At 57.1% G+C, this 69,469-nt stretch overlaps 1 protein-coding gene across 5 annotated transcripts; it reads left to right on the top strand.

Annotated features, from left to right (window-relative positions):
- The first annotated feature begins 22,519 nt into the window (after positions 1-22,519).
- CDSN (corneodesmosin) lies at positions 22,520-25,685 on the top strand. Of its 5 annotated transcripts, XM_045580405.1 has the most exons (6): positions 22,520-22,673; positions 23,923-24,065; positions 24,102-24,200; positions 24,270-25,527; positions 25,573-25,585; positions 25,619-25,685. In XM_045580405.1, the coding sequence occupies exons 1-4, from the start codon at positions 22,577-22,579 to the stop codon at positions 25,500-25,502; spliced, it is 1,572 nt and encodes a 523-aa protein (XP_045436361.1). In that variant the 5' UTR covers positions 22,520-22,576; the 3' UTR covers positions 25,503-25,527; positions 25,573-25,585; positions 25,619-25,685. The 5 variants fall into 5 exon arrangements, with proteins under 5 accessions (XP_045436361.1, XP_036290390.1, XP_036290391.1 ...); XM_036434497.2 differs by having other exon boundaries at positions 24,102-25,527; XM_036434498.2 differs by having other exon boundaries at positions 23,923-24,066; positions 24,145-25,527.
- Positions 25,686-69,469: the final 43,784 nt, after the last annotated feature.

Below are 69,469 nucleotides of genomic sequence, written 5' to 3'. Positions count from 1 at the left end.
GGGATATGCCTGCAACCAATGTACATGCCCTTGACTGGAATCGAACCCAGGACCTTTCAGTCCCCACGCCAACACTCTATCCATTGAGCCAAACCTGTTTCGGCTGGATACAGTAATCTTGGTTGTAGGTTCTCACTATTCATCACTTTGAATGTTTCTTGCCACTCCCTCTGGCTTGCATAGTTTCTGTTGAGAAATCAGCTGACAATCGTATAGGTAACTAACTGCTTTTCTCTTGCTGCTTTTAATATTCTCTCTTTGTCTTTTGCTCTTGGCATTTTAATTATGATGTGTCTTCGTGTGGTCCTCTTTGGATTCCTTTTGTTTGGGGTTCTGTGCTCTTCCTGGACTTGTAAGTCTATTTCTTTCACCAGGTGGGGGAAGTTTTCTGTCACTATTTCTTCCAATATGTTTTTGGTATCTTGCTCTCTGTCATCTTCTGGCATCCCCACAATTCTGATGGTTTGCTTGAAGTTGTCCCAGAAGCTTCTTACACTATCTTCAACTTTCTGGATTCTCTTCTTGCTTCTGCAGAGGAGTGTCCTCTGGCTCTTTGTGTTCCAAATCTTTGACTTGATTCTTGCAATCTTCTGGTCTGTTTTTAGGACTCTGTATAATATTTTTTATTTCAGATCCCTTTTCATATCCTCAGAGGTCTTGTTTATTTTATCAGCCTTTTCTAGAAAATTCTTGAAAAACCTTATAACCATGGTTTTGAATTCTATATCCAGTCTTTTTTTCTCCTCCATCTCTTTCGTTTGAGATCTATTTCCTTGTCTCAGCATTTTCGCTGCTTCCCTGAGTTGGTAGGATGGCTTTGTGTGCTTGGTGTCCTATATGGCCCAGTGGGTCAGCCTCCCCAGTTACCTGAGGTAGACACTCTTGGTGCTCCCCTTTGTGGACTGCGTGTACAGCCTTGTTGTAGTTAAGTCTTGATTGTTGTTGGTATCCCTGGGAGGAATTGACCTCCAGGCCCATTGGATGTATCAGCTGTGTCTACTCTGGGATACCTTCTGTATTGGAGACAGTTTTATAGGATCAGACTTGCAAAATTACAAAAGCCTCTGTGCTCTGCTTGGATGGGGCCGAGTCTCAGGGCTGAGCCGACAGTCTTGGGTTCCCGTCAGCCCTGCCCTTGTGTGTGAGCCTCAGACCTCTGCCTTCCACGGCTCCCCTGGGTTTACCCTGACCGGCCCAGATTCCCCTGCAAGAGCGTGGGTGCCCCAGGGGCTCGCCCGGAATTGGGTTGGGTCTCTGTAGTCTGGAGCTTCAGACTCCTTCCGCTACGGAGAGGCTGCAGCAACCTCCGTGATCAGACCTCTCTGCTCGCACTCACTCGCGCACGACTGTAGACCCTGCCCGCTGCGGCTCCCGGCTCCCCCGGTCTCCCAGTCTCTGAGTCTCTGGGTGCCTTTCTCTACAGTCCGGACTCCACCCGTATGAGCCTGAGTCCCCGGGGTTTCGGCTGGGGTTGGGGGGGTCTGTCTCTTGAATGGTCCCTTATGAGAGTAGTTGAAATCTGGTGTCGTCTCACACCGACCACTAGATACACTAGTTTCCAGATCTCCAATGGAGAATTCAGCTACTGTCTGAGCCACCCAGCAGGAGCTACCGCAAGAACTACAGTTTTCTCCTGTTTGCTTGGGACTTGGCGGTTTTGTTGCTGGAGCCGCAGTTTATTTTGTTAAGCTGCCACAATACGGGCCATTTATATGCAAAAGCAGCTGTGTGGTGGGGCAAGGCTAACAACGATGGCTGCGGGCGGGGCCTCAGGGTGGGGCGGGGGATGTCACTAGGCTGGGGCATGGCTAACAACGATGGCTGCCTTCAGCCTTCTCTGCCCTCTGTATTTCCAAGTCCCCGTGTTTCCAAGTCCCTGCGTTTCCAAGTCCTCGCGTCCCTGAGATTGCTGCTTGCACCTCTGCAAGAGAGTCACCCTTACTTTCAGACCAGATGGCCAACAGACCCGCTTCTCCCCATAGGCGTCTGGGTCCCCCGCATGACCCCAGGAACTGGATTTCAAAGTGATCGGGAGCTTGTTTCCCTTGGGGTTGAAAAAAGCCTGTGCCCAGTCAGCCGCCACCAGCCCGATTCACATGCCTCCGTACCGAGGCTCCTCAGCTTTTCAGCACTTGCACTCCTTTCTCTTTCAGCCAGCCTTCCCGTGGTTCTGGGTGATAGATGTCCTGTATATTAGTTTTAATTTTTAAATTGTTGTGTGAGGCGGCAAACCAGTTGTTTACCTACACTGCCATCTTGGTTTTTCTTCACCCCCATAATTCTGATATTGGTACATTTGAAGTTGTCCCAGAGGCTTCTTACACTATCTTCAACTTTCTGTATTCTCTTCTTGCTTCTCCAGAGAAGTGTCCTTTGCCTCTTTGTATTCCAAATCTTTGACTAGATTCTTGTGTTCCTCTAGTCTGCTGTTGGGTCTCTGTATAATATTTTTTTATTTCAGTCAGTGTATGTTTAGTTTCTAGTTGGTCCTTTTTCATATCCTCGAGGGTCTTGTTAAATTTATCGGCCTTTTCTAGGAAATTCCTGAAATACCTTATAACCCTGGTTTTGAACTCTATATCCGGTCTTTTGTTATCCATCTCTTTCGTTTGAGATCTGTTTCCTTGACTCGGCATTTTTGCTGCTTCCCTGAGTTGGTAGGGTGGCTTTGTGAGTTTGGTGTCCTATATGTCCCAGTGGGTCAGCCTCCCAGTTGCCTGATGTGGACACTCTTGGTGCTCCCCTTTGTGGACTGTTTACAGCCTTGTTGTAGTTAAGTCTTGATTGTTGTTGGTATCACTGGGAGGAGTTGACCTCCAGACCTATTGGATGTGAGTATCAGCTGTGTCTACACCAGGATACCTTCTGTATTGGAGACAGTCTTATAGGATCAGACTTGCAAAACTGCAAAAGCCTCTGAGCACAGCTTGGATGGGGCGGAGTCTCAGGGCTGAGCTGACAGTCTTGTCTTCCCGTCAGTCCTGCCTTTGTGCTCACGCCTCAGACCTCTGCCTTCCACGATCCCCTGAGTTTCCGCCTGACAGTCCAGATTCCCCTTGTAAGAGCGTGGTGCCCCAGGGGCTCACCCAGAACTGGGTTTCAGTGCTCAGTGCAGGCGGAGCTGGGTATTCAGTGCAGTCAGGAGCTTAGACTCCTGCTATGGAGAGGCTACGGCAACCTCCGCAGTCAGACCTCTCTGTGTGCACTTACTCGCGCCCTGCGACTGCTGGCCCCCCCAGTCTCCCAGACTCTGAGTCTCCGGGTGCCTTTCTCTACAGTCCAGACTCCACCCGTATGAGTTGGGTCCACGGGGTTTCGGCTGGGGCTGGGGTTCAGTGCAGTCGGGGGCTTCCTTTCCCCTCCCGCCAGCCCGGCACCCAGCCGCCCTTCCTCTCTGCATGTGAGCATCTCCCTGCCTCAGCGCTTTGCGGCTCCCGATCCGATCTGTGAGCCTCTCTCCTTCTTTCTAGTTGTGGATTTCCCACTCCGCCAGCTCTCCTGTGGCTTTGGATGTTGTCTGCTCTGTTTTTTAGTTGTTGTTTTGAAATTGTTGTGCGAGGCGGCAGCTTAGGCGCTTACCTAGGCCGCCATCTTGGTTCTCTCCCCCACATAGAGTCTTATGTCACAGGATATACACTTCAATTTATATACAGATCTTTGTTACAGAGATATACAATTAGGGCTTTCCAAAAACACAATAAAATACACAGAAAGAGATACAATGAAAACATTTTATTAGGATAAAACTCTATAGGGAAAATGGAACAGGAAAAGGAACAGAAAAAAAAAAATGAAGTGAGGTAAGGTTTCGACGGCTCCAGGGCTTAGGCTAGGAGAGCCTCCCATCGGCCCAGCTGGGGGAAGACGATTCCTGGAAAGCATAGGAACTGCAGTGTTCAAACTCAAAGGAAAATGTTAGCTGCTGACTTGAGATTATGTGAGGGGTACATTGTTTTTCAAAGTTCTTTCCCTAAAAACTTTTATTTATTGATTTTTGAGAGAGAGAAACATCAATTTGCTGTTCCATTTATTTATGATGCTGCCGAAACCGGTTTGGCTCAGCGGTAGAGCATCGGTCTGCGAACTGAAGGATCCCAGGTTCGATTCCGGTCAAAGGCATGTACCTTGTTTGCGGGCATATCCCCAGTAGGGGGTGTGCAAGAGGCAGCTGGTCGATGTTTCTAGCCCTCTATCTCTCTCCCTTCCTCTCTGTAAAAAATCAATAAAATATATTAATAATAAAAAAAGTATTTATGATGCATTTGTTGCTTCTTGTATGTGTCCTGACCAGGGATCGAACCCGAAACTGGTATATCAGCAAGTTGGTAGCTCAGTCGGTGAGTGTCATCCCAGGCACCAAAGAGTTGCCGGTTTGATCTCCGATCTGAGTGAATGAGGAAGGCAACCAAACAATGTTTCTCACATTGATGTTTCTCTCCCTCTCTAAAATTAATGAAAAACATATCCTCAGGTGAGTATTAAAAAATAAAATTCTTTTAGGGAGTATTTGAGCAGGCAAGTTCAAAGGGCAGGGCCCAGAGATCCTAATGGCCTGCCAACTGAGGGGCTGACTTGGTGGGGACTGAAGGGGCGAGAAGACATCGAGGGCTGGTGCCCTCAGACTTCATCCTGCTGAGCCAGTTTGCTTCTGGGATACTCACACCCAAACCTGTGAGTGACCAGTTTGAAAAGCAGCCCTCGGTTTAGAGAATAATTTTGGAACAGATAATTTAATGGGTCCCAAAGTGGTCTGGGCTCACCATTCACTCACTCACTCGGGCATTATCTTAGAGCCGTACTACGCCCGTCAATGTTGGCTGCCCTGGGAGAGTATCCTATGTAATAAAAGCCTAATATACATATTGTCCCCTCCACTGGGAGTTCCACCAGGAGTTTGACTGCCTGCTATGATGTGCACTGACCACCAGGGGGCGGCGCAGAACATGGCGGGCGTTGGCGACATGGCACTGGCAGCCAGCAGCAGTGGAAGTGCTGCAGGCCCCAATGGGCTTCTGGGTGAGCGGGCCGCAGCTGCTGGGACTGCAGGGGCTGATTGGGCTCACGGTGGGTTCTCACAGCAGCTTGTCTGCTGAGGCCGGCTGGGAGAGAGAGTGCTGCCCACCTGGCTTCCATGTGGCACCGCTGGGCGGCCCAGAGGCCCACGCTGTGCCCGGCCCATGGCGTCCGGCTGAAATTACCACATCTCCACTAGGGCCTCGGGTGCCCTGACTCAGGCAGACGGGAGCTCAGGGGGCCGGGGGTCCAGGTGCTGCTCCGGCCCAGCGGTCAGCTGGGACCTGCCTTCCATGCGAGGCCTCTTGCTTCGATCACCGGCCAGGCCCAGGCACCGCACCTTGTGGTAATTCCGTGCCCCGGGCCTCTAGTAAAGAATAAAAGTATAAAGTCTCCAGTCCTGGGAATTCCGTGCCTGGGCCTCCAGGGCTCCGCTCTCAGGGGCTGGGCCCGGCTGCCAGGCATCCTTCCTCTCAGCCAATCGGATTTCTCCACCCCGCCCCCTGGCACCCTCCCAGCCAGCACTTGGGGTGAAGTTGTGCCTGGCCTCCTCCCTCGGCCTCTGGGGGCAGAGACCATCTGCACACACTCTGCCACCTGCACTGTTTGGTGCCTCCTGGCCCCAGTGTGCTGTCCCTCTGCGGCCTCTGTGGCTTTGCCAGGTGCAGGGAGTGGGTCTCCACTGGCCACACCCCCAGCCCTAAAGGCCGACAGACGGCTACCTGCGCCCCGCGCTCTGAGCCCAGGCTGCTCTCCATGAGATCTGACTTGGCGCCTTTCCCTTCCAGGTCCGTGTCAGGCCAGCCAGCCAGCCAGGACAAGCAGACAGGGAAACCGAGGCAGAACAGTTTATGAAAACTGCTGGCAGTTTACAGCCATCAAACATTAAAAAATCCCGTCTTCCCTGACCAAGGACACTTACGAGTAAATGGTTTATTCTTCTCCCCAATCAGAGGGTGAACAGCTTAAATCACTCTACGCAGGGAGACAGCAGAAATCTAATTAGTGCTATTTATGCCACTCTCACCCACGGGTGGACGAAGTTCAGGGAATAAATATCATTTTGGAGAACCAGCTAAAGCTGGTTAGATCTTCACCTAAGACCTCCCCTAACACTCAGCCCATAGATCTCAGGGAAGGACCCGGGCTGCCTTCCCTGGGGCCCCCTCCCCCAGAGTGCCTCTCCTAAGCTCTGAGGGTCCCCGAGAGACCTGCAGCCAGGGAGCCATGTGGTGGCAGCTGTCCGGGGCTGACCCTGAGCCTGTCGCCAAGGCCCCCTCCTTCCACTTCCCAGTGAGCAAGCAGCCCAGCCTGGCTCTCCTGTTGCTTCTTCGACCCCAGGCCCTTCCTGGTTCCACCGTCCCCAGCGTTAATGAGCGTCCTCTCACTGTCATCTTTCCTGCAGGAAGCCAGACTTCACACACCACCAGCTGGCCTTGCCAGCCCCCCTCTGGGCAGGTTCCAGTCTCCTAACATCCCCACTCCCTTCCCCTTCTCCCCACCCTCATCACTTTTTAAATTTTATTGTTATTTTTTTGTTAATCCTCAAGGATATCTTTTTCATTGAGTTTTAGAGAGAGTGGAAGGGAGAGGGAGAGACACAGAGAGAAACAATGATGTGAGAGAGACACATCGATTGGTTGCCTCCCGCATGTGTCCCACCAGGTGGGCAATCAAGCCCGCAACCAAGGAACATGCCCTTGACCGGAATCAAACCCAGGCCCCTTCAGTCCTGGGGCTGATGCTCCATCCACTGAGCCAAGCCGGCTAGGGCCCTTCTCACTCGTCATTAGTCCCTTTTACTTGAATATTTGACCCAGGAGCTGCTTCTGGTGAATCAGCCTAAGCACAGAGTACACTGGCCATCACAGTGGCCATCACAGCTCCTGCTTCCTGTGCCTGTGCTGCGTGTCACTGTTGTCAGACGCCCTATATAACTCCAGTGTTTTCACTGTTTAGGAGAAGAGAAATAGGCCAAGGAGAGGTACTGTCATGTGAAGCCACACGGGGGACAAATGGCAAAACTGAGATTTGAACTCAGATCTGTCCTAGGTTAAGGTGTCTGGTTTTAACTACTACCCACTGGCCACTTTGGCTCAGTGAATAGATCGTCGGCCTGCGGACCTGGGTTTGATTCTTGTCAAGGGCATGTACGTACCTCAGTTGTAGGCTTCTCCTGGGCCTGGGCCCTGGATGGGGCACATGTAGAAGGCAACCAATCGATGTTTCTCTCACATCAATATTTGTCTTCCCCTCTCTCTTCCACTCTCTCTAAAACCAATGGGATAATATCCTAGAGTGAGATTAAAAACACACCAAACAGTGCCTGGGCCTTCAAGGACCCTAATACATTGTATTAGTCACAGCTTACCAGAGAAACAGAACCCATGTATGTCTATAAAAGGCTAAGATGCTAAGTGTCTTTCCCACTGTCTGCGCACTGACCACCAGGGGGCAGACGCTCAACGCAGGAGCTGCCGAGCTGCAGTGACTTGGCAGATGGTTCAGGTGACGCACCGGGAACCAGAGAGGAGGGAGCCGGCTTCCTCCCAGGACCACGCGATTCCACCTTTGGCCGTGGGTTATGTTGTTGCTGGGGCAGGTGGACCCGAATCTGGTTACTGCACACGTGTGATTGTGTTCCACATCCTGTATGGCAGCAACTCTGCAGAGTGCCCTCTGGCTCCAGGACTGGTTTCAGCCTGGTTCCCGCAGACCAGGCCGAGGGATTCCACCTGCCAGAGGGACCCCCTCACTCCACAGCTGCCTTTCGAGCCACGGAGCCTCCCAGGTGCGGCCGGCCTGGGAGGGACCGAGGAAGGTTGGCTCCAGGGCACGTCAGGCCCTTCTCCCCCTGTCCTGCCCCCCGGGCCACCTTCTAATTAATTTCCTCTTCGAGTGCACTGACCCTGCACTAGGCCACCAGCAGCACATAACAACGGAGACATCGTAGGAACTGGCTGGGGGCTCTGGACCAGGATCTGCGTGGGCGTGCTGCACGCTGCAGCCAGCGCCCTGCGCAGCGGGGTGGAGCTGGGGAGTGGGTGGTGAGGACCAGACGCAGAGCAGGGAGAGGCCAGGTGCCCGCGGCAGGGCTGGGCGTCCCAGCTGCATGGGACCTCCCGTTCTCTCAGGCCCTCGGAGATGGGACATCGCCCACCCAAGTTCTTGGGGCGACTCTCTGAGCCCAGTCCCCAACTCGGATGCTAATCTCTCCGACAGCTCCCACCCCGCAGACACAGAGGCAGCGCCTGAGCCGCCCTCTGGCGCTCCACCGCCTGCCCAGCGCCAGGGAGTTCCCGCGCGCAGCGCTGCTGGCGGTGCTCCTGGCGAGGCGGAGAGGCTGGCGGCAGGGAGAAGGAGCGGTCAGCGCAAAGGGTTCACAGCTGGAGAAGACGGAGCTGTGGTGGGACAGCTGGCGGGGAGACGAGGGAGGCGCGTGCATGGGGGCGGGCGCAGGCTGGGGGCTGCGGGGAGCAAGGGGAAGGGATGGGTGCAGGGAACGACTTTCTCTGTGTGCTTGGCGCCGGGCTGTCCGTGCCCAGGCCAGCGGCTGGCCGTGCTCACTTTGGTGCCACTGGGCCCCACACCGTCCCCGCAGGCTCCCGAGGAGAAGGCCCAGTGCCGCCCATGAAGGGGAGTGTGGGCCTCTCTGCCCCAGGCCTTGAGCCGCACCCCCTGCCCGGGGCTCCCAGGACCGCCCAGAGCCCCTGCCGGGCATCGCCCCCTCCCTGACGCCAGCCTCGCAGGGTCCCAGGCCCAGGGCCCAGGGAGAGCAGCAGAGCCGGGGGAAGGCCACCCTCACGTGTGCCCCTCGGAACCTTGGGAACCAGGCTCAGGGGACCCAGCCTCACCCCACACCCTCCTCCCTGTCCAACCTGCGGGCCTAAGGGCGGTTCTGGGGCAGTCTGGGTCTTAGCTACCCACTGTCTAGCCCCAGTGAGCCAAGTCAGGGTCAGTGTCAAGGTGGGGTGGGGGTTGGGGTCAGTGTCAGGATCGGGGTCAGGGTTGGGGTCAGGGTCGGGGTCAGGGTTGGGGTCGGGGTTGGGGTTGGGGTCAGGTGTGGGGTCAGGGTTGGGTCGGGGTCAGGGGTGGGGTCAGGGTCAGGGGTGGGTTTAGTGTCAGGGTTAGGGTTGGGGTCAGGGTTGGGGTTGGGGTCAGGGGTGGGGTCAGTGTCAGGGTTGGGGTTGGGGTCAGGGTTGGGGTTGGGGTCAGGGGTGGGGTCAGTGTCAGGGTTAGGGTTGGGGTCAGGGGTGGGGTTGGGGTCAGGGGTGGGGTCAGGGTTGGGTTGGGGTCAGGGTCAGGTGGGAAGGCAGGCTCTGATCGGAGGGAAGGACGCTGGAGCGGCGGGGGGAGGATGTAGATGAGGGAGGAGGGAGAGACAGTGGGCGGAAGGAAGTGGAGGAGGAGGAGACAGTGATTGGAAAGCCGGGCAGGGGTCGGTGAAGGAGAGGAGAGACCAGAGGAGGGAGGCGGAGGGAGAGGGAGCGGGCACAGCCTGGGTCCCTTCTCCCTGGGGAGAGCCTGGGGGCACAGGGAGGGGAAGGCTCCGCCCGAGGCGGCGGATGTGAAAGGGCTGCGTTGGGATGGGCCCAGGCACAGCCGGGCCGCCCGGGGGAGGGCCATCTCAGAGCTCCACCGGCCGCGCGCCGGGTCCTAGGGGCCTGTCGTACTGACCACAGCATTGGGTGGTTTTCCTTTCTTCTCTATATGCTTATTTAATCCTCTCCGAGAATGTATTTTTATTGATTTTAGAGGGGGAGGGAGGGAGAGAGAGAGAGAGAGAGAGAGAGAGAGAGAGAGAGAGAGAGAGAGAGAGAGAAACAACCATCTGTTGCTTCCCATTTCTGCCCCAACCAGGGATCAAACCCACGGCCTAGGTATGTACCTTGACTGGGAATCGAACCTGAAATCTTTTGGGGTATGGATGACGCTCAGCCAACGTGGCTGGGCACTGTACCGTATTTTCCGGGGTATAAGACGACTTTTGAAACGAAAAAAAGTCAACCGAAAATCGGGGGCAAAAGACCAAAATTGCACAAAAATTACCTGCAGATCTTGACGGCAAAGTAAGTCTTTTCTTTGAAGTGGGGGGTAGTCTTATACAGCGAATATAGGCCTAACCTATGTTTTAACTGTAAAATCGGGGGGTCGTCTTATACGCCGGAAAATATGGAATTGTTATTATAATAGTTTTATATGAGGGCAGCGTTAGCATCTCAGTCTTCTTTAAAAACATTTTATTTTATGCGCTGTAGAAAGAGAGGAGCCTGCTGGTTTGGCTCGTTGGCTGGAGGGCCGGCCTGCAGACTGAAGGGTCCCAGGTTCGACTCCAATCAAGGGCGCATGCAGGCGGAAGCCCATCAGTGATTCTCTCTGGTCATGGATGTTTCTCTCTCTTCCTCTCCCTTTCTCTTTGAAATAATAAAAACATTTAAACAAGAAGCTTGCATTTAAAAGAAAACAGGAAGAGGGGAAGGGAGAGGGATGGGCTGTTAGAAACATCAGTCCCTGCCTCCTGCACCCCCACACTGGGACGCAGCCCGCACCCCGCATGCGCCCTGCCTGGGAAGGGACCAGAACTTGTGGCTCCTGGGCTACCCGTGAACACTGAGCAGCGCTGGCTGGCCATTGTTACTGTTTTATATCTATTTGACCAGACCTCCTCCTGCTGGTGAGGGGATGGCCAAGTAAGTACTTATTCCTGGGCGGGGCCGACCTGACCTCTGGATTCACATAGGCTTTTTGGGCCGGACGGGGACATGCCAGGAAGCGGGCCCAAAGGCCCAAAGAATAGTTAGGTCCCCTTTCTGCACCTGAGGCTGAGGACCCCCCGAGGCTGAGGACCCCCCCCCCCCCCGAGGCTGAGGACCCCCCGAGGCTGAGGACCCCCCCCCCCCCGAGGCTGAGGACCCCCCGAGGCTGAGGACCCCCCCCCGAGGCTGAGGACCCCCCGAGGCTGAGGACCCCCCTGAGGCTGAGGACCCCCCACCCCGAGGCTGAGGACCCCCCGAGGCTGAGGACCCCCCGAGGCTGAGGACCGCCCCCCCCCCCGGAGACTGAGGACCGCCCCCCCCCCCGGAGGCTGAGGACCCCCGAGGCTGAGGACCCCCTGAGGCTGAGGACCCCCCACCCCGAGGCTGAGGACCCCCCGAGGCTGAGGACCCCCCGAGGCTGAGGACTCCAGGCGGCGGAGCCGGGAGCGCTGAGATGCGGCTCTCCAGCGAGCTGACTCCTGCGAGGGCATTGCTGCTGCATCGCAGTGTGGCCAGGTGCTCAGGGGCCGGGCCTGAGACGCCAGGACCCGCGCCGCCAGGAGCCCGGAGCCTTGCGCCACGCCCTGCGGCAGGAGGGAGAGGAGCCCGGAGCCTTGCGCCACGCCCTGCGGCAGGAGGGAGAGGAGCCCGGAGCCTTGCGCCACGCCCTGCGGCAGGAGGGAGAGGAGCCCGGAGCCCTCCGGCTGACCCGGCGCCGCTTTGGGGACGGGAAGGAGCACAAGTTCCGGCGGAGAGAAGGGCTGACCGGACCGGAGGGAGGCCCAGGAAGGTCCGGTGCTGCCTTTCCCGGTTTCCGCCGGCCTGTGGCTCATCCCCTCCGGCCGCCTGCGTCCGGTGCCAGTGTCCACCCAGCTGCCGGCGCCCTTCGCGGGCGAGGCGGCCTGGGGAGGACAGGCTGCCCGCACAGCACAGCGTCAGACGCGCTGCTGGCTCCAGACAGTTCCCCCAGCTCCAGCGGCGGTGGCGGGCGGGGGAAGGACGGAGGGAGAGGACCCGGCAATGGAGACGTGGTCCGGCCCGCAGGCCGCAGGCCCGCACCCACTGCCGTTTCTCACTGGGAGGGAGGGCGCAGGGGGCTGGCTGAGGACGGACGCGCCGGCACGGGCCTCGCCGTCCAGGGAGCCGGGAGGTGAGGGACAGAAAGGCCCTCGGCCGGGGAGCATGGCTCCTCCCGGACGTCCGTCAGAGGCATGGGCAGGGGAGGGCGCCTGGCCGGGGGTGGCGCGAAGCTGACACAGCAGGAGCCGGGCGGGAGACTGTGCGCTGTCAGACCTGCAGGGCCCCCGTGTCCGGAGCGTGTGCGGTGTGGCTGCCGGCGAGGGCCCGTCCCAGGAAGCAGCCCCCGCCCCCCCAGGAGCTCTGTCCGGGGAGGAAACTATTATACTGACAGGTGAGGCCAAAGGTTTCAATCACCTGACAGGGCCCTGACCCCACTCTCCCGTCCCTCCAGCTCACCCAGGCCGGCCTGGCTCACCCACTGTGACTGACCCTCCCCCCTGCTCCCCCCTCCCCGCTTCCCCCCAGCACCCAGCACAGCGCACAGCCCTGCCCTCCAGGCTTCCGCCGTGGCCTGCAGCCGCGCCCTGGGCCTCCTCGCTCCGCGCCGGCGCGGTCCGGCACCGGCTCCACCAGAGGGCGCCCGCTCGCCCTCACCCCGGCCTCCAGCCTCCCTGCGGGGCTCAGAAAGCAGGCGCAGGCCGCAGGTGCTCCGCTCCTTGTCCTGTCGCTGACCTCGCTGCGCCTGAGCCAGGCCTGCTTAGGGGAGGCCGCACTCACATTCAGCAATAGGCTGGCCCCAGGGCACAGGATGGGTGTCCCATGCTAGACCACAGTCCGCAGAGAGGGGAGGTTGGCAGAGGAGGAAGACACTGCTGGTCCCCGAGGAAGGAAACCCTCTGGGCTCCAGGGCGGGTCTGACCCCTCAGCTGGTGCAAGCCCAAACCCAGGCTCCTGCCCCGCCAGGAGGGAGTGCCCACACTCCCTACACTGTCCTGGGGGGGAGTGCCCACACTCCGTACACTGTCCTGGGGAGGGCAGTGCCCGCACTCCGTACACTGTCCTGGGGGGGGGAGTGCCCGCACTCCGTACACTGTCCTGTGGGGGGAGTGCCCACACTCCGTACACTGTCCTGGGGGGGGGGGAGTGCCCGCACTCCGTACACTGTCCTCGGGAGGGAGTGCCCGCACTCCGTACACTGTCCTAGGGAGGGAGTGCCCACACTCCGTACACTGTCCTGGGGAGGGAGTGCCCACACTCCCTACACTGTCCTCGGGAGGGAGTACCCACACTCCGTACACTGTCCTGGGGGGGGAGTGCCCACACTCCCTACACTGTCCTCGGGAGGGAGTACCCGCACTCCCTACACTGTCCTGGGGAGGGAGTGCCCACACTCCGTACACTGTCCTGGGGGGGAGTGCCCACACTCCCTACACTGTCCTCGGGAGGGAGTACCCGCACTCCCTACACTGTCCTGGGGAGGGCAGTGCCCACACTCCGTACACTGTCCCGGAGGGGAGTGCCCAAACTGCATACACTGTCCTAAGGGGGAAGGGAGTGCCCACACTCTGTACACTATTCTGGGGAGGGAGGGCAGTGCCCGCGCACTGTACACTGTCCTGGGGGGGAGTGCCCACACTCCGTACACTGTCCTGGGGGGGGAGTACCCACACTCCGTACACTGTCCTGGGGGAGGAGTGGCCCACACTCCGTACACTGTCCTGGGGGAGGAGTGCCCACACTCCGTACACTGTCCTGGGGGGGAGTGCCCGCACTCCGTACACTGTCCTGGGGGAGGAGTGCCCACACTCTGTACACTGTCCTGGGGGGGGAGTGCCCACACTCCGTACACTGTCCTGGGGGGGGAGTGCCCACACTCCGTACACTGTCCTGGGGAGGGCAGTGCCCACCCTCCGTACACTGTCCTGGGAGGGCACTGCCCACACTTCGTACACTGTCCTGGGGAGGGCAGTGCCCACACACCATACACTGTCCTGGGGGGGAGGCAGTGCCCACACTTCGTACACTGTCCTGTGGGGGCACTGCCCACACTCCGTACACTGTCCTGTGGGGGGAGTGCCCACATCTGTCCACTGTCCTGTGGGGGACTGCCCACACTTCGTACACTGTCCTGGGGAGGGCAGTACCCACACTCTGTACACTGTCCTGGGGGGTAGGCAGTGCCCACACTTCGTACATTTTCCTGGGGAGGGCAGTGCCCACACCCCATACACTGTCCTGGGGGGGAGGCAGTGCCCACACTCCGTACACTGTCCTGGAGTGGGGGAGTGCCCACAGTCCATACACTGCCCTGAGGAGGGCAGTGCCCACACTCCATACACTATCCTGGAGGGGATTGCCTCACTCTTACACTGTCCTAGAAGGGGAAGGAGTGCCCACACTCCGAACACTGTCGTGGAGTGGGGGAGTGCCCACACTCCGTACACTGTCCTGGAGTGGGGGAGTGCCCACACTCCGTACACTGTCCTGGGGGGGAGTGCCCAAACTCCGTACACTGTCCTGGGGGGGAGGCAGTGCCCACACTCCGTACACTGTCCTGTGGGGGAGTGCCCACACTCCGTACACTGTCCTGTGGGGGAGTGCCCACACTCCGTACACTGTCCTGGGGAGGAGGCAGTGCCCACACTCCGTACACTGTCCTGGAGTGGGGGAGTGCCCAAACTCCGTACACTGTCCTGGGGAGGAGGCAGTGCCCACACTCCATAGACTGTCCTGGACGGGAGTGCCCGCAATCCATACACTGTCCTGAGGGGGAACGGAGTGCCCACACTCCGTACTCTATCCTGGCGGGGGAGTGCCCACACTCTGTACACTGTCCTGGGGGAGGGCAGTGCCCGCACTCTGTACACTGTCCTGTGAGAGCAGTGCCCACACTCCGTACACTGTCCTGGGAGGGCAGTGCCCACATTCCGTAAACTGTCCTGTGGGGGGAGTGCCCACACTCCATAAACTGTTTTGGGGAGGGATTGCCCACACTCCGTACACTGTTTTGGGGAGGGATTGCCCATACTCCATACACTGTCCTGTGGGGGGAGTGCCCACACTCTGTACACTGTCTTGGGGAGGGCAGTGCCGACACTCCATACACTGTACAGAGGGGGGAGGGAGTGCCCACACTCTGTACACTGTCCTGGAGGGGAGTGCCCGCACTCCGTACACTGTCCTGGAGGGGAGTGCCCGCACTCCGTACACTGTACTGGGGGGGAAGCAGTGCCCACACTCCGTACACTGTCCTGGGGAGGGCAGTGCCCACACTCTGTGCACTGTCCTGGAGGGGAGTGCCCGCACTACATACACTGTCCTGAGAGGGGAGGGAGTGCCCACACTCTGTGCACTGTCCTGGAGGGGAGTGCCCGCACTACATACACTGTCCTGAGAGGGGAGGGAGTGCCCACACTCTGTACACTGTCCTTGGGAGTGAGGGCAGTGCCCGCACTCTGTACACGGTCCTGGAGGGGAGTGCCCGCACTCCGTACACTGTCCAGGGGAGGGCAGTGCCCACACTTCGTACACTGTCCAGGGGAGGGCAGTGCCCGCACTCCGTACACTGTCCTGGAGGGCAGTGCCCGCACTCCGTACACTGTCCTGTGAGGGCAGTGCCCACACTCCGTACACTGTCCTGGAGGGCAGTGCCCGCACTCCGTACACTGTCCAGGGGAGGGCAGTGCCCACACTCCGTACACTGTCCTGGAAGTCAGTGCCCGCACTCTGTACACTGTCCAGGGGCGGGCAGTGCCCGCACTCCATACACTGTCCAGGGGAGGGCAGTGCCCGCACTCCGTACACTGTCCTGGAGGGGAGTGTCCGAACTCCGACACTGTCCTGAGGGGTAAGGGAGTGCCCACACTCCGTACCATGTTCTGGGGACGGAGGGCAGTGCTCACACTCCGTACACTGTCCTGGGGAGTGAGGGCAGTGCCCGCACAGTGTACACTGTCTTGGGAGGAAGTGCCTACAGTTCGTAAAGTGTCCTGAGGAGGGCAGTGCCCACACTCCATACACTGTGCTAGGTGGGAGGCAGTGCGTACACTCCGTACACTGTCCTGGAGTGGGGGAGTGCTCACATTCTATACACTGTCCTGGGGGGGAGGGAGTGCCCACACTCTGTACACTGTCCTCGGGGAGGGAGTGACCACACTCCATACACTGTCCTGGCGAGGGAGGGAGTGCCCACACTCTGTACACTGTTCTGGGGAGGGAGTGCCCACACTCTGTACACTGTCCAGGGTGGGGGAGTGCCCACACTCTGTACACTGTCCAGGGTGGGGGAGTGCCCACACTCTGTACACTTTGCTGAAGCCCAGAGCTGGCGCGGTCTCGGCACCAGGACCTGCGTGTCCTGGCCTGTGTGCAGCTGCTGGCAAACGTGGCAGAGACAGTCCGCCCTATAATGGGCCTCAGTGGAGGACTCAGACAGGAACAGAGGAGAGCGAATCTGCCCACCAGGTGCCTCCCCCAAGCTCCAAAGTGCTCTCTGTTCACTGTCCCCCCCGCGGCCCGTCCCGTCTGTGGCCCGTCCCCCCCGCGGCCCGTCCCCCCCGCCGCCCGTCCCCCCCGCCGCCCGTCCCGTCTGTGGCCCGTCCCCCCCGCGGCCCGTCCCCCCGCCGCCCGTCCCCCCCGCGGCCCGTCCCCCCCCGCCGCCCGTCCCCCCCGCCGCCCGTCCCCCCCGCGGCCCGTCCCCCCCGCGGCCCGTCCCGTCTGCGGCCCGTCCCCCCCGCCGCCCGTCCCCCCCGCCGCCCGTCCCCCCCGCGGCCCGTCCCCCCCGCCGCCCGTCCCCCCCGCGGCCCGTCCCCCCGCGGCCCGTCCCCCCCGCCGCCCGTCCCCCCGCGGCCCGTCCCCCCGCCGCCCCCGCCGCCCGTCTGCGGCCCGTCCCCCCCCCCCGCCGCCCGTCCCCCCCCCCGCCGCCCGTCCCCCCCCCGCCGCCCGTCCCCCCCCCCCCGCGGCCCGTCCCCCCCCCCCGCGGCCCGTCCCCCCGCCGCCCGTCCCCCCCGCCGCCCGTCCCCCCCGCCGCCCGTCCCCCCCGCGGCCAGTCCCCCCCGCGGCCAGTCCCCCTGCGGCCCGTCTGCGGCCTGTCCTGTCTGCGGCCCGTCCTGCCTACTGCACAGTCCGGTGTTGCCCTGTCCCTCTCTCCCTTTCCTCTCAGCCCCCGGCTTTGGGGCAGCGTGGCCCTCAGTCTGGGCGAGGATAGCAGTGAAGAGCATCCTGGCCGCAGTGGGCAGAGTGAGTAAGCGGTGAGCGTGCTGGGCGGGGGCTCGGCTCCGGGCTCCGGGCTCCGGAGGAAAATATTGTTGTTGCTGTGAGAGCGAGTCACAGCCTCACGGGACAGGAGGCTGTGGCTCGTGCGGCTGACAGAGCAGGAAGCGTGCAGGGAGGTGCTCTCTCAGCTGACCAGAGGGCAGGAGGGCGGGACGCGGGCCGGGGAGCTGAGGTGGAGGGCAGAACCCCACCTCCGGGTTCTTCCTCTTCCAGACTCACTGCCCGAAGACGGCCTCGGACCCAAGCCCCACTTCCCAGTCCGGCTGCAGTGCCGGCCTGCAGGGTCCCGGGGCTGTGAGGGGGGCAGGTGCAGGGACAGCCCAGGGGGCTGAGCGGCCACTGCCCAGGGCAGCCCTGGAGGAGGGTGATGGGGCTGCGTGGAGGGGAGGGTCGCACTGCGCAGAGGCCACACCGGAGCGTGGCTCTCAGCTCCACGCGCTCTGCTGAGCGGGATTCCTACCCCATCACCCGTCTCTGAACTGGAGCCACCGCCCTGCCCCCTCTCCCAGGCCGGCCTCTGGGCCGGAGAGCAGAGGGGAAGCGGCTCAGGGATGGCACCCAGGAGCAGAGGCGGCCGGGGGTGGGGGCTGGGGGTGGCTCTGGGCCGGGCGGCCTGAGCCTGCTGCCCACCGGCCGGCGAGTGCCACCTCACAGCATCTGCCTAGGAGGCGGGGCCGGCGGCCGGCCGTGTCGCCGGGTGCCTCCGTGGCTAAGGGCCGGGAGTGCCGTGGACCTGCCGCCCCGGCCAGTGGCTTTGGTCCCGTCCTGAGGACCGAAGGGGCTGACAGAGAAGTCTGCTTGCCAAGGGAGGGCAGAGGGTCAGGCCCGTGTCCTCTACACGGGAGACCACCGGCGGCAGGGGGGGCGCCCGCACAGACCGGCAGGCCACCGGCCCGGCTCCGCCCCCCGTTCCGTCCGGAGGGCCAGGTGCAGGGCGTGGACCAGGCCGCGGCTCGGTGGGGGCGGTGAGGGCGGGAGACGGAGCCCCAGTGGGTGTGCAGGAGGGAGAAGCCGAGAGGGAGGCGCCGGGCGGTGGGGAGCAGGGGGCCCCTCGGTGCGGCCGGGCCCCTCTGCTTCTCCCCATTCCACAGCCGCTCCTCTTGGGCCTTCCTCTCCCGCTCCCTCTCCGCGGCCCAGCGAGGGCTGCCCAGGGCTGCGTGCCCGGCTGCTTCAGGCTGGACAGCGCCCCGGAGAGGCCGGGGACAGCACCTCGCTTCTCACTTCTTCACCCCCGGGCCTGCGCGCCCCACAGGCTGAGGACTCCCTCCGGAGCGGCCTGAGGGCGGGTGTGGGTCCTGGTGTCGGCCTGGCGAGTGCGGGGCGGGGAGTGCAGGGCTGGGTGAGTTCTCTCCGCTCCCCTGTGGTTGCCAGCCGTCTGGGCAGATAATTTACACCCGTTTCCGTGTAGGAAGAGCGGGAAGAAACGCATTTACCCCGCAGGGCTGTGGTGAGGGTCAAGCCCTGAGCACCTCAGGCCCCGGGGAGAGACCGGCCCGCAGCCCCCTGGGCCAGCCCCCTGCTGCAGCCCCCCTCCGCCTGCCCTGCGTCACAGCCGCCCTCCCCCCCACCCACTGCTCCCCACCAGCTCCCAGCTCAAACCAGCTCCTTCTACATGCCCTTTCCGCCCTCTCTTCACTCCTCCAGGCCTGCCCCCTCATCCCTGTGCCCCCCCCTGTGCCCCAGGAGCCCGGTGCCTGCCCCCCTCCCTGTGCCCCCCCCCCTGTGCCCCAGGATCCGGTGCCTGCCCCCTCCTCCCTGTGCCCCCCCTCCCTGTGCCCCAGGAGCCCGGTGCCTGCCCCCTCCTCCCTGTGCCCCCCCTCCCTGTGCCCCAGGAGCCCGGTGCCTGCCCCCTCCTCCCTGTGCACCCCCCTCCCTGTGCCCCAGGAGCCCGTGCCTGCCCCCCCCCCCTGTGCCCCAGGAGCCCGGTGCCTGCCCCCCTCCCTGTGCCCCCTCCCTGTGCCCCAGGAACCCGGTGCCTGCCCCCCTCCCTGTGCCCCCTCCCTGTGCCCCAGGGGCCGGTGCCTGCCCCCTCCTCCCTGTGCCCCCCCTCCCTGTGCCCCAGGGGCCGGTGCCTGCCCCCCACTTTGCCCTGTGGGACCAGCTGGGCGGCTCGGTGAGGACAGGGCCAATCCACTGCTACCTCCAAAGCAGGCCCCGGCACGGGGTGTGTGGGGCTGGCAGGAGTGGGGGACGAGGGGCTGGAGTGATGAGAGGTACTTTCTACTTAAACCGGAGCAGGCTGGGGGCCTGTCAGGGAAGGAGCGACGGTGGCTCTCAGCCAACTGGCGAGCGGCCGGGAGGGCCCGCCCGGCCTCAGCCGTGTCTGCGCTGCCCGCCGGGCCCTGAGATCTCTGCTGCCTGCGCTGAGCGCCCTGGTGTGAGGACAGGAGGACGTGGGAGAGGAATGGGGCGCACCAGTGTGTGGGCCGCCGGAGCCCTGGCGAGAGGCCCACAGAGACTGCCTCCTGCAGCGGGCGGAGGCCAGTCTGAGCCGGGAGGACTGGGAGGGGGAAAACAGAACAACGCTCACGCCTGTTTGTGCTAGAAAGGAACACCTCGCGGGCCGCACGCTCCTTCTCACCCAGACCCCAGGCTCCCAGCGCCCTCCTCCCGCCTGGAGCCCAGGCCGAGGGGCCCAGAGGGAGCAGTGGGGCCGGGAGGCAGTGTGGGGCGGGGCGGGGCCAGGCCGGGCTGAGAGCCTGGCTGAGGGCGCTCCCGTGGGGGACAAGGCAGCAGCTGCGGCTCCGGCTCCGGCTCCGTGGGGGACCTGCCCCTCTGCCGCATGGGCTTTCTGAGCACTTCCCGGCGCCCACTGAAACCCGCACGCCGGCGCCTCCTCTGGCGGGCGAGGGACATTGCAGTCAGGAAAGTTTGGTGCAAGGCCCACAGCTGGGAGGGGAGCTGGGACAGGAGCCAGACCCCACCCCTTATCAACTCTCTCTAGGGAAGGCTGCCTGTGGAGGCTGGCCCTGACCCCCGGCCTGGGGAGGCTGCCCTGGCCTCCAGCCTGGGGAGGCTGCCCTGACCCCCGGCCTGGGGAGGCTGCCCTGACCCCCGGCCTGGGGAGGCTGGCCCTGCCCCCGGCCTGGGGAGGCTGCCCTGACCCCGGCCTGGGGAGGCTGGCCTGAGGCCCCGGCCTGGCCTCCAGCCTGGGGAGGCTGGCCTGACCCCCGGCCTGGGGAGGCTGGCCCTGGCCTCCAGCCTGGGGAGGCTGTCCTGACCCCCGGCCTGGGGAGGCTGCCCTGACCCCCGGCCTGGGGAGGCTGAGGCTGGCCCTGACCCCCGGCCTGGGGAGGCTGAGGCTGGCCCTGGCCTCCAGCCTGGGGAGGCTGCCCTGACCCCCGGCCTGGGGAGGCTGGCCCTGACCCCCGGCCTGGGGAGGCTGGCCCTGACCCCCGGCCTGGGGAGGCTGAGGCTGGCCCTGGCCTCCAGCCTGGGGAGGCTGGCCTGACCCCCGGCCTGGGGAGGCTGGCCCTGGCCTCCAGCCTGGGGAGGCTGCCCTGACCCCCGGCCTGGGGAGGCTGCCCTGACCCCCGGCCTGGGGAGGCTGGCCCTGGCCTCCAGCCTGGGGAGGCTGCCCTGACCCCCGGCCTGGGGAGGCTGCCCTGACCCCCGGACTGGGGAGGCTGAGGCTGGCCCTGACCCCCGGCCTGGGGAGGCTGAGGCTGGCCCTGGCCTCCAGCCTGGGGAGGCTGCCCTGACCCCCGGCCTGGGGAGGCTGCCCTGACCCCCGGCCTGGGGAGGCTGAGGCTGGCCCTGACCCCCGGCCTGGGGAGGCTGAGGCTGGCCCTGGCCTCCAGCCTGGGGAGGCTGCCCTGACCCCCGGCCTGGGGAGGCTGCCCTGACCCCCGGCCTGGGGAGGCTGCCCTGACCCCCGGCCAGGCCCCTGTGGGAGCCACTAGCAGCATGTGGCTATCACAGCCTAATTAATGGAATTAGGTGAAATAAAAATTCCCTTCCTCTGCTTGGGAACACTGGCCTGTCCCTAGAGCTGCAGCCACGGAGGCTGGAGCTCCTAAGGAGAGGGGACCTCGCCAGCATTGCAGGTCCCGGCTGGGGCTGGAGGGGGAGGCAGGGGCCCCGCGGAGCCGGGTGCTGGTGGCAGGGGCCGGGTCTGGGTGAGGGGAGCAGGGTGCGGCCAAGAGCAGGGGGCGGCCTCCCGGCGCCTGCCCCGATACCAAGGCTGTCGCAACACCAGGAGCAATTAGGCGGCTGGGGTGGGGCGCCGGAGGGCGGCTGGCAGGCCCCGCGCCTTCCTGTTTGCGCACTGCCCAGCAGAGCTACGGCTGAGGGAGCCGGCGCCGCCTGCCCATTAGCCTTCCTGGGCTCTGGCTCACCTGGCCGGCGTCACAGCGGGAGGGGCCGCGGTGGCCTGTGAGTGACCAGGGCCCAGCCAGCAGGGTCCCACCCGGCCTTCCCCACGATGGGGCCCTGCAGCCAGCTCCCCTCACGCCGCCCGAGGCCCCCAGGGAGAGCCCCCTCCCCAGGGAGAGACCCCCTCCCCAGGGAGAGACCCCCCTCCCCAGGGAGAGACCCCCTCCCCAGGGAGACCCCCCTCCCCAGGGAGACCCCCCCTCCCCAGGGAGAGACCCCCTCCCCAGGAAGAGGCCCCCTCCCCAGGGAGAGCCCCCTCCCCAGGGAGAGCCCCCTCCCCAGGGAGAGACCCCCTCCCCAGGGAGACCCCCCCCCCAGGGAGACCCCCCTCCCCAGGGAGACCCCCCTCCCCAGGGAGAGACCCCCCTCCCAGGGAGAGACCCCCTCCCCAGGGAGAGACCCCGCTCCCCAGGGAGACCCCCTCCCCAGGGAGACCCCCCTCCCCAGGGAGACCCCCCTCCCCAGGGAGAGACCCCCCTCCCAGGGAGAGACCCCCTCCCCAGGAAGAGGCCCCCTCCCCAGGGAGACCCCCCTCCCTCCCCAGGGAGAGACCCCCTCCCCAGGGAGACCCCCCTCCCCAGGGAGACCCCCCTCCCCAGGGAGAGACCCCCTCCCTCCCCAGGGAGAGACCCCCTCCCCAGGGAGACCCCCCTCCCCAGGGAGACCCCCTCCCCAGGGAGACCCCCCTCCCCAGGGAGACCCCCCTCCCTCCCCAGGGAGACCCCCCTCCCCAGGGAGGCCAAGGAGCGCTCTGAAGGCAGATCCCGGGCAGGCGCCTGGCCGTTCCAGGGCTCAGGTGGGGTGCAGACCCTACAGGGGAGGACGCGGGAGCCAGGGGCTGAGGGGGAGGCCCGGCGGGAAGCTGAGGGGGCGGGGCTGGGCAGGCGCGTGGGAGGAGGGTAGCCACCGGAGTGGGCGGCCGCCGAGGGGGTGCGCCGGTTCCAGGTTAGGCAACCGTGGCCGGCACCTGCAGCGCACTGGCGGCTGAGTAGGCAGATCCCAGCGGATTGCTTCAGCTCCTGCCACACCAATGCCCCCTGGGCACGGCCCTCCCGCCCCTCCCGCCCCACGGTGACTCCTGCCCAGAGAATGTCCGGCCCTGCATAAAGGCCGGCGTCCGCACGCCCGCACTCAGAGCCATGACGTCCAGCATGGGCTCCTCGCGGGCACCCCGGACGGGGCGTGAGGGCGGGCGCGGGGCCATGGCCCTGCTGCTGGCCGGCCTCCTGCTGCCAGGTAGGAGGCGGGGAGGGGTGGGGGGAGAGGAGGGTGCAGACCCCAGGTGAGGGAAGGCTGGGGGACACTGTCTGGAGCGGGGCCTGGGCTGCTCTTCGCTGTCACCAGGCACGTTACTTAAACTTTCTGAGCCCCAGCTCAGAGACTGATAGCACCCAGCTTCAGTCTGTTGGGTGCTTTGGGAATTCTGGAGGGTTCTGTGGAAGTTGTTTGAGTCTAGAGGTGAAGACTGGGCGTGTAATAGGCCCAGCGCCCTCAGAGAGCAGAGGGCACGAGGGAATGGCCGGCACAGGCGTGGCAGGTGGGGGCTGGGGGCGCCGGCCATCCACGCAGGCGACTGGCTGTGTGTCTTCAAGCCCCTTCTACAGCCACAGCCACAGCACAGCCACAGCCACAGCCACAGCCACAGCCACAGCCACTCTGCTCACAGCCATGCCGGAGAGCACAGGCCGCCCCCGGCCTCCCAGCGCGCCGGCTGAAGCTGCTGAGACCTGGCGCTTGCAGTGCCAGTGCGGGCTGTCCTTGCGGGCAGGGGCGGGGAGCCCTGGAGGAAGAGGTTGGGCTGCATCTGGAGGGAGGCGGGCAGGAGCACTGGGTGGCCGGGCTCACGGAGGCCGGGCAGGGAGTGCTCCATCCGCGTCCTGGGCCGGGCCAGGAGAGCCGTGGCTCAGGGTGGCGTCCTGTCGGGCTGTACCAGCAGGCTCTGAAGCAATAGCGGGCCCCCACATCCGGCCCCCACTCAGCTTTCATGCGTGGGCAAAGCTGAGTTGGGAGCAGAATCCCCACCCTCCCCCAAGCCCCTCTGCGGGGGGAGCGGCTGAGCAGCCGGGTCCCCTGGCCCTGCCCTCTAGGCAGCCCTGGCCGCTGGCGCTCTCTTCCCAGCGTCCCTCCTGCTGCCCGTCCTTCCTCCCTCGCTCTCCACCGCCGATTGTTCCCTCTGTCTTCTCCCAGCTGGTCCGGGGATATGCCCCCTCTCGCTGGGTCCACCTGCTGTCCCCCTGGGCCGGCCCTGCAGGCCGTTGGTCCTACTCCCTCTCCAGGCCTTTCTCCCAGCCTGCGTTGCATCTCCTCTCCTTCCCGGCAGATGTCTGGCCCGCCCCCTGCCCTGTCCTGCCGGCTCCCTTCCCTTCAGGTCCCCGCCTCTTCCTCTCTCTGCCCAGACTCCCCGGCCGCAGGGGAGGGCGTGGGTCTGAAAGGTGAGGGAGGAAGCCACACCTCGTGCCCCTACTAACCATGACTTTCCTCCCAGGGACCTTGGCCAAGAGCATCGCGACCTTCTCAGACCCCTGTAAGGACCCCACACGTATCACTTCCCCCAACGACCCCTGTCTCATCGGGAAGGGGGGCTCCAGCAGCCCTGTTTCCAGTGCCGGAGGCTCTGGGGGCGGCTCCAGTGGAGGCTCCAGCAGTGGCTTCAGTGGCAGTTCTAGTGGCTCCAGTGGCTCCAGCGGATACAGTGGCTCCAGCGGAGGTTCCAGTGGCTCCAGTGGAGGTTCCAGTGGCTCCAGTGGAGGCTCCAGCAGTGGCTTCAGTGGCAGTTCTAGTGGCTCCAGTGGCTACAGTGGCTCCAGCGGATACAGTGGCTCCAGTGGCAGTTCCAGCGGCGGCTCCAGTGGCTCCAATGTGGCCCAGGGTGGTCCTTCGGGGTCTTTGCTGTTTAAGCCAGGGACCAGCTATTCCCAGAGCAGCTACAGCTCCGGGTCTGGCTCCAGTCTGCATGGTGCCTCCAGCTCCTCCCCGCAGGGGTCCGGCCCGGCCGCCCCGGGCCGCGGCGGCTCTGCCCACTTCGTGGTGAGCTCCTCCCAGTCTGGCGGAGGCTCCAGCTCCTCCGTCTCCCAGACGTCCTGGGCGTCCAGCAGTGGCGGCCAGAGGGGCGGCTCCAGCTCACGCCCCTGCAGCCCGGACGTCCCCGACTCTCCCTGCAGCGGGGGGCCCGTCGTCTCCCACTCCGGCTCCTACATCTCCAGCTCCCACTCTGTGTCCGGGGGCCAAAGGCCGGTGGTGGTGGTGGTGGAGCAGCACGGCTCCGGAGGCCCCGGCGCCCCCTGCGGCAACGGCGGGGCTCCCGGCAGGCCCTGCCCGCCCATCACCTCTGTGGACAAGTCCTACGGCGGCTACGAGGTGGTGGGCGGCTCCTCCAACAGCTACCTGGCCCCGGGCATGACCTACAGCGGCGGCAAAATCTACCCTGTGGGCTACTTCACCAAAGAGAACCCCGTCAGAGGCTCCCCGGGGGTGCCCTCCTTCGCGGCCGGGCCCCCCATCTCCGAGGGCAAGTACTTCTCCAGCAATCCCATCATCTCCAGCCACAGCTCCAGCGCCAGCATCTACCCGTCCGGAGCCTCCTCCGTCGTCGTGTTCCAGCCAGTGGGCTCCGGCGGCGTCCAGCCCTGCGCGGCGGGCTCCTCGGGCTCCAGGGGGCCCTGCTCCCTCTCCGGTTCTGGGGTCCACATCGTCTCCGGCGGCTCGGGCTCCTCGCACCCCTGCGGCAGCGTCTCCCAGGGGCCCTGCTCCCCGCCGGGCACGGGCGCGCTCAGCCACAGCTCCGGCTCCCAGTCCAGCGGCAAAATCGTCCTTCAGCCCTGTGGCAGCACGTCCAGCGCTGCGGGTCACCCCTGTGCGCCCGCCTCCTCCTCCTCCTCCGCGCTGGCCGGGGGGCCCAACGGCTCCCCGCAGCCCGACCCCTCCGCCGGCGCCCAGCCCTGCGGCGGCTCCAAGACTCCGTGCCGCTCCCTCCGGGACATCCTGGCCCAAGTGCAGCCCCTGGGGCCCCAGCTAGCTGGCCCTGAAGCCTTCCAGCCCCAGGGACAGGCTCATGCCGGTCCATAAGTCACTTCTGTGCGTGCATGTGCAGCGTGCGCGCACACCACACACGCATACACACACACTCATGCATATACACACACGCACACGTGCGCACACACGTGTGTGCTTGGAGACGCGAGGCCAGGCATGGGGTCAGCTGTGTCCTCCTCGCTCCCAGAGCCCCCTGCAGCCGCCCTGCCCGCAGCCCCTCTGCACCTTCCTGCGCGGCGGAGATGGACGTCACTGGCTCGCCCTGGCCGGGCCCTGCCACTCAGACTGTGGACTGGGAAGCCTGACTGCCAGAGTAGCGCTGGTGCCCGGACAGGTCACCCTCCCTGTCCATCGGCCAATAAACGCGGTCTGACCCATTTCCGGACCACAACGACGGTGACCGCATCCGCCCGGTTCCCACCTCCAGCCCGCCCGCGCCGTGGAGCTCCCGGAGCCTCCGCCCGGGCGCCACACCTGCCTCTCGGTCTCCGTCGCAGTCTCCCTTCCTGGCTGCTGCGTCCTCACGATCAGATGTGTCCCTGCATGAGGGAGGCGCAGGGCGTCCTGGGGACCCCCCAGCCCGTCGTCAGATACTCAATAAACGGCATAACCTAGAGGCTGGCGTTTTGCCTTCGTGGGTCCCGGGTCCGCAGGCCCAGCTGCCCGGCACTGCCCTGGCCGGGCTCCTGCCGCGGCGGAGGCGTGAGCACCGGGCGCTGACAGCGGAGGCTGACGTCGCCCAGCAGCCCTCCCGCACCTCTCCTCGTCCTTCGCTCCAGAAGGCCATTCCCGCTTCCCCCCACTCACCTGGTCCTCCCCATTCCGTCTCCACCCAAGCTCCTTCTCTACCGCTGGTTACCTTGTCACCTAGACGCCACGCCCTCGGGGAGCCCCGCAGGGATTTCCTGGGTGTCGGGGACACAGGGGAACGTTGGGGAGGCTGGGGCAAACACCAGATTCCTGGCCACTGAACGAGAGCCCGGGTGGGGGAGTAAGGAGAGTGAGAGGAGAGAATGAGGGCATGCAGCAAGCACGGCCCCTCCTGGGCCTGCCCAACCGGGTCCCAGCCCGGGAGAGCAGAGTCCCGAGTCCCTAGAGAGCTCCACAGAGGATAAGGGGTGGGGTGAGGGGCCACAGAGGAGAAGGGGGAGGGGCCACAGAGGAGAAGGGGGAGGGGCCACAGAGGAGAAGGGGGAGGGGCCACAGAGGAGAAGGGGGAGGGGCCATAGAGGAGAAAGGGGGAGGGGCCATAGAGGAGAAGGGGGAGGGGCCACAGAGGAGAGGGAAGGAGGGGCCATAGAGGAGAAGGGGGAGGGGCCATAGAGGAGAAGGGGGAGGGGCCACAGAGGAGAAGGGGGAGGGGCCACAGAGGAGAAGGGGGAGGGGCCACAGAGGAGAAGGGGGAGGGGCCATAGAGGAGAAAGGAGGAGGGGCCATAGAGGAGAAGGGGGAGGGGCCACAGAGGAGAGGGAAGGAGGGGCCATAGAGGAGAAGGGGGAGGGGCCATAGAGGAGAAGGGGGAGGGGCCACAGAGGAGAAGGGGGGAGGGGCCACAGAGGAGAGGGAAGGAGGGGCCATAGAGGAGAAGGGGGAGGGGCCATAGAGGAGAAGGGGGAGGGGCCACAGAGGAGAAGGGGGAGGGGCCACAGAGGAGAAGGGGGAGGGGCCACAGAGGAGAAGGGGGAGGGGCCATAGAGGAGAAAGGGGGAGGGCCATAGAGGAGAAGGGGGGAGGGGCCACAGAGAAGGGGGGAGGGGCCACAGAGGAGAAGGGGGGAGGGGCCACAGAGGAGAAGGGGGAGGGGCCACAGAGGAGAAGGGGGGAGGGGCCATAGAGGAGAAGGGGGTGAGGGGCCATAGAGGAGAAGGGGGTGACTTCTGTGGGAGGAGAGAGGAAGGAAGGTGGTCGGGGCCATGTAGGGGTGTCCTGGAGTCAGGCAGAGGAAGCGGAGGCCCGGAAGTTCCAAGTTCTCATGTCGCCGGGACCGGTTTGGCTCAATGGATAGAGCGTCAGCTTGGGGACTGAAGAGTCCCGGGTTCGATTCCCGTCAAGGGCATGTACCTTGGTTGCGGGTATATCCCCAGTAGGGGGTGTGCAAGAGGCAACTGATCAATGACTCTCTCCCATCGATGTTTCTAACTCTCTATCTCTCTCCCTTCCTCTTGGTTGCGGGTATATCCCCAGTAGGGGGTGTGCAAGAGGCAACTGATCAATGACTCTCTCCCATCGATGTTTCTAACTCTCTGTCTCTCTCCCTTCCTCTCTGTATAAAATCAATAAAATATATATTAAATAAAAAAGTTCTCATGTCAAGAGGCCAGCGGGGCTTCCTCTGCCTGGAAATGACCGCCGCAAAGCAGGGCCAGGGCCCCCCAGCTCGGTGGCTGCGCCGGCGCTCACCTCCTTCACCTCCTTCACTCGGAGCCTCCGGGCAGGCGCCGCAGCCGCGCCGGGGACTGTTGGCCTGGGGGCCTGGCGCCCAGAATGGGACCCGAATGCCTGGGGCGCCGCAGGGCGGGCTGCGGTGGGAGGGTGCGGACAGGGCGGAACCGTCAGGGGGCGCTGCAGGACCGGCGGCGAGCAAGCCCACCTGCCTTTCCTGCGCCCGCACCTGGAAGCCGGCGGGCGAACGCTCCGGGGCGGGCCACAGCGCAGCGGAGCCGCGGAGCCGGGGAGGCCCGGAGGCGAGGAGCGGGCGGGGCGGACTGCACGGGCCGCGGGGCCGGGCCTCCCTCCCTCCCCAGGACCAGGCCGGGTCTCTCTAGGCCGCCGGCCTCCCTCGCGCGCTCCTCCGCTGCTCAGCCAGAGGATGTCCCCTGGCCTCCCCTGTCACAGCCAGCAACCCGCTGGGTCCCGCGGAGTCAGCTCCTCCTGGAGCGCGAGCGCGAGCGCGGCGCTTCCGACCGCGGCTCCGCCCCGGCGGCGGGCGGCCGAGGCGGCTGGGGCCCGGAGGGCCTCCGCAGGGTGGGAGCGGTGGGCCGCGTGGAGAGGGGCGGGGACAGGCTCCAGAGGCAGCAGGCCTGACAGACCGGACCACGAGGCAGTCTTCTTTAGCACCTGCCCTGTGCCCTGTGCCCTGTGCCCTCTGCCTCCTTTCTTCGCAGCTTCTCTGGGCTCACTGCTCCCTGGCTGCCAGGACCCCAGCAGTGTCCCCTCTGGCTGGTTGGATCCGGCCCCTCCCCCCGACATCCCTCCACCAGAACCTGCCTTTCCCGCGCCCCAGTGCTTGGGGCTCCCTGCTCTCTGAGCGTCTAAGTGACGGTTCAGAACGGCTAGGGATGCACAGGCGAAGATGAAGCCTGGGAAATAAACCAGCCCCCTGTGCTAGGCCCTCCCCGCTGCCCGCCTCAGACGCGGGCCCCCTCCCCAGCCGGAGCCGAAGGCCTAAGGCTCCTGTCTAAGCTTGTCACTATGCACTTATACAGAACTAGAGGCCAGTGCATGAGATTCATGCACTGAGGGGCGTGCAGGGTCCCTCAGCCTGGCCGGCGCCCTCTCGCAGCACAGGAGCCCTCGGCGGATGTCTGACCGATGGGGTGCAGGCCTAGCTGTCAGTCGGACACCCTTAGCACGGCCGAGGAGGGGGGAGGGCTCCAGCTATTGCCGCCGTGTTCGCCAGCCACGGGTCCGGCTTCCGTCCGAGCCGCTCCTTCTGGGGACGGTGTTTGGAGCCGGCAGGGCTGGGCCACGTGCGAGCGGGCCTCCGGGGCCGTTTGAAGTACATTTACTCCGAGGCCCCTAGCTTAGGTGACATGGTCTCCGCTGGCACTTCTGTTAGCACTGCGTGCCATTACCGTGAAGGCTCTCTCACCGCGCGAGGAAGGCCCGCGGGCGGCTGTGCCAGAGGGAAGGGGAGCTGAGCAGCGGGCAGGACGGGCCCTGGGTCGGGACAGGAGGAAGTGCTCGGTGACGTCCCACCGGCCTGGCCAGGGCCTGCTCCAGCTCCCCCAAAGAGACACTGAAGCCCTGATTCCCCGTGCCTCAGCGAGTGGCCTTATCTGGAGATGGGTTCTTCATGGAGGTGATCCCGTTAACCTGGGGTGCTTGTGGGGTGCCCTGACCCCGTAGGACTGGTGTCCTTGTGAAGAGGGGAAAGGAAAGGACACACAGAGAGAAGAGACGAAGACAAGCCACGGAGCACGCTGGGGGGCTGCGGGGGCGTGGGGCGCGGGCGCGGGGCACGGGGTGTGGGGCGGGGCGCGGGGTGTGGGGCGGGCGCGGGGGCGCGGGGGCGCGGGGGCGGGGCGGGGGACAGATTTTCGCTCAGGCTCCTCAGCCAGCACCAGCCTGGCCCACCTTGAGCGCAGACTTCTAGTTCCAGGTGCGAGACACACTTTCCGGCTGTGCAGCCCCAGTTTGCGGTGGTTGTCATGGCAGCGGAGCAAGCTCCTACAAGCCCTGGCATCCATGCCCTTTGCCGCCTCTCGCCTTCTCTCCAGGGTCCCTGGAGTTGGTCACCTGCCACCGAGTGCAGCAGACCCCGGACACTCCTGAGGGCGGGCTGCATTATTCACTCACTTAGCTGGTAAGATTTGCAGACCTACTGTGTGGCTGCAGCAGGAACAGGGCTGCGGGGGCCCCCTCCTCTTGCCTCCCAGAGCTCAGGCTGACGGCAGAGAGACAGTCACCTGTCCATGCAGAGACACCGGGGTGTGCGGGAGAGGAGCGCAGCCCGCGTGAGAGTGCCGTGAGGGCGGGGGAGGCCGGCGGGCACTTCAGCGCAGCCACAGCGCGCCAGGCCTGAGGGCCGCAGAGAGGGGCCGAGGCGAGGTGCCAAGCAGGCCCTGCGGGATCCTGTAGGCTGTCTAAGATGTGAGGTTCCCGTATGGGAAGAGCCATGGGAATTCAAAGTTTGAGAGAGGGGAGGGTAACATATCTATTAAAATACTTTCTCTGGGAGCAGAAGGAATTGAAGGGGAGTGAGTGTGGATGAGCTAAGAGGTAGAATTTAAAAATATGTACGCCCTCTACTGGGGATGGAGCCCGCAACCTAAGCACGTGCCCTGCCAGGGATCTATGAACCAGGAACCACGACTTCCTGTTTCATAGATTGACGCTCACCACTGAGCCACACTGCCGGCCAAGAGGTAGAATCTGATGAGCTGAGCGCTTCAATGATGTGGGAAATGGGCGCAGCGCACGGCAGCCCGGGAGGCGCTGGCAGTCTGCGGGGCGGCTCCAGGCCCGCCAGAGAGGAAATGACTCCTTTGGCCCCTGGGCCTGGCGCACAGGGCGGAGCTTCTGTTTAGCGGTGGCATTGGCTTCCTGTTTACTTTCCTCACATGACCCCCGGGGGCTCCTGGCTCCGTGGGGGCAGTGATCTCCTAATGCGCCTCACACCGCAGGCTCTGTCTCTCCTGACGCTCAAGCTGGGGGAGGGGCAATTTCAGATCCACAAGGTGAGAAGGACGGGGAGGGTGGGATGGCTGCAGGACACCGTGACTGGATCGGATTTTACTAAGCTGTAACTTAAAAATGGTTACGATGGTAAATTATATGTCGTGTGCATGTTAACTAAAACCTCAGCTCCCTCAGACCATTCCCTTGCTCATGTATCAGCTGGTAGAAGAGCCTGGAGCTGACGGAAGGTCAAACTGCAGCTCGCTGAGTGTGGCCAAGCACCCCGCCCCCCCCCATTTTGGTTTCTTCTGCTCCTCCCCCCACCCTGAGTCCTGCTTGGTGGAATTCAGAGAATGATCACAGAACCAACGAATGAATGTGGGGGTGCACCAGGGCCTCCGGCCCCCCCCCCCCCCCCCCCAGCCCTGAGCCCTCAAGCCCTCGGCCACACGCTACAGCCTCTCCCTGTTGCCCACCTCCCTCCTCTTTCTATTTGGTTCATCCTACCACTGAAGATTCCAGTTCCGGAAGATGCTGACAAGCCTGGGGAACCCTGGGAGGAGGGGAATAGGAGGAGGAAGAAATGGAAATATGTTTGGTTTAGGGCCTTGGTCGGCAAACTGCTGCTTGCGAGCCACATGCGGCTCTTTGGCCCCTTGAGTGTGGCTCTTCCACAAAATACCATGGCCTGGGCGAGTCTATCTAAGTTTAAAAAATTTGGTTCTCAAAAGAAATTTCAGTCGTTGTACTGTTGATATTTGGCTCTGTTAACTTATGAGTTTGCTGACCACTGGTTTAGGGGAAAGACTAAAGGTACTGGTTAACCATTTATTCTAATATGTTTTTATTTATTTATTTTCTTTTAGAGAGGGAGATGAAGGGAGAGGAATAGAGAGACAGAAATATCAATGAGAGAGACATATCATTGATCAGCTGCATGCCCCTACTGGGGGTTGAGCCCACAATCCAGGAATTGAACTTGGTTCCTGCGTGGACACTCAACCACTAGTCACACTGTTTGGGCCTGATTAATCTTTTTATTTTTTATTTTGTATTTTATTGATTTTTTACAGAGAGGAAGGGAGAGAGATAGAGAGCTAGAAACATCAGTGAGAGAGAAACATTGACCAGCTGCCTCTTGCACACCCCCTACCAGGGATGTGCCCGCAACCAATGTACATGCCCTTGACCGGAATTGAACCTGGGACCTTTTAGTCCGCAGACCGACGCTCTACCACTGAGCCAAACCAGCTTCGGCCTGATTAATCTTTGATGTTAAATAAAAATACAATTTTACTTTTTAAAATATGTTTTTATTGATTTCAGAGAGGAAGGGAGAGGGAAAGAGAAATAGAAGCGTCAAAGATGAGAGAGAATCACTGATTGGCTGCCTCTACACACCCCACACTGGGGTTTGAGCCCACAACCTGGGCATGTGCCCTGACTGGGAATTGAACTATGACCTCCTGGTTTATAGGTCCCCACTCAACCACTGAGCCATGCCGGTGGGGATAAAAATATAACTTTAAGCAGCTCTGCTAACAATTTAAGAATAACCACAAATAAAGACAGCCAGAGAGGATGGAGTCGCACAGACGCACAGCTGGTCTGTATTCGTGGAGTCACGTCAGGGGTGACGCCGGTGCTGGGGGCTCCTCAGCGTCTCACTCGGTCACGTGGCGCCGTTGGGAGTCTCCCGAAGGCATGTATACCTCAGAACAGTTTACTCGCAAACACAGGAACAGCCCTCCGCCCACCAGGACTGTCCCAGCCCTTCCCGACCCTCCCTGGACTCGGCTGCCTCTGCCACTGAGTAAGTACAGAGCCACCGCGGCCAGGCCGGCAGGCCTCCCCGCCTCCCCTCCGGTTCCGGGGCCGCGGGCGGAAGGCGGGTCCCCGGGGCCAGGGTTGCGATGACGAGCGGGTGATGGCAGTCAGGTGCTTAGCAGTGTCTGGCATGGCATCACAGCCAACTTTTAATCCCAAACCACCTTCGAGGCCGGCACTGTCAACCTTACAGACGATGGAGACAGCCTCAGCGCTCAGGAACCTGCCTGAAGCCGCAGCGCGGAAGGGCTCCCAGGGGGCAGGTGCAGTTAACCGGCCACCAGGGAAAGCGCGGTGCTTTGCACACGGTGAACTGAGCCGGTGCTGAGGAAATTCGAGTGATCAAGTCCGATCGCAGGTGACCCTGGGCGCCCGTATGGATGGACGGCACCAGGAAGGGACATGACTGGGGTACTGGGCCTGTCTGAGGGGACAGGGTACTGTCTGAGGGGACGGGGTACTGTCTGATGGGGACGGGGTACTGTCTGAGGGGACGGGATACTGTCTGAGGGGGACGGGTACTGTCTGAGGGGGACGGGGTACTGTCTGAGGGGACGGGGTACTGTCTGAGGGGACAGGGTACTGTCTGAGGGGGACGGGGTACTGTCTGAGGGGACGGGGTACTGTCTGAGGGGACGGGGCCTGTCTGAGGGGACGGGGTACTGTCTGAGGGGACGGGGACGGGGTACTGTCTGAGGGGACGGGGTACTGTCTGAGGGGACAGGGTACTGTCCGAGGGGACGGAATACTGTCTGAGGGGACGGGGTACTGTCTGAGGGGACGGGGTACTGTCTGAGGGGACGGGGCCTGTCTGAGGGGACGGGGCCTGTCTGAGGGGATGGGGTACTGTCTGAGGGGGACGGGATACTGTCTGAGGGGACGGGGCCTGTCTGAGGGGACGGGGTACTGTCTGAGGGGGACGGGGTACTGTCTGAGGGGACGGGGTACTGTCTGAGGGGACGGGATACTGTCTGAGGGGATGGGGTACTGTCTGAGGGGGACGGGGTACTGTCTGAGGGGGATGGGGTACTGTCTGAGGGGGACGGGGTACTGTCTGAGGGGGACGGGGTACTGTCTGAGGGGGATGGGGTACTGTCTGAAGGGATGGGGTACTGTCTGAGGGGGACGGGGTACTGTCTGAGGGGGATGGGGTACTGTCTGAAGGGATGGGGTACTGTCTGAGGGGGACGGGGTACTGTCTGAGGGGACGGGGTACTGTCTGAGGGGGACGGGGTACTGTCTGAGGGGACGGGGTACTGTCTGAGGGGACGGGGCCTGTCTGAGGGGACGGGGACGGGGTACTGTCTGAGGGGACGGGGTACTGTCCGAGGGGACAGGGTACTGTCCGAGGGGACGGAATACTGTCTGAGGGGACGGGGTACTGTCTGAGGGGACGGGGTACTGTCTGAGGGGACGGGGTACTGTCTGAGGGGACGGGGCCTGTCTGAGGGGACGGGGCCTGTCTGAGGGGACGGGGTACTGTCTGAGGGGGACGGGATACTATCTGAGGGGACGGGGCCTGTCTGAGGGGACGGGGTACTGTCTGAGGGGGACGGGGCACTGTCTGAAGGGACGGGGTACTGTCTGAGGGGACGGGGTACTGTCTGAGGGGACGGGGTACTGTCTGAGGGGGATGGGGTACTGTCTGAGGTGGACGGGGTACTGTCTGAGGGGACGGGGTACTGTCTGAGGGGACGGGTACTGTCTGAGGGGACGGGGCCTGTCTGAGGGGACGGGGCCTGTCTGAGGGGGACGGGGTACTGTCTGAGGGGGACGGGGTACTGTCCTGAGGGGACGGGTAACTGTCTGAGGGGGATGGGGTACTGTCTGAGGGGACGGAGTACTGTCTGAGGGGGACGGGGTACTGTCTGAGGGGACGGGGTACTGTCTGATGGGACGGGGCCTGTCTGAGGGGGACGGGATACTGTCTGATGGGGACGGGTACTGTCTGAGGGGGACGGGGTACTGTCTGAGGGGACGGGGTACTGTCTGAGGGGACGGGGTACTGTCTGAGGGGACGGGGTACTGTCTGAGGGGGACGGGGTACTGTCTGAGGGGGACGGGGTACTGTCTAGGGGGACGGGGTACTGTCTGAGGGGGACGGGGTACTGTCTGATGGGGACGGGTACTGTCTGAGGGGACGGGGTACTGTCTGAGGGGACGGGATACTGTCTGAGGGGGATGGGATACTGTCTGAGGGGGACAGGGTACTGTCTGATGGGACGGGGTACTGTCTGAGGGGACGGGGTACTGTCTGAGGGGGACGGGATACTGTCTGAGGGGACGGGGTACTGTCTGAGGGGACGGGGCACTGTCTGAGGGGACGGGGTACTGTCTGAGGGGACGGGTACTGTCTGAGGGGACGGGGCCTGTCTGAGGGGACGGGGCCTGTCTGAGGGGGACGGGGTACTGTCTGAGGGGGACGGGGTACTGTCTGAGGGGACGGGTACTGTCTGAGGGGGATGGGGTACTGTCTGAGGGGACGGAGTACTGTCTGAGGGGGACGGGGTACTTCTGAGGGGACGGGGTACTGTCTGATGGGACGGGGCCTGTCTGAGGGGGACGGGATACTGTCTGATGGGGACGGGTACTGTCTGAGGGGGACGGGGTTACTGCTGAGGGGACGGGGTACGTCTGAGGGGACGGGATACTGTCTGAGGGGGATGGGATACTGTCTGAGGGGGACAGGGTACTGTCTGATGGGACGGGGTACTGTCTGAGGGGACGGGTACTGTCTGAGGGGACGGGGTACTGTCTGAGGGGACGGGGTACTGTCTGAGGGGACGGGTACTGTCTGAGGGGACGGGGTACTGTCTGAGGGGACGGGGTACTGTCCTAGGGGGGCGTTTTTGTCTGAGGTCCGCTCCCAACCCAGAGCTCTCCTCCACCCGACGCCGCCCGGCCAGCTCTGGGTGTCAGTGAGGACCCTGCGAGGTGCCAGGAGCGGGAGGCATCTGCCTGGGGTCAGTAATGAATCAGCACCGGGGCTGGGCGAGCCGACCTGCCCAGCAGCATCTGCGGCCTCCCTGCCCCCATCCAGACCCCCACAGAGTAAGTGGGGGTATCAGGCCTCCCTGTCAGGCCTGAGACCCCTCCATCCAGATTCTTCCCAGTGTATATGGGGGTTTCAGGCTCCCATGTCCCCCATCCAGACCCCCACTGCCGCCTCCCTGCCCCCATCCAGATCCCTCACAGGGTATGTGGGGGGTCTCAGGCCCCCTGCCCCTATCCAGACCTCCACTGCCGCCCCCCTGCCCCCATCCAGATCCCTCACAGGGTATGCGGGGTCTCAGGCCCCCCTGCCCCATCCAGACCCCCACAGGGTATGTGGGGGGTCTCAGGCCCCCTGCCCCTATCCAGACCTCCACTGCCGCCCCCCTGCCCCCATCCAGATCCCTCACAGGGTAAGTGGGGGTCTCAGGCCCCCTGTCCCCCATCCAGACCCCTCAGAGGGTATGTGGGGTCTCAGGCTGAGGTCCAGCAGCCGTGTGTCCCTTTGGCGGGGAGAGGGGGGGTGGGACTTCCCTCCCTGGCGAGGGAGGCCGGCTTCTCCCCTTTGTGGGCGTTTCTCTCACTCGGCTCCCCTCCCCCTTTCCTTCTCCCACGTCCATCCTCAGCACCGGGACCCCTCAGGGGCAGCCCCTGCGGGGGAGGCAGGGCGGGCAGCCGTGCCCGCGGGGAGGGTGCCCAGGGCCCAGGTCCCAGGCGACACCCATGGGAGAGGGCCCAGGGCGCTAACATACTCTCCAGGCCTAGAAAACACGGACATGCCCTCTAGTAATATTTCCCTCACCTGAATCTGATCACACCCGGAGAGCCATTCAGATGAGGAACTTCTCCTTCAGGACCCCGATGGCCCCTGGCCGCTCCCTCCGAGGACCCCCCCCCCCCCCCCCAGCTCCGCTCAGTGACCTGCGGAGCCTTCCTGTGTCCCCCTTTTCTGAGTGATTCCAGCTCCTCTCAGCAAAACAGCCAGTGGGCCGAGGCACCTCAGAAACGGGCTGGAATAGGGTCACAGCATGTACTCCTCGAGGACAGCCTTCAGAACGATGAAGCTATTTTTCAGCCAGGAGAGGTGGAAAGAGGTTTCAAGAACCAAGTCCACCCCCTGCTGCTCAGTGCACCAGAGCCAGAAGCACCGAGATTGCGTACTGGACTGTGTATAGTACATGAGAGGTTACCGTTGGGGAGAGCTGGGTGAAGGCTACAAGTGTACTGTACTGGCTTCGCCATTTTTGGTGTCTATAATTATTTCAAAACCAAAAAAGAGAAAGGATTAAAAATGGTGGCAGAATAAGTGAATGCTACATGGACAGGCTCCCAGGATCAAACTGAATTACAACTGAAATATAGAAAAACTTCCGGAATAGTCAACTGAAGACTCTCTGGAGAGAACCCTGATAACCGAGGATGGAAAGTGGAGACCACACAGAGACTGGTAGGATAGCTGGAGGCACAAAAGGGCTCCTATAGACATAAATGAAGTACCAGAGAGATATCTCAGCTGGGAGGTGGGGGGCAGGTGCCACTGAGAACTCTGGGGTATAATCCCCAAGCTGAGCCCCCCAGCAGAGAGCACCAGAACTGAGAAGTTACCCATTTAATATCTGGCTGTGAAAAACAGCAGGGTTGCTGTCTGCCAGGGATAGACTGTGGGAAATTTAGACACCCTCTTAAAGGGCCAATGCACAAAATTCCCCGTGGAGCCACTCACCTTGTGCTCTGGCAGAGGGAGGGCAGAGTAGATTGAAGCTGTGGGAGCAGAAGCTAGGATCAGGGGATCTGGGGTTAGAGCTCAGCAGGCAGACACTCCAGTTTCTAGAGTTGAGTCATTCCCTCACACAGCAGAGGTGATCTTTCTCACGTGGACAATTGCTACACAGGTGGCCTTGCCTGGAGGTAAGACAGCTGACCCACCCTACTGGAAAACACCTTGCCCCACTGTGCAGAGTTTCTGAGGCCCATTAAGATACTGAGAATAACAATTGGCCTTTAGGCAGAAGCAGTTGCACCAGCCCTGTTTAAAAAACACAATAAAACAAAACTCTCACCACACCTTTGGACGATTGCTTGAGGACAATTTAAGATGGAATCCTATCAGTCTAAACTTTAGACTCTAAAGGCATAGGTGGTCTTTGGAGGCTTTGAGTCTTTGCCTGATCCAATCAGTCAGAAACAGCATTTGACACTGTCTTGCACTAGAGATTGAGAGGTGTAGCAGCTCTATCTAATACATAGTCACAAACCCAAACAGGCACTAAAATAAGGACACAAAGAAAACCTCCCCAAATAAAAGAACAAGAGAATCTTCCAGAAGAAGAGATAAATGAAATGGAGATAAATTTATCTGATATAGAATTCAGAATAATGATGGTAAAGATGCTCAACAGCATGATAAAAGATATAGTAACTATGAAAACAGAAATAAAGAATGAAATAGCACAAATAAAGAACACTTAGGAAGGAATACACAGCAGATTAGGGGAGTTGATGATCAGATCAGAGAATCAGAAGACAGGGTAGGGAAAAAATCACTCAAAGAACCAGAAAGAAAACAAAACAAAACAAAACAAAAAAAAAACACAAGTAAAAAACAGGAGGACAGCTTAAAGGAGATGTGGGACAACATGAAACATAACAATATTTGAGCCGAAACTGTTTTGGCTCAGTGGATAGAGCGTCGGCTTGCGGACTGAAAGGTCCCAGGTTCGATTTCGGTCAAGGGCATGTACCTTGGTTGTGGGCACATCCCCAGTCGGGGGTGTGCAAGAGGCAGCTGACCGATGATTCTCTCTCATCGATGTTTCTAACTCTCTATCCCTCTCCCTTCCTCTCTGTGAAAAATCAATAAAATATATTAAAAAAATATTTGAACAGTAGGTGTGCCACAAGAGGCAGAAAGGGGTAGAGAACATGTTTGAAGAAATAATGGCAGGAAACTTTCCTAACCTGGTGAAGGAAAAAGTCAAATAAGTTTAGGAGGCACAGAGAACCTCAAGCAAGTAGAATCCTTATAGGCCAACACCTAGACACATCATAATTAAAATGCCAAAAATTAAAAACAAAGAGAAAATCTTAAAGGCAACAAGAGAAAAGCAAACTGTTATCTACAAAGGAGTTCCCAGAAGGCTGACACCTGATTTCTCATTAGAAACTCTATAGACCAGCTGAAACGGATAGAGCATCGGCCTGCAGATTGAAGGGTCTTGGGCTTGATTCTGGTCAGGGGCATGTACCTTGGTTGCGGGCACATCCCCAGTGGGGGCTGTGCAGGAGGCAGCTGATGGATGTTTCTCTCTCATCGATGTTTCTCGCTCTCTGTCCCTCTCCCTTCCTCTCTGTAAAAAATCAATAAAAATATATTTTTTTTAAAAAAAGAAGTCCATAGACAAAATATATTAAAAAAGAAAGAAAGAAAGAAAGAAAGAAAGAAGGAAATAGAAACAAAGAAACTCTACAGACCAGTAGTGCATGGCATGAAGTACTCAAGGTAATGGAAAGCAAGGATCTGAAAATAAGATTATTATATCTAGCAAGACTGCCATTCAAAATGAAAGCTGAAATAAAGAGCTTCCTGGACAAAAGAATGCTAAAGGAGTTCGTCACCACCAAGCTAGCATTTCAAGAAATGCTAAAGGGACTGCTATAACAACAAGAAGAAATAAAGAGAAAAAGATAGGCATACAGAATTAAAATGGCAATAAATAAGTACCTATCAATAATAACCCTAAATGGATTAAATGCTCCAATCAAAAGGTGTAGGGTATCTGAATGGATACTAAAACATCACCCAACTATATGCTGTCTACAAGAGATCTATCGCAGAACAAAAGACACACATTATGAGAATAAAGGGATGGAAAAAATTTCCATGGAAAAGAAAAAAAAAAGTGGAGTAGCAATACTCAGTCTGACAAAATAGACTTCAAAACGAAGGTCATCACAGGAGATAACAAAGGTAACTACATGTTACTAAAGGGATAGGTCCAACAAGAGGATATAACCCTGGTAAACATATATGCCCCCAATATAGGAGAACCTAAATATATAAAAAAACTTCCAGAGGGCTTTAACGGAGAGGCTGACAACAATATAGTCATAGTAGGGACTTTAAACCCCAATGACTTCCCTGGAGAGATCTTCCAGACAAAAACTTAACAAGGAAACAGAGACTCTAAAGGACACACTTGGTCAGATGGATTCAATTGATATTTACTGTACAGAACATTTCACCCCAAAGCAGCAGAATATATTCTTCTCAAGTGCATGTAAATATAGACCACATTGTAGGACACAAAACAAGTCTACAAGTTCAAGAAGATTGAAATCATATGAAATATCTTCTGAGATCACAGTGGAATGAAATTAGAAATCAACTGCAGTAAAAACACTCCAAAGCATTTAAACACATGGAGGCTAAATAGCATGTTATTAAACAATGAATGGGTTATCAATGAGATCAAGAAATAAATAAAAACTTCCTGGAAACAAATGAAAATGAACACACAACAACCCCAAATCTCTGGGACACAGCAAAAGCAGTCCTGAGAGGGAAGTTCATAGCACTGTAGGCCCACCTCAACAAACAAGAAAAATTTATAATAAACTATTTAACCCTACAATGTAAAGAACTAAAAAGAGAACAAGAAAAGCCTAGTGTAAGTAGAAAGAAGGAAATAATAAAAATTAGAGCAGAAATAACATAGAGACCAAAAAGCAATACAGAAAATCAATGAAACCGAGAGCTGGAAAGCATAAGCAAGATGGATATTAGCCACACTCACCAAGAAACAAAGAGAGAGGACAGAAATGGAAGCAGAGAAGTAACCACTGATACCACAGAAGTACAAAGATTGTAAGAAAATACTATGAACAACTATATGCCAACAAGCTGGACAATGTGGATGAAATGGACAAATTCCTATGAAAATGCAATCTCCCAAAACTAAATCCAGAAGAATCAGAAAACTTGAATAGGCCAATAACAACTAAGGAAATAGAAGCAGTAATCAAAAAATTCCCAGCAAATAAAAGCCCAGGTCCAGATGGCTTCACAGGGGAGTTTTACCAAACATTCAAAGAACTAACACCTATACTCCTCAAACTATTTCAGAAAATCCAAAAGGGAAGCATACTTCCAAGCTCTTTTTATGAGGCCAGCATTATCCTAATTCTAAAGCCAGGTAAAAACACTACAAAGACAGAGAATTACAGGCCAATATCCCTGATGAACATAGATGCTAAAATCCTCAACAAAATATTAGCAAATCGCATCCAGCAATATATTAAAAAGATCATACACATGACCAAGTGGGATTTATTTCAGAGATGCAAGGCTGGTACAGTATTTGCAAATCAATAAATGTGATAAATGATACAAACAAATTGAAAGACAATGCCACATGATCATATCAATAGATGCAGAAAAGTCATTGGATAAAATCCAGCATCCATTTTTGATAAAAACTCAATAAAGTGGGAAAAGAAGGACCACATTTCAACATGGTAAAGGCCATAAAGGACACCTATAGTGAACATCATACTCAATGGGCAGAAACTAAAACCATTTCCCCTAAGGATAGGAGAAAGTCAGGGATGTCCACTGTCACCAGTCTTATTCAATGCTCGAGGCCTGGTGCACAATGTGCATGGGTGGTGACCAAATAAATAAATCCCGATTGGGGCCCAAAGGCCCTGGGGTCGGGAGAGGAGGTGATGGTTGCTGGGCCAGATGCCAATGCCACCACCACGCAGTTCCCCACCTCCCCCTCTCCTCTTTCCCTCACACTGCACTGCCACCGCAGCGGGTGGGCGGCGTGGCAGTCAGGGCCTGCCGGCCAGGGGGAGGGACAGGGCACAGGAGGTTGGCCCCTGGCCCTGAGGACAGAGCTGGCCCTCGGCCCCCCTGGGAAGAGGGCCACATCCTCGTCACCCATCCCTGGTTCCCCATTCCAGCCTGGGACCAGCCCCGATTGGGTGATCAGCCTGGAGAGACTGCAGGAGGTTGGCCAGCCGGGGGAGGTTGGCTGTGGGAGTGCACTGACCACCAGGGGGCAGCACCTGCCTTGAGTGTCTGCCTCCTGGTGGTCAGTGTGTGTGTCACAGTGACCAGTCGGTCTGGTTGTTCCTGTTGTAATGGTCAGTTAGGCTTTTATATATATAGATAGTACTGGAAATCCTAGCCACAGCAGTCAGACAAAAAGAAGAAATGAAAGGCATACAAATTGGAGAGGAGAGCCGAAACCGGTTTGGCTCAGTGGATAGAGTGTCGACCTGCAGACTGTAAGGTCCGGGGTTTGATTCCAGTCAAGGGCATGTACCTTGGTTGTGGGCACATCCCAGTAGGGGGTGTGCAGGAGGCAGCTGATTGATGTTTTTCTCTCATCAATGTTTTTAACTATCCCTCTCTCTTCCTCTCTGTGAAAAATCAATAAAATATATTAAAAAAAAAAAAAACCAAATTGTAAAGGAGAAGTAAAAACTTTGGCATCGTGTGTCTCATCAGAGACTGGCTCTCGGGCTACGAAGCCTCCTGGCTGGGTGGCGGCATTCCCTGGTCTCCAGGCTCGCTCTTCCTCTCCTGGATCGGAACGTCTTTCCTCTCTGGGCAGCCAGACCCCCAGGCTCCCCTGTTCGGTCCTCGTCCTCAGCTCGCCCTGCCACTGGAGTCTTAGGCAGCGACCGGAAGGCCTGGTGCCGAGTGGGACAGAACGTCCGGCTTTTGGTGGGAGCTTGGAGGTAGTCCGGGAGTCCACGCGCCTGAGCCACCACAGAAGGAAGCTCGTTCGGAAAGGCAGGGCAAGCTTAGGTCCAGGCGGTACTTGGGCATCTCTGTTTCCTCCCTGAGCATCGTTCCAAAAACCCGTTTCTCTTATGTTTGGCAGAGTTTAAGTTCTTTATCAAGAATTTACACCCTACCTGGTTTGGCTCAGTGGATAGAGCGTCAGCCTGCAGATAGAAGGGTCCTGGGTTGATTCCAGTCAAGGGCATGTACGTTGGTTGTGGGCACATCCCCAGTAGGGGGTGTGCAGGAGGCAGTTGATCAATGTTTCTCTCTCATCGATGTTTCTCATTCTATCCCTCTCCTTTCCTCTCTGTAAAAATCAATAAAATGTAATTTTTTTAAAAAAGGAACTTACAACACAGTATCACAGGTAGTCATCCCATACTTTAAATAGGTATAAATCAAACAATTGACATCATTCTAAAGCGAAATTTTAATTGTGCCTTGAGAGCATCATTTTCACATTTGGAAACTTATTTCCAGCCCGTGGCGGTGTGGCTCCGTTGGTGGGAGCATCGTGGTTTCCATTCCCAGTCAGGGCACATGCCTAGGTTTCGGGCTTGATGCCCAGTCAGGGCATGCAGGAGGCAGCTGCTTGATGTTTCTTTCTCATCTCTCTCTCTCTCTCTCTCTCTCTCTCTCTCTCTCTCTCTCTCTCCTCTCTCTTCTCTCTCTCCTCTCTCTGAAAATCAATGAAAAGTGTCCTTGGGTGAGGGTTGAAAAAAGAAAAAGAAATTATAGAAATTCCACCCACTTATGTGAACTTATCAGAAATAAGCAGAGCACATATACCAACATTACATTTAGCAAGAGACGATAAAACGTGAACAATAAGTTAAAAAGGAAAGGAACTGCAGAAGACGTTAGAGAAATCCAAGTGCTGATAACCATTTTTGGACAATGTCAGCCGGCAGGAAGAGCTTGTCAGTGGGTTTTCACAAAGAAACTAGAACACTGGCTCCCTCCACTCACCCACAGCTGCTCCCCCCGGGGTGCTCCTTAGGAATCAGCTTAGCGCCTGGGCTGAAATCAATGCCGTTAGGCAGGTTCCTGCTTGTTTCTCTGTTTCCTAAAATCCAGTTCCTGAAATTCCTCTGCAGCTTGTCTCCTCCGGGAGGTAACCTTTGAGGTCCTGAATTAAGAAAAGAGCCTGCCAGCGTGGCTCAGCAGTTGAGCGCAGACCTTTGAACCAGCAGGTCAAGGCACATGTCGGAGTTGTGGCTCGATCCCCAGTGTGGGGCATGCAGGAGGCAGCTGATCAGTGATTCTCTCATCACTGATGTTTCTATCTCTCTCTCCCTCTCTCATTCTCTCTGAAATCAATAAAAATACATTTTAAAAGTATTTTAAAGAAAGGCATTTCCCACGCTTGCAGGAGAGTAACGGAGGAGTAAGACCTGGATGCTGACCGTTAGCAAGGGAGACCCCTCTGGCCAGGTGACAGGGAGAGCGTGGGAGCTGCAAAGCGGCCTCAGGAGGAAGCTGTTTTCAAGTGTGTTTCCAGGCCTTCATCCTCCATCAGAGGACTGGCTTTGTCAGGTGCACTTTGAAAAACATGGGAACGTGAATTAGAGAGTGCAGGCTCCAGGTCACTGTGATGGGTGATGGCAAGCATCAGCACGGCTGGGCCCTGGAGCCTGTCTGACTCTGAGTGGAGCAGATCCCCCTCCCCCGCCCATCTGAAGGCCTGAGGGAAAAGACTGCCCCCCCCTCCCGCCCCCAGAGGGGTTGTGCCGCCAGGTGCAGTCAGACCTGAGCTGCAGCAGCATTGCTTCTCTGGGCGTTGGGCTGCCAGCCTGCCCTGCAAGGTTTGGACTTGTCAGCCTCCATAATTGCATGAGCCAATTCCTTAAAATTTCTCTCTCTCCCTCTCTGAATAATCTGGCCACTCACACACACTGAGTGGCTAGATTACATGATATTGTACATAGAAAACCCTAAAGACTCCACCAAAAACATACTATTATAATTTCTGAATGCATAATAATCTGGCCACTCGGTATATATATATTAGAGGCCCGGTGCATGAATTCATGCATGGGTGGGGTCTGGCCAGCTTGGCCAGGGAGAGGGGACATGGGTGGTTGGCCAGCCTGCCTGCTGGTGGAAAGGACAATTTGCATATTAGCCTTTTATTATATAGGATATACACTGAGTGGCCAGATTATTATGCGTTCAGAGATTTGGCCACTCAGTGTGTGTGTGTGTGTGTGTGTGTGTGTGTGTGTATTATATATAATTATACACACACACACACACACATATGTATGCATATTTAGATGACTCTTCTTGAGTGATTTCATGGATTCTTCTGTTTTGTGTGTATAAATGTTTAATCAGAATAACACCAAATCTCAAATCTCTTTTCTATTATCCCCTATAGAGTTCCTTGCTCCCCATGGGGCAATAAATCTCTCTCTCTCATATAAATATGGTTCTTTTTTTATAACAATTTTTGGAGGGTATTCTGGTGGGTGTTGTATTTATTGTCACATATTGGGGGTTGTTTCTTTGTCTCCCTATTTTAGTTGTTCCTTTATATTTGTTCTTATGTATTAGATCAAACTGCTATGCCTCCAAGACTTTGTGGGGTGGTCTTAAGTAGCAGTTTTTTTGTGGGACACAGTGGTGTGGTCTCTTAGATCTCCTGAGCTGGGATTTCTAGGAAAGTCCCCTGCTTGAGTTACTTGGGTTTTCCTGTGGTAGTTGGTCTTGAATGTTATTGTCCTGTTTTTGGATGGAATCTCTTTCAGTGTGGCTGACTATGTGGCTCACCCCCGACTATGTTATCTGACAGAACAGAATAACGTACAATACAACAAAATGCAAAAGAAAAGAAACAAAACAGAAACAAACACAAGATCCCTACAGCAACAATAAAGTAACCTCCAGATAAAGAGAATTAGGAAAGAGAAAAGAGAGCAAGATTGATAGAAGAAAAGAAAGAACGTAAGAAAAATAACAATAACAAAAACAAAAACAACACAAAAAAGAAAAAAGATAAAAAGATAAGGGAAGAAAAAGAAATATGTAAGTGCAGAGCTGAAATAAAGAAAATAAAAGTAGCCGGGACTGGTTTAGCTCAATGGATAGAGCGTCGGCTTGGGGACTGAAGGGACCCGGGTTCTATTCTGGTCAAGGGCATGTACCTTGGTTGTGGGCATATCCCCAGTAGGGGGTGTGCAAGAGGCAACTGATCGATGACTCTCTCTCATCGATGTTTCTAACTCTCTATCTCTCTCCCTTCCTCTCTGTACAAAATCAATAAAATATATTTAAAAAAAAAGAAAAAAAAAGAAAAAAAAAGAAAATAAAAGTAAAAAATTAAGGGAATAGGGGAAAGAAATTATTTAAAATGAAGAAGAGAAAAAGAAAATAATTTTGAAGAGAAAAGTGGACGATAAAGCAGATAGACCTAAAAGAAGAAAAGGAAGAAAGATGATAAAGCAAGAGAAAAGAAAAAGAGAGCAGAAAAAAAAAAAAAAAAAGATTGACTAGGAGAAGGGAAGAGGAAAATTAGATTTATGAACGAAACAATAGAGGCTAGAATAACAACAAATTATTAAAGCAGATAGGTAAAGAAGCTAAATTAAAAAAGGAAGGAAAGAGGAAAATAAAAAAAACGGAAAAGAAAAGAGTGAGAAGAGAATAAGGAAGTGGCGTTGGTCTCAGCCGAGTTAGTGAGTTAGTGCCCTGGAGCTCCCTTTGGGTCCTGCTCTTCTGATGACCTTGCTGGCCGTTCTGCCTGCTCTTCGGGGCTTTCCCTGGGGTATTCCATTGGTAACAGCTGTCGGACACTGTCCTCCTTTCGCTTTCAGCAGCCTGCTTGAAGCTCCCAGTTTGTGCCTTGGTGCCAGCAGGAGGGGCCAGGCTGCCCTCTGAAGCAGTTTTGTTAGCAGGAGAGGCCTGGGCTGGTCAGCAAACTTCTGGTTCCCCAGGCTCCACCCCTGCCCGCCTCAATCTGAATCACAGAAGTCTGTTCCTGAAAGGGCTTTGGGCGGGGGAGGTGCTGTTCAGGCTTCAGGAAATGTGGGTGTTTCCCGACCCAGAGCTGTGCCCAGAGTTCTTAGGGGAGTGCTGAGGGCGGGCGGGACACCTAATTGTTCTGACCTTTCCAAACCAGTCTGCACATGCAGACCCCAGGGTGTTCACTGGGTCCCGTCCTTAATCTTTGGGTGCTCTTGCTTAAAGGACACTGCAGATACTTGTGTCCTCCCAAGATTACCTACCTGCTGATGGTATCTGAAAGATAAACTTTATCTCAAACTGCTGCTATACTGAAAGCCTAATGAGGCAGGCAATTGAGGCTGTCTGGTTCCTTTAGCCAGGCAGCCCCTTAGCCCTCTTTTTCACAGCAAACATTGTCTCAGAGTAATCCATTCACCTGTCACTCAGGGTCTGCTGGTAGGCCCCAGCACTATCTGAAGGTTGTGGTCACACAGCCACTCAGCCTCATTCTCCCTCTGTCTCCTTACCAGCTCAGTGGGCTGTCTTCCCTGTTCCAAGATGAAAACATGGGCAGCATGAAAGCTTTTCTGATCTCTTGGGTGCTAAAGTTCATTACCAACTAAAGCGTCAACTCAGAGACTTGATGACTAGTTCCAAAGTTAAATTTTCCAGCTAGTGTTTTCCTGGGTCAGACAGGAGTGGGAGGTGGGGCAGATTGGGGATGTGGACTCAGCTCCTCTTCTGCTATGTTATGTGTCTGTCCCCTGCTATCCTGCTAATGATGGTTCCTGACCCTCCAAGTCTGAGAAGAAGGGGGAAGGTTAGAGACTGAAAACTAGAGTTGTTTCTTGCCTGGCATGATGGTAAAAGGTTTGCACCTGCTGGGCTGGCATGTACTCAAAGCTGACTCTTCCTCAGTGTTCATGGGTTCTGTGGAGACCCCGTGTCCCCCCACAGCCATCACTGAGACCTCTCGCCTGCAGTCCCTGGTGCGATGCGGCCTCTTCCACACCTGCTGGGAACCCGGGGTTGCAGCAATGATTTCAGCTCGCGCTGTAGATGGCCATGCAACACGGGACTGACTCAAACCACACTGCTTGCTTTCTAGCATAACTTACCTCACCTAGTGCGCTAGAAAGTCTTACATAGCCTTTGCCCCGAACTTGAGCCCCAGATCCCCAGCCCAGCGTCCTCTCCTACCCCCTCGCCTGGCAGACACCCAGCCATCTCCTGCAGCTCCGTTTGCTGGGCCAACAAACACCAGCCTCCTGCAGACTGTCCAGTGGGGAGCAAGAAGCCCTCTCCTGGACAATAGAGAAAAGAGTTGCTATTATTCTGGATTAGACATTTATATTCACAAGGTGATACTGCTTAACACCTGCAGGTGACAAGAAAAGCTCTGGGACCTTTCTGACTTGGGGCAGGAAAGAAAGACAGGACCACTGGTTGCCATGGACACTCTCCATGGCTGTGCTGATTTCCGACTCATGGTGGAGAGCGGACAACCGTGGCAGCAGTAAAAGAGCTGTTTCTTGATTTATTGGTGACCCAGCAGGACAGACAGTAATCCACCCACTTCATAAGGGGAAACTCCGACAGAGCAGCACACGCTGTCTGGAAGGGGAAAGCAGATAGAAGCCAGGTTTTCTGACTTCCTTTCTGGTACCGGTGTTCTTTCCTGCTGTCTACTTCACTCTACAGAGTGAGAGATACCCACCCACAGAATGTGAGTGCGGCAAAGAGCATTAGCAATCCTGCAGCTGCTAGAACGAGAGCCCTGAAGGCAAGGCAGCCGCTCCCGCCCTGGTCCGCGTGGCACTTACCGAATGTGTGCAGAGCAAAGCAATGTGATTGATGAACGAACAAACGGGGTAGCTGCTGTGTGAGGAAAGAAAGCGCCAGAAATAACCCAGCAACATTCAAGAAGTGTGGTAACCTTTACATTTCATCTCTCTCTTAAAAAAAAAAAAAAAAAAAAAATATATATATATATATATATATATATATATATATATATTATTGATTTTTTTTTTTTTTTTTTACAGAGGAAGGGAGAGGGACAGAGAGTTAGAAACATCAATGATAAGAGAAACATTATCAACCAGCTGCCTCCTGCACACCTCCTACTGGGGATGTAGGTACATGGCCTTGACCGGAATTGAACCTGGGACCCTTGAGTCATCAGGCCGGGGCTCTATCCACCAAGCGAAACCAGTTGGGCACATTTCACATCTCTTAAGTGGGGACACCTCTTACAATCAATGACATGTCTGTACAACTGACTGTGTTTCTTTCTTCCTGGTGAATGGTATAAAGTGTTTTCCAGCAGGTGGAGTCTAAGGTTCATTGGGAAGTGGCAGCTGTTTGTGGACATATACTGTGCTCAGTGCCCACAGGTCCAGACAGCAGGGGGCTGGGGCCCTGCAGCACCCAGGAGGGCTGCTGGCCTCAGGCCTCTGCACAGCCATGGCCACTAGAGGGCGCACCAAGACTTTGCATCAGGAGATACATCTGGGAGCCCCTCTTGGCCAGGCCATTCATTGCTATGGATTCTGTTTCCATGGTTGCCTAGACCTGTGTGTGTGTGTGTGTGTTTGTGTGTGTGTGTGTGTGTATTGGGGGGAGGGGACGTGCGATCTGCCCAGGGCACCTCGCTTGCTGTCCTGTATGGTCACGTCGCTGATGGTAAGGTCGTTGCCGAAAGCTCCATGGATTTGTTTAAGGCTCCGAAGGAGGGTGCAGAACACAGAGGCATTTCACACTTTGCAGCTGCCTGAGAACACTGCCATGAGCTTCCTGCCGCCAGGCACCCTGCGGCAGCAGCTGTCTCCTCGGGAAGGACCTGCTGGTGGTCGGCTGAGTCGTCAATGGCACCTCTGGGCAGAGCGTGGGAGCGAGAAAGGCAGAGGAAGTCACGAAGACCCTGAAGGCCCGGACTCAGTGGATCCTGAGCTAAAACAGTGACTCCGCCGTGGCCAGTCCTCACATTCCTTCAGGGAGCGGCCCGCGGTGCCCCGCACACCCTAAAAAGCAGGACGCTCGTCAAGGCCAATACGTGCCATCGATGGCAAGCTGGCGACACAGCCCTGCCGCCCACTGTGCACACAGGGTGGTCTGAGTGTGTGTGTGTGTGTGTGTGTGTGTGTGTGTTGGCCCCTGGTTTTCAGGCTGGGCCCCTGGAGCGGAGACCACGTCTGGTTTCTCTAAAACCCAAACAGATCCAAGACAAGATCCGGGAGCCTGCCCTGGGGGCCCCGAGGAGAGGGCAGGGTGTGGCTCCCAGCGGCGAGGGGCCTGGAGGAGGGCGCTGAGCTGCTGGGTCACTCTAACGAGGTGAACAGTGAGGGTCCCGGAGCCAGAGCCTGAGTGTAATGCACCCTCCCCCACTCTGCACTTACCAGCCTTGTGTTTGGGTGATTAAATCAACTCCTCTGATCCTCGGTCTGTGATTTCTGAGGCGGGTGATTTTCCTACCTCACCGCTCTCACGTGAGGGTCCGAGACGATGCGTGTGAAAGGAGCACAGGGTGCCCATAAATGTCAGTAACCCCTGGCCTGCACCCCTCCCTCGGCAGCTTCCCGGGCCTGCGTGGCCCCTCCTTCCGGCTGCACCCCACTCCCAGCTCCATTGGCGCACTCAGCACCTCCCACTCCAGCGGGACAGAGTCATCCACTGGTCAGTCTGTCGTCCTTGTTCGCAGAAGAGTCCAGCCGTACAGACACTCAGTTGAAGCTTTCATTTCTCCGTGTTTCCAAAGAAGACCAAACCCGGAGAGCGCCCAAAGAAAGATGAATTCACTCAGCTACTCCAATACACGTACTCCATCAAATGTAAGGCGACAGTGAGCTCAAGCCGCGCTTGCTCACGCCGCCGAGCGGAGGGGCACAGCGGCGGGACGGGCACCTGTGACGGACACGCCGCGCAGGCTGCGCTTGCCGTGCGCCCGCGGAGCGCCCGCGCCGGCGCCCTGGCAGTAGCGGACGGGCACACGCGGTGCAAGTAAGTGAAAGGTGACCCAGCAGCTCAGCGGCCGTCAGCTCCACAGGAAGTGGACACGGTGACACAGGTGGGGAGCGGTTTGGGATGAGTCATAGGAAAGGTCCAGACTAGGTCTGAAAACCACGTGGGCCGAGGTGCTGCCACACCGCCGTGCCAGGGCGAGTCTCGGTGGGCACTGTCATTTGCCAGGACGGGCCTGGGCCAGCGCGGGCCTCTGGGCACGGTGGTGCCGGGCCACATGCCGTCCGGACCGGCCTCGGCTCAGGCAGTGCTGGGAGGGGATGCTGGCCCTCTGGGTGGCAGAGGATCAGCCTTTGCCAAGTGGGTCACCTGGTGTTGCCTTCTCTTTTAAAAAAATCCTCACGGCATGATGTGTCTTCATCCAATCATTCATTTTTTTTTTTTAAGAGAGAGAGAAATATAGATTGGTGGCCTTCCCCATGCACCCTAACCAGGGATTGAACCCTCAACCTGGGTATGCGCCCTGACTGGGAACCGAAACTTTCCGTGCACAGGACAATGCTCCAAGCGGCCGAGCCACTGCCCAGGGCTTGTATTTAACAATGAGTGAGAAGCCCTTTAAACGCTGGGCTTTACACAGAGAAAAGGAGGATTAGCGGAGTGTGCTGAGCTCAGGGTGGAGTGAGCTGTGTGCGGACCCCGGAGGCAGTGACACGTCACAGTTCATCGTGAGTAAGGTCTGACGTGGCTTGAGAGCCATCCTCTGGATCTTGTAGTTAAGGTCCCAGGAGTGGGAAAGGGAGGCGTTTGCCTTACTTTTAAGGCTTCCGTTTGTCCGGATGTTTCTACAGCAGCTTTGCCTTGTCCTTCTCTACCTTCAGTCGTGTCCAGAGCCCGGCGGCTGTGCACCTCTCTGGTCTTCAGTGCGGGCCATGCCTCCTCCCGGCGGTACCTGCGGAAGTGGCCCTTTCTGGAGAGGGAGCTGCACGGTGGCATCGGGGGTGGACTCAGCAGCCCCCCGAGCTTTTGGCAGAACGGCTGACCCAAAGGGACGTGGGTATGTTGGGCTGGTCAGTGGACTTCCAGTGTCCCTTATGCCTCTACCCCATTGTTCCAGGGAGCAGCTGTTCGGTGTTAGAAAGACGGTGAGTCCCCACACCAGGGTCCTGGCAGAACTAAAGGACAGTGGGCCAGGCACCCAGTTCCTCCTGCAGGCGGGCACACCATGGGGGCTGCAAGGTTCACTCCGGGTTTATCCCTTATGCACGACATCTGCCCCTCCTCTGATTGGCCAGAGCTTGGGCTCACACTCCTGCCCGATTGGCTAATTCAAAGGAAAAAGGAAGGAATTGACCTTTGCTGTTTCAAAAATGGCGGCCCCAGGCGAGTGCAAGTCATGGAGCAAAAATGGCAGCCACCCACATACCTTCTGTGACAGGAAGTAGTACCTGTTATTCTCACGTGTTAGCCAAAGAGCAAGGAGTGACGCTGGCCAAGGTTAACTAAGCCGGAAGGGACAGCTTCCCAGCAGCCCCGGGGAGAGCCTTCCCGCCTCCCCATCCCCCACTGCGGCAGGAAGCTGGGGAGCCCCGAGGGACGGGGACAGGTGGACAGGCTGCGACCCGCCTGGCACGCCCGGGGAGGACGCGGGAGGGTGATGGGGAGGCCAGCACCAGCCGCGAGGAATTAGGAAGACCGGTCGGTGTGACCCCTTCCCAAACCCAAGGCACCCTAGGGAAGGCTGACCACGGCCAGGGCCTGGGCTGTCCCCGTGACGGTCTGGGCCGGCCACGGAGCCTCTGTGGGGACCCCTGACGCCCCGGGCCGCTTCCCGGAGCACACAGAGCGGAGCCAGGCCGCACAGCCCGGACACTGTGCTGCGGGCACCTGCTCGCTCACCTGGTGCCTCAGCCCAGGCCCCTGACAGTGTCCCGCAGCGACTGCGTGAGAGACACCCAGCCCGGCTGCCAGCACCCGTGTCCCCTGGCTGCAGGCCGTGCGGCCCCTCCCTTCAGACACCCTCCAGCCCTTCCCTGATAAAGTCAGTGTTTCTCTGCCCACCGTCTGGATGGCTGTAACCCGCCCTGTGCACCATCCTGTTCACCTTTCACTTAGTGGCTGGTCCAGGGACATTCAGAGGGGGCGCCCTTCCTGCCTTCTACCCCCTCACCTGTCCCCCCCACCCTCCCAAAGCCCTTCCCCCCTCCCCCCCAAGGCCCTGCATTCCTGTGGCAGGCCTGCCAGATGGTCAGACCTGACTCCCGAAAGAGCGACTCACTTCATGTCTGGAGGAGGCACGAGGGGCCACCCCTGGCGGCACGGGTCACCCCCTAAAAGCCCAGAGGACGCCGGTGAAGGACACACGGGCTTGGAACCCGCAAGACTGCACTCGGCAGCGGCCGGCCCCAAGCCGCCGTGGAGCACCGAGGCCGCTGCACACCAGGAAGATGCACACGCCAGAAGCCCCACACCCTGCAGGGGCTGGTGTGGGGTCGGGGGGCCTGGCATTGCCCAGTCCGGGTCTCAGGGGGAGAGAGCCGGCTGGCCTTGTCACACTAGGGTTTCACTGGGAATGCAGCGCTGGGGCCGGCCAGTATGCTGGGGAGTAAATAGTGGGGATGCTCCTATTTAGCCCGTCGCTGGGGTAGCCATCATCTTGTTCTCTATGGATGGGCGCAATTTGAGTCTTATTCAACTTGTAGTCACAATACTTGGAAGACAATAAATTCTATGTAAAATTTGGAAACAGACTTAACCTGGATTCTAATACATTAATTTATTATTCTGTATTTCTGACTCGATCCTATATAATAAAAATCTAATATGCAAATTGTCCCCTCCACCAGGACTTCCACAGGGAGTTGGAGGGGGATGGGTGGGGCAGGGCTGGCTGGCCCACCTCCTGCAGCCCCTCCTTACAGCTGGCCCTGCCCCTGAGCGGCCCTGCACCCTGATCGGAGAGGGTGGGCAGGCTCACCCCCACCCGTGCACAAATTCGTGCACCGGGCCTCTAGTACATAATAAATACTGTAAGCCCATTATCAATGACAGTGGTGATGCTGATCATAGAGGCTGGGAGGGCACCCAATGATAAACTGCTGCCAGATGTCTCTGCTCTGCTTTCTGTCTGTGCTGCTCACAGAGCCCCTGTGCTAGGCGCTCTGGCTGTCTGCGGTCTTACCACCTGAAGCATCATTTCAAGGCCTTTTGGTGAAAGAAATTCTTTTCCCATAAGTCAGAGAGGCCGAGATGTTCTCTTGGTGAGAGGTCAGATCAGGCCTTGAGGTCCTGCATTTAATACGTGATTGAGGTGAGACTCAGGAACTCACCCTGGGACCTGTCCCCACACTATGTGCTCAATAGATGCCTGTTGAAGGGCCAGTCAGTATGCCTGTGGGTGTGATCCTGTGGCCTGGCTCTGGGAGGCCTTGGGAGTGGCTGTATCTCCCAAGCAGGCAGCCTGAGATGTGCAGACAGAAAGGCATCGAGTGTTTGACCCATGCTAGGCACTTACCAATGATTTACTATCGGGGAAAGGGAGGGAGGAAGAGACTGAACATAAACTGTGCACCTATGGATGAGGACAATGGGGGATGGGGAGGGGCGGAGGGTGGGGTGGGAACCTGGTGGAGGGGGGAAGAAATGAGGAACCTTTGTAACAATATGAACAATAAAGATTGATTAAAAAAAAAAGGCAATTTTCTGGAGGAAGCAGAATGGTCAGATAGCATTGTAACAGTGGGCATTGCAACCTGCCCACCTTGCATTTGACATTGTTTCTATAAATGATGACTATTTTCTGGTTCCAGGGATGGATTAAGCCAAGCATGTCAAACTCAAAGGCTAACACAGGCCACATAAATGAGGCATATGGCCCATGGGCCATGAGTTTGACATGCTTGGGTTAAGGTGTTTGGAAAGGGTTATGCTGTTTTGATGTCATGGGGAGGATTTTTCACAGACCCTGGGAGACTGAGGGTGTGTTACAAGGAGTGCAGGCCCTGGAGATAAGGCAGTGGGAGCCCAGACCAAGGACAGGCCCTACTGCAGGGAGCCAGCGTTTGGGGTGGGGCGAGGGAGGCTATCTGGGAGGACAGGGAAGAAGGCACAGCTGGGCACTCACTAGCCTTAGAACCCCGCCCACCCTACCTAGAGTAAGAGTTCTTTTAAAGTGAAATGTCAGAGCAGTTTTTCCAGGTGCTCTCCTTGCTCCCGCAGACCGCCCTGCCTGACCAGTGAGCGCCCCCAAAGAGACAGCCTGCCGTCTTTCGGCTCAGGGCCACAGGCAGTAACGGCCTGCTTTGTGTCCACTCTCAGAATTGGGAGATAACTCAGAGCAGACAGGCATCCTTCTGAGTGTCCCTGACTCGCTTATTCCCAGACCTCCCTCAGCGCTGGTCCCAGAGCTCCAGACGGGGTGGGAGGGGGTGGGGTATGGGGGGAGTGGAAGCCCGATGTTGCCAGTGTGAGGTCCTGCAGAAACTGCCGTGGGTCTGATTTGCTCTAGAAGCGAGTGTAGTCACGGTCTGGCCTCTCTGCAGTGCCCTGCAGTCCATGGTGCTGGGATGATAAGTAGCCCCGTAGATGGATTTAATGGATGCAGGAACAATTTTTCTAGGGAGGAAGAGTGGTTTGGTTTTAATACTTGGCTCTGCTCTTAAGCCAGGCCTACCCAGCTCCTGTCTAGGACTTGTTCCCATGTGGGAACCATGCCAGAGTCACTGATAGTCAAGGCCAATTAGAGTGTGAAGGCCTTGTTATTAATACACCAGATGGCCTAGACCACTCTGAGCATGGGAATCTTAATCAGGGTGTCAGAGGCTATGCACAGATGAAGGTGCATGGTCTTTTTTGTCTAAGTGGATAATACGTGGTACTGACCAGCCAGTGTGCTGGTGCTGCTGCAACGTGAAGCGATGTGAGAGAGAAGCGGCTACAGCGTTTGGGCAGGATCCAGCATCGGACTGACTTGTGGCAAAGCCACATACAAGTTCCAAAAGGCTATGCTTGTAAGCTTGGCCGTATAGTCCGACCATGTAGTCCTAGGTAGCTAAGAGATGTGGGCTGTGGGGTGGGGCGGGGTGGGGGTGGGGTGTGTGTGCAGCAAGTGCTGCCTAAACAAAGCAGCGAATGGCAACAGCAGGAAAGAAGCTGATTTGAAACTCACAAGAACATTGCAAACATCTTGCTCTTGTTTTGCTTTGTGTGATCTGACTATAAAATAAAGATCCTGCTTTCAGGCAAAGGTCACTGTTTCCTCATCCAGGTGCAGTGAGCCACCTGGCCCCAACTGTATTCTCTTGTCTGTTTTCTTTAATCCTTCACCACCCTCCTCAGGTTCACCCCTGGCTGTGCTGGATGCGGTTCACTAGAAAGCTCAGACGAAGCTCAGAGCTGGGGCTGCTGCGATGTGTAAGGCTGGAAAGATTGGAGAGGCTGTCAGGGAGAGGCTACTGAGGCTGCTAGGGCCGGCAGGGCTCAGATGCAGCTACTACGTAAAGCTGTAGGTCTAGAGGCAGCGTGTGGCTGCTCAGATAATAGCTGTGGGTACAGAGGCTCCTGCTGCTTTGTGGGAAAGATGTATTTGTTAACTGGCCCGTGTGCTGCCCCCTGGGTGGGACTATTGTGAAGAACTGCTTTGTCTTATGGTTACTTGGCTACGTGGCCCCCAGCTCCCACAATAAAGACTTTCTTACCTACCTACAACTTCTCATGGCTTCCCCGTCAAAGCCCCGAGGCCCAGAAGGCCCAGGCAGAGGGGCTCGGCTCCCACACTCGGATCAGTAGGCAGGATGGAGCAGTGAGTGCTCGGACATTCCGGGTCGCCGTTTTCTTTAGCTCTGGATGCTGCTGGAAATACATAACCTCCAAAAACATTGACGTCGTGCAGGGAAAATAAAATTATTTTGACAAATAGAATTGGGGGAGGGATGGAAATGGAGGTAAATCTTAATTTTTGAACTTTTTGGTGAAATATTTCTAAGTTAAAATTTCAGCGAGTTCAGGAACACACACTTTCCTCTTACTTCCTGGACCACAAGCCTCCGGAGCCATCCCTTGGTGTCTGGCTCCCCAGGAGGCTGAGAAGGTGCCTCGCTGCTGACCGCAGGGCTAGTACCGAGCGGTCTGGTTTGGAGGAGGAAGGCGCCCGCCAGCCTGGAGCAGGGTGCCTGGCTCCCACTTGCCTGTGGTTACAGTGGAGCCAAGAAGGCCTCCTCCGGCGAACAGAGCCCACCTCTGTGCCGTGCACATGTGGAGGCTCGCAGGCTTCCTCCTGGAGCCGGCCTTCCTGTGCCCTTTCCCGGTGCGGCCGTGGAGTCAGCCCGGAACGCCTCCCCTGACAGCTCATTCCCTTTCGCTCGCTCAGGCTGCAAGCTGACCCCGCATTGAGGGCAGAGGTCAGTGCACGCTGACATGGCCGACAAGAACTCACAAGGCTCTCGTGCCCTGCAGAGCTGGCCAGGCACCTGCAAAGGCTCTGCACGCCTCAGCCCTCAGGCCAGAGCGGCTGCAGAGGCCGGCCCGCCCCGCTGAGCAGAGGCCAGAGGTGGAAGGCGTGGCCTTTAGGCCGAAGCTCAGAAGAGGAAGCCACAGTGAGCAGGTCGTCTTCACCTCCTCTTAGACAGTGCCCTCACACAGACCGGGCCCAAACTCCTGGCAGCTGGCACCAGTGTCTCTCCGGAAGAGCCGCCATGCTCCTAAAACCTGCCCAATCCTGGTTTCAAAACATCTTTTGCACAATTCCAGAGCAGGTCATAATTAATACAGAATAATACATATCTGACACGAGCAAGCCATCTGAATGTTTCCATCTCCTCTCTGCTTACCCCATTTCTTGCTTTCTGATGGAAAATTCCACTCTGACCCTACCTGCCCCAAAGGTTTTTCCTGTTCCTCTTTCCGGTCTCCATCCTTTCTCTGCCCCGCTTGCTCATTTTCCTGCCTCTCTGTGCCCTCAGCCCGTCCTCACTGTGAAGGCGTCTCCTCTCCTCGCCATCTCTGTCTCTGTCTTTGCAAAGCTCTGTGCAAGCCTCCAGGCCGTGGGCAGTGCCCACACCTCTGCGCCCTGCCCCCTCCTCTCCACACAGGCCCCCTGCCTCATGTCCTTCTCATTCCTGGGCCAGATATTCACCAGGGAGGCCACACCCAGTGGGGAGGGAGCAGTGCCACTGGTGCCAGGAACCCAGTGGTTCCCTCTGGCTGAGTGCCTAGATATTTACTGCATAGTCTTCTTCAGCCCAGGGTCCGGGTGTCACGGTCCTCGGTGGATGGGCAGTGACAGGTCACAGGGTGAGCAGTGACAGGTCACAGGCTGGGCACTGACAGGTCGCAGGGTGAGCAGTGACAGGTCACAGGCTGAGCAGTGACAGGTCACAGGCTGGGCAGTGACAGGTCACAGGCTGAGCAGTGACAGGTCACAGGGTGAGCAGTGACAGGTCACAGGCCGGGCAGTGACAGGTCACAGGCCGGGCAGTGACAGGTCACAGGCCGGGCAGTGACAGGTCGCAGGCCGAGCAGTGACAGGTCGCAGGCTGGGCAGTGACAGGTCACAGGCCGGGCAGTGACAGGTCACAGGCCGAGCAGTGACAGGTCACAGGCCGGGCAGTGACAGGTCACAGGCTGGGCAGTGACAGGTCACAGGCTGGGCAGTGACAGGTCACAGGCTGAGCAGTGACAGGTCACAGGATGGGCAGTGACAGGTCACAGGGTGGGCAGTGACAGGTCACAGGCTGGGCAGTGACAGGTCACAGGATGGGCAGTGACAGGTCACAGGATGGGCAGTGACAGGTCGCAGGGTGAGCAGTGACAGGTCACAGGATGGGCAGTGACAGGTCACAGGCTGAGCAGTGACAGGTCACAGGCTGGGCAGTGACAGGTCACAGGCAGGGCAGTGACAGGACCAAGTGTGTCACCTGGGCTTCCCTGATGCGGAGCCCTGGGCCACAGCAGTGCTCCGAGGCCCTGGCTCCAGAAGGCAGGCTGTCTTCCCACAGGGGCAGTGCGGGCCTGGGGTGAGCGAGGCCAGGTGTGACCTACTGTGTTTCCCCGAAAATAAGACATCCTTCTAAAATAAGATCTAATGCATGGAAAGATAAAACATCCCCTGAAAATAAGACCCAGCGCAACTTTGGGAGAAAAAATTAATATAAGACACTGAGGAGAATCCAAGATGGCTGCACAGGTAAACACCTAGCAGCAGCTGCACACAACAATTTCAATAAAATACAACTAAAATATAAAATGGTCATTACCCAGAACTACAGGAAAGTCGACTGACTGAAAATTCTACAACGAGAAGCAAGGAGAAAACCAGAAGGAAGCGCAGAGGAGCTGTAAAAGCCTAAGGTACGGAGACATGCGGTGCGCGCGGAGAGGACAGAGCCGGAGAGGAGGGAGAGGCTGAGTGCCTGGCTGGTGTTCCCTAGTGGGAAGGAGATAAAGGCTCTGACTGTACTAGGCCCCAGTTCCGACTGCTCTGAAGCCCAGTTCTAGGCCAGACCCCGGGGACCCAGGCTCGTCCATAAGGAGCTGGGCTGTAAGGTGGAACCCCGGGGGAGCGGCGAAAGGAGGTCCCGGAGGCGCGCACATTGTGCGCAGAGTAGGGACAGTTGGCTGTGCTGCGGGATTGCCCTGGCCGGAAGGAGACAAAAGCTCCAGACTGCTCTGAACGCCACCTCCAACTCCACTTCCAACTGAACTGAACCCCAGTCCCGGGCTCATTGGGGGAGAGCCTAGACTGTTTAGTAGCAGGCATAAATCGAGGGCACTTTTCTCTCAGAGGTGCTTACAACGAGTACTGAAGAACCCTGGGGATTACTGAGACTCAGGAACTGCATAGGGTGGGGCTGATGGAAGCCAGGGCTGTAGGCTCCACCCTGAAACCCTGCCCCATCAGGGAAGCTGCGAAAATGCCAAGACAATGAAATAGATCACAAACGTAAGAAATGGAGGACAAAAAGCGACTGGATATAGAGTTCAAATCTATGCTTAAAAGGTTTTTCAAGATTTTCCTAGAAAAGGTCGATAAGACCTATGAGGATATGAAAAGGGATCAACTAGAATTAATAAGGAATCAACAAGAAATGATAAGGGATCAACAAGAAATAAAGAATACATTGTCTGAAATAAAAAATATTATAGAGTCCTAAAAACAGAATGGAAGATTGCAAGAATCAAATCAAAGATTTGGAACATAAAGAGCCAGAAGATACTCCTCTGCAGAAGCAAGAAGGCAAGAGAACCCAGAAAATTGAAGACAATGTAAGAAACCTCTGGGACAACTTCAAGCGAACCAATATAAGAATTATGGGGGGGAGAGGATCCAAGATGGGTGCTCAGGTAGACACCTAACCGCAGCCGCACACAACAATTTCAATGGAATACAACTAAAATATAAAATGGACATTGCCCAGAGCTACAGGTAGTCAACTGACTGAAAATTCTACAACAAGAAGGAAAGAGAAAAACAGAACCTTTGGATACACTACTTGTGGATGTTGAATCAAAGGTCAAAGCTAAGAAAAGAGAAGCTGTTGCAGGAAGAGGCCGAGGCTGAGGAAGAGGAAGAGGACGTGGTCAGGGCAGAGGAAGAGGGGGTCCTAGGCGATAAGGTCTCTCAAGATTACTGTTTCAAAGTGATATGCGATTTGGGATTTTTTTTGTACAGGTTTTGTTTGTTTATGTCAGTTTTTAATAAACATAAATGTAGGCCAGCAAAAAAAAAAAAAAAAAAAAAAAAAAAAAAGGAAAATCAGAGGAGCTGTAAAAGCCTAAGGTACAGAGACATGCTGCTCGCACGCATGCATGCGCACGCGCACGGACAGGTCGCAGCCAGAGAGGAGGAGAGGGCTGGGTGCTGCCTGGCGTTCCCTAGCAGGAAGGAAATAAAACCCCCAGCCTGGGCTGAACCCCCGAACCGGCAGCGCTGAGCCCCAGTTATGAGCCAGACCCTGGGGACCCAGGCTCCGGCAGGGGGAGACGGGGCTGTGAGGCGGAATCCCAGGGGAGCGGCGAAAAGCGGAGCCCCCAGAGTCGTGCACATTGCACGCAGAGGACAGTCTGTTGACTCTGATGCTAGACTCCCTAGTGGGAAGGAGAAAAAAAGCTCCAGACTGGGAGGAACTTGATGAGGAGCAGGAGCCGCTGCCAGACACCGGCCAGCTGGGCGCCGGCAAGGAGCCGGGCGACAGGGCCCCCAGAGCGGGGGTTGCCGCTGGGCCCTCGACCGCTGAGCATGGGCCACGGAGCCGAGGCCGGGGGCTGCTTCCTGGGCGGAAGCTGCGCAGGAGGCCGCAGAGAACAAAGGGGTGCTACAGGCCAGCCTGCTGAGCTTCCAGGACAAGGAGGAAGAAAGTTTTCAATGTGAAAAAATTAAGTTATAGCAAAAGATAGTAAAATTACTTAAGAAAGAATACAAAAAAGATCTTGAAAAATTGAAGACTAAGTCAGAACTCAACTCAGCAGCCAACATTGCAACATAAATGAGTTAAAAAAAAAAAAAAAAAAGGACAGAATGTTGGAATGGCGGCAGCCAGGCCCAGAGTGGCCAGGCACAAGGCAGTGGCAGCCGGGCCCGGAGCAGCAGCATCCAGGCCCCAAAGCAGCAGCAGCCAGGCCTGGAGCAGCCAGACCTGGGGCAGTGGCAGCCAGGCCTGGGGCGGAGGCGGCCAAGCCCAGGGTGGCCAGGCCAGGAGCACCCAGGCCCGGAGTGGCCGGGCCTGGAGCAGCAGGGTCAGGAGCAGCCGTGTCGGGAGCAGCCAGGCCCAGAACAGCAGCAGCCAAGCCCGAAGCATCCAGGCTGGGAGCGGCCAGGCTCGGAATGGCTGGGCCCGAAGCAGCCGGGCCAGGAGTGGCCGGGCCCAGAGCGGCTGGGCCCAGATCAGCTGGTTTGGGAGCAGCCGGGCCCGGAGCAGCTGGGTCAGGAGCAGCCAGGCCCGGAGCAGCTCGCTCCTCACCTGCCCTGCCCCAGGGCTGCCTCTCAGACATGGCTGGAAACTTTTGGGGGAACTTGAGGGTCTGCTGAATCAAGTGATAAAGGCTTAGATCTGGATGTTTTGAGTTAGTATAGCGCTGGGGTGTTGATCTGTGAGTGCCTTGTGTGGGGCCTGGATGAGGTTGGTTGACCTATTTGGAAATGTCTTTTGTGTGAAGTGTATCCTTGGGCATGTGGAGGTATTATTGATTTAAGAAAATGCTAAGTAACTGATTTACTATCTGAAAAATTTAAAGTTCTGAAAGTTTAAGGTCTCTTGCCAAAAAGAGGTTTTTAAAGCTAACACCTTAATTTTAATGGAGAAATGGGAGACAAGCCCTTCCCACCCAGAACAGGTAATCCAATTCCAACCAGCAGCTATCTTTAAACAATGTGTCCATTTACACTTGAATGGCTACAGCTTTTGATAGCCTAAGGGCAAGTTTACATGTAAACAAGTTTGCTTCTCAATTCTCAGGGCAGAAAAAAACAAGGTTTAAAATTATTAAATTTTAAAATTTATTCTTAGAAGTGTAAAAGTTTATTAATAAAAAACACACACACACCAACAACAACAACAAAAAAGGAGATTGAAAAACCTGATGAACAATATTAGCGGTTCATTGTAGTAGAGTCGGTGATATGGGAGGGGAGTGGACTGACAGTTCTCGGGGAAAGGGGGAGTGGTGGATTTGGGAAGAGACTGAACATAAACTGCACATTCAGATGAGGACAATGGGGGGTGGGGAGGGGGCGGAGGGTGGTGTGGGAACCTGGTCGAGGGGGGAGGAAATGAGGAACCTTTGTAATAATATGAACAATAAAGATTGATTAAAAAAAAAAAGAATTATGGGGGGTCCCAGAAGATGAGAGAGAGCAAGATATCGAAACATACTGAAAGAAATAGTGACAGAAAACTTCCCCCACCTGGTGAAAGAATTAGACTTACAAGTCCAGGAAGCGCACAGAACTCCAAACAAAAGGAATCCAAAGAAGACCACACCAAGACACATCATAATCAAAATTCCAAGAGCAAAAGACAAAGAGAGAATATTAAAAGAAGCAAGAGCAAAGCAGGTAGTTACCTACAAAGGAGCACCTATATGATTGTCAGCTGGCTTCTCAACAGAAACCATGCAGGCCAGACGGGAATGGCAAGAAATATTCAAGGTGATAAATAGCAAGAACCTACAGCCAAAGATAATCTACCCAGCAAACCTATCACTCAGAATCGAAGGCCAGATAAATAGCTTCACCAATAAAAAAAAGCTAAAGGAGTTCATCACTGCCAAACCAGAATTATATGAATTGCTGAAGGGGTTCTTTCGGAAGAAAAAGTAAATAAAGATAAAAATTATGAACAACAAATACGTAACTATCAACAAGTGAATCTAAAAACCAAGGAAATTAAAAAAAAACACCTGATGAACAATATTAACTGTTGAATATAATAGAATCAGAGGTATGGAAGGGGAGTAAACTGACGATTCTTGGGGAAAAGGGGAGAGGGGGATGTGGGAAGAGACTGAACATAAACTGTGCACCTATGGATGAGGACAATGGGGAGAAGGGAAAGGGCAGAGGGTGGGATGGGAACCTGGTGGAGGAGAGCAATGGATTGGGGGAAAGGTACATTTGTAATAATATGAACAATAAAAATTTATTTTAAAAAATATATATGACACTGTCTTATTTTAGGGGAAACAGGGTAGTACTTCACAGAAGTATCGCCGCTGGTGACACTAACCGCTGTCAGAGGCCTCCCTCCCCTCCCCTCCCCGCCCTTCCCCTCCCTTTCTTCTCCTTCCTCCAGAGTACTCCAAGGCTCCTCTCCCACACTCTGACTCCCTCCGTGCTGGCCTGCAGGGGGCGCTCACCTGCTCTCCTCTGTGACAGGCGGCGTTGGCTCATCCGGGGGTCTTCCTTACCACTCCCATCGCCCAGGTCCTGTCTGCCAGGGAGTGGCAGCTGAAAGTTTGGACACCCACTTAAAGGGCCAATGCACAAAATTCCCTGTGGAGCCACCCACCTTGTGCTCTGGCAGAGAGAGGGTGAAGTGAACTGGAGCTGTGAGAGCAGAGCCAGGACTGGGGACTGGGGGATAGAGCTCAGAAGGGAGAGCCCCACGTTTCCTGGCTGAGTCATTCCTTCAAGCAGCGAGGACATCTTTCCCACACAGACATCTGCCTCGCCTGGGGAAAGACAGACACACCCTATTGGAGAACACCTTGCCCTGAGGCCACTTAGGATACTAAAAATGACAATTAATCTCTACAGAGAAGCAACCACCCCACCCAGTTGAAAAAACTCTCACCATACCTGAGGACGATTGCTTGGGGGCAATTCAAGTCAGAATCCTATTAGTCAGTAGACAGAGCTGGTCTCTGGAGGCTTTGAGTCTTTGTCTGATTCAAATAGTCAGAAACAGAGGATCTACCTAATACATAGTCACTGAGAGGGCAGGATAGGGTGAGGATAAACTCCTGACTCCACTGTGGGGCAGGGCGGAGTTATCCTCCATTTTGTGTAACTGGACCCTAGTCCGCACCCAACCAATCAGGGTCAGCCAAAGCAGTGACATCACCACCAGAGTAAAAACCCCTGGGCTTGGCGAAATTCGCTCTCTCTTCCGCCATGCTGTTAGCGTGAGTGGGACAGAGCCCATGCTAGCATGGAAGAGTCTCTTTTGTTTATTGCATCAGACTCGGCTCCCTGGTGGTCCTTGGGGATCACAAAGTCTGGGTGTAACAATCACAAACCCAAACAAACAACAAAAATGAGGAAACAAAGAAACAACTCCCAAATGAAAGAATTAGAGAATTATTCAGAAAAAGAGATAAATGAAGCAGAGATAAGAAATTTATCTGAAACAGAGTTCAGAGTAATGATGGTAAAAATGTTCAACAGCATAAAAAAAGATTAATTATGAAAAAAGAACAGTCTGAGATAAAAAATGACATAACACAAATAAAGAATATATTGGGAGGAATACACAGCAGATTAGGGGAAGCTGAGGATTGAATCAGTGAATTAGAAGAGAGTTGAATATATCACCCAATCAGAAAACCAAAAAGAAAAGAACCCAGTAAAAAACAGGAGGACAGCTTAAGGGAGCTGTGGGGACAATGTGAAACATAACAATATTAAAATAGCAGGTGTGCCAGAAAAGGCAGAAAGAGAGAAAGAAATAGGAAAGGTGTTTGAATAAATAATGGCAGAAAACTTCCCTAACCTAGTAAAGGAGAAAGTTACACCTATGCCTAAAAGATGGATTGTATGAGGCCTCTTCTTCACTCCCTCACATCCTGCCTGCTCTGGGGGAAAGAGTAAATCTTTATATTTTACAAACAAAAACTAACTGAAACCCTCACTTATACAAACATACAAAAAGGGAACACAGAAACAGACAGAGGGCCCCTGAGAACTGTCTTTCAACTTCGTGGAAGCAAAACCAAATGACGGCCTCACTCTGACTGGTGGCCCTCTGACATTGAAAACTGGCCACTCACTAGAACAACAATCTGCCTTTGGCCCTTCCAGACCTCCACATTAACACAACAACCAACAAGAAAAGGGTGCCCAACATCAATGCCCCAACTCAAACTAGACCTGGGAGAGGCTCCACCCCCCTCCTGCCTGTGAGATGTCGGCCTCACGCTGCTCGCCTCGTCTTGGGAGGTCAGAACATCTTCCAAACCCTCTGGCTCATGACCTTCCAGCAATGCATCCATCTAGACCTCTCCGGGCACTACCAACACGAGGGGCTTCCTCATCCTTCCAGAGCACTCACACAAGCACACAGGCTCTCCGGCATCCCTCAGGGTCTTGGGGATCCCAGACGAGCCCCCAAATGTTACACCCAGACTTCATGATCCCCAAGGATCACCAGGGAGCCGAGTCCGATGCAATTGCAGAAAGCCTAAATTCCATACCAGCATGTGGGCTCTGTCCACCCACACCGACAGCGTGTCAGAAGAGAGGCCGAACTTCAACAGTTCAATGGGTTTTATAGGGGTGGTGATGTCACTGCTTTGGCTGACCCTGATTGGTTGGGTGAGGGCTAGGGTCCAGTTACACAAAATGGAGGATAACTCCGCCCTGCCCCACAGTAGAGTCAGGAGTTTATCCTCGCCCCGCCCTGCCGCACAGTACAAAATGGAGTCAGGAGTTAGCCTCGCTCTGCCCTTCACTCTCACTTCCTGCAAGGGTACCCATGGCCTTAAAAATAACGACCCCTTCCTATTTAGACATCACTTACCTGATGGAACATTTTTAGGTTTATCAGATCAGAACCTCCTCATGAGAACCCAGTGAGGGGGGTGGAGGGGAGATCACAGTTCCCATGGTGTGTGTGTGTATTCAGAAATGAAGCTCAGAGAGGAAAGGTGTCAAGCCCAGTGGTTCCCAAGGTGCAGAACACGCCCCACGGGGGGAGAAGGGGGAGGGCAATTTGATTTTAAGTGGGGGCAATTTGAGAATGAGTTACAGTGAATTTTTTGCATTTCTTATGGTTTAGGGGGCCTCATCTACAACATATCCTCCTAATTATAATAAAAGGCTAATATGCAAATGACCGAATGGTGGAATGACCGGTCACTAGGATGCACACTGGCCATCAGGGGGCAGACACTCAATGCAGGAGCTGCCCCCGGTGCTCAGCCAGAAGCCGGGCTCACGGCTGGCGAGCACAGCGGTGGTGGTGGGAGCCTCTCCGGCCTCCGAGGCAAGGCGAAGAAAGTCTGACGGGCGGCTTAGGCTTCCCTGTGTTTGTTTCCATGTATGGGAAGATATAGGACTCTCTTTCACGGCCGCGTAGAAAGAGTTCCAATTCAGGGTTCAGCTTCTGGAGAAGGGCCGCACACAAATGAAGAGACTTGAAGAAATTCAATTTGGCGATTTGGGGGGCCAGGCGGTAGTCCAACTCTAGTGGGAGAACTACTCCTGCTCTGGCCCTGCCATCCCCTTTTATTGAGGCTTTGGGGAAAACATCTTAAGCAACATAAACAGAAATTTACATATAGCCCTTAGGCAGGAAATAACAGAAACTTTCATGGACAAGCTAGATTTTGCTCCAGCTAACAAAATCTCAGCTAAAGGTTGAGCAATTAAGGTTGTTGACCAGCCTTCCTGGCTTCCTGTCAACATCTCTTTCTCAGTAAAACTGATTTGGTTTCCAGCAGGAAGAGCTGCTATGTCTCCTGGAGTCGGTAGAGTGAGTGGCCTTGTGTGGTAGGTGTCCTGCAGGGCCCAGTGGCTCAGCCTCCCCAGTGACCTGGCCTGGGTGCTCTAGGTCACCCTGTGTGGTGTGTGCACTGTCTTGTCGGTGAGACTTGATTGCTGCTGGGACAATTGACGGTGAGGACCAGTTGTAACTGTGAGAGCCCTTGTTAGTTTCCAGTGGCTTACGTGACAAACACCACAGCACAGTGGCTTTAAGCAATCCAACTTATCTTTATCCATGTGCTGGGACTGAGGGGTTGAATAGGACATTGGCCCACCCAGGCCTTGATATGTTAATACCAGGAATGAGGGAATGAATAGAACCTGGACACACCCAAAACGCCTTTGATCTACGCTTTTCAGGGAGCCCCCCTTTATTCTTCTGGAAATAAATAAATGTGCTGCCTGGCTCAGGTCGTCTGTCTCTCCAACAAAAAGGGCAGCCACCCACCCGGGACCCAGTTTTGAATCTACAATATTTCTGTGTCGGCTCTTTATTTAATATATTTCTCAATCCCCGGCCGCCTTTTCAAGGAACCTGTTTCATCTCTCTTCCAGTGCTGGATGCGGAGAAGGGAGATCCCCGCCAACTCAGGCCCCCGCACCAGAAATCAGAAGTCTGAGCAGTCTCGCTGGCCTGGAGTGAGGCGTGCAGGCTCTGTCCTCCGGAGGCTTGGGGAGAAGCTGTTTCCTGGCCTCACTGGCTTCCAGAGGCTTCCTCACTCCTGGGCTTTGGGGCCTTCCTCCACCTTGAAGCCAGCACCACAGTGTCGTCATGGCCATCTGGTTCTGACTGTTCTGCGTTCCTCTTGCAAGGACCTTTGGGATTATGTTTGCCCACGCAGCACCCATATAAGCCAGGGTCATCTTCCCTCTCAAGATCCATGCTGTCACCACCGTGTGAAGCCCCTCTGCCAGGTAGTGTAGCATACTTACAGGTTCTGGGATTGGGATGCAGGCATCTTTGGGGGACATCATGCTTCCTACCACAGGTCCTTTATAAGCACCCTCATGGCCTCCAGCTCCTTAAACAGGGTGAGCTGAAGGGTCTGAGAGCAACCCCAGCAGACACCCAGCAAGGATAAGGGACCTCAATTCTACAACCATAAGGAAACGACTTCTTCCCAAACCACGTGAGCGTATCTCCTCCTCCAATAACTCGCATCTGAGCAAAGAGGTGACCAGAGTTACTTTCCCCGGATCCAGACGCAATGGCCAGCATTGGCTGAGTAACTTGGGATGTGGAAAGGCTATAGTTAGTGCATTGGTGACAAGGAAGTCAAGGAAAGAGGAGTGTGCATGAGTCTTTAGGGACGGGCACATATGTTGAGCATATTTGTGTCCCATGTGAATTTGCTGCTTTCAAATTCAGATGGACCAGATGGCCATTCTGTGGATGCTGGCCAGGCCTTCTCTCCAGCTGCTCCACTGCCTGCTCTGAGGGCTCATGCATAAGCAGACATAGTGGTAGGGATGGAGGTTCATGAGCTCAGTAAGATGCCTTCTCCTCCTCAAGGCTGACCCAGAAAGATAGCCCGGCTGCTGAGTGCCCAAGCTGCCAACAGCAGAGGTCAATGTGGACCTCGCCACGTAGCATCACTGTCCAGGGAAACCAGCCTGGAGGGGCAGTGGTCTGTCTTCATTGGAATGGATGTTTGCCATCCCTGCACCATCTTCAGCCAGCACCATGGTTACCGGCCTTACCAAATGCTTTATATATACCAGTATAGGCCTTGTACATGAAATTCGTGCACGGGGGTGGGGGGAGGGAAGTCTCTCAGCCCAGCCTGCGCCCTCCTCAATCCGGGACCCCTCAGGGGATGTCTGACTGCTGGTTTAGGCCCCTAAACTGGCAGTTAGACATCCATCTCACAATCTAGGACCACTGGCTCCTAACTGCTCACCTGCCTGCCTGCCTGATTGCCTCTAACTGCCCACCCTGCCAGCCTGATCACCCCTTACCATCTCTGCCTGCTGGCCTGATTGCCTCTAACTTGCCCCCCTGCTGGCCTGGTCACCCCCATCTGCCACCTCCTGCTGGCCTGGTCTCCCCCAACTGACCCTTTGCCAGCCTGGTCATTCCTCACTGCCCCCTCTGCTAGCCTGGTCTTCCTTAACTGCCCCCACCTTGCCAGCCTGGTCACCCCATACAGCCTGCTGTTAAGTTGTTTGGTTGTTCCTCTCTAACCCCCTTGCTGGCCCGGTTGCTCATGCAGCCTGTTGTTCAGTCATTTGACCATATCTTACTAACTCCCCTGCCAGCCTGCTAGCCCCAGGCAGCCTGCTGTTTGATTGTTACTGTTACTGTGATGGCGTCCCAGACAATTTGCATATTCCTCTATTATTAGATGGTGTCCTCAACCACATTCTCTAACTCAGGAAATCATAATATTGTTAGGAAAAGACAGGCATAGAGGATACCTTTTTTAAAAATATATATTTTTATTAATTTTTTTTCAGAGAGGAAGGGAGAGGGAGAGAGAGTTAGAAACATCAATGAGAGAGAAACATCAATCAATTGCCTCCTGCACTCCCCCTACTGGGGAATGTGCTGCAACCAAAGTACATGACCTTGACTGGAATCGAACCCGGGACCCTTCAGTCTGCAGGCCAATGCTCTATCCACTGAGCCAAACTCGTTAGGGCCACAATCTTGACCTTTATCACAGTAAATTAATTTCACATGTCCTTGAACGATATGTAAATAGAAGTATATAGAATGTACTCTTGTGCTTTTTGACTTATTTTTCTCCACATTATGTCTGAGTCATTAGTGCTATTGTGTGATCAGTAGTTCATTTTCTTTCACTACAGGATCCATTCCATTGCATGAATATGGCAGTTTATGTAGCCATCCGGATGGTAATGGACGGGGGAGTGCAGCTTGGCTCCATTGCAAATAAAGATGTTGTGAGTCATGTCTTTGGTGGACGTTCTTTTGTGAGAGAT

This window comes from Pipistrellus kuhlii, unplaced genomic scaffold (assembly GCF_014108245.1).
Source record: "Pipistrellus kuhlii isolate mPipKuh1 unplaced genomic scaffold, mPipKuh1.p scaffold_m20_p_125, whole genome shotgun sequence".
Taxonomy (NCBI): Eukaryota; Metazoa; Chordata; class Mammalia; order Chiroptera; family Vespertilionidae; genus Pipistrellus; species Pipistrellus kuhlii.
This window is presented reverse-complemented; position numbering and strand designations above follow the sequence as displayed.

Bases quoted from the DNA above. Each gene is read 5' to 3' on its own strand.
- CDSN (XM_036434496.2), top strand. From the start codon at position 22,577: ATGACGTCCAGCATGGGCTCCTCGCGGGCACCCCGGACGGGGCGTGAG. The intron at 22,674-23,922 runs GTAGGAGGCGGG...CTTTCCTCCCAG, and splicing joins GGCCGGCCTCCTGCTGCCAG to GGACCTTGGCCAAGAGCATC.